Raw genomic sequence first — 60,948 nt, 5'->3', positions numbered from 1 at the left:
TAAGCATGGTAGTTCTCACTTTCTCTAAATTCCATTTTCATTAAAACTTGTCAGAATGTAATTTTATAGCAGAAAATGAACATGTGTAAGAGGAAAGAAAAGTTACTACCTTCATTACCTGGAGTATTATTTGAATTTCTTTTGTGAAAGATAATTTTTTTCTTTAAATTGCCTTGATAACATGATACAGTATTTTTCAGTGAGATTCACTTATAACCTGTTATCATTTATTAACCTCCACTAGCGATACAAAAATGTGACCCAAGGAAGTAAGTCATTTGGGAGCTATAGTTTGTTTTTTAAAAGATTTTATTTATTTATTTGTCAGAGAGAGGGAGAGAGAGCGAGCACAAGCAGGCAGAGTGGCAGCAGAGGCAGAGGGAGAAGCAGGCTCCCTGCTGATCAAAGAGCCTGATGTGGGACTCGATCCCAGGATGCTGGGATCAAGAACTGAGCCAAAGGCAGCAGGTGAAGCAACTGAGCCACCGGCGTCCCTATAGTATGTTTTTATGTATAATCCTTAATGATGTATAAAGTATTTAACATCTTTTCTCCTATTTCATAGAACATCGGTGAGATGAAAGAAGCACCTTAAACAAAATCATACTTAGTCCAGCTTTCCTTTTTTTTTTTTTCCCTTTCTTCCCCTATACCCTCTCGCCATTTCTGGCTTCTTAACCATGTTCTCCTTCCTCTGTCCTGCATTTCATGTATATGTCATCTGCATTTTTCTGTTTCCGTATATAACATGACCTACTAAGATTAGACAGTCCAGTATTAATATTAACATGCACATTGAACTAAAGTATTTTCCAGTGCTACAATTATGGTTTAAAACGGGTTGAGGGATAATCTGTAGTTACTTGGAAGATTTCTATTTAAATGGTTTGTTTATATGGGCAGTTCTAGCTTTCCATGGTAGTGTGGGACCATAATAATGACTGCAGGTTGAAATTGTGCAAAATAATCCTAATCATTGGAGAAGATGTTCTATGACGTTTAAATTATTTTCTCAATACATTAAAAACATTGTTCGTTGTAAATGAAAAAAGTAGTAAAACTAATTTTAGTAAAAGAAACTGATAATGTGTATTACTTTGGTAAAGAATGTATTAAGAATGGTTTTAATAATACCTTCATGTATGATTGCAAGTGACCATTCTTTTTATACCTTGGCAAATCATCATCATTCTAAGCTTGGATCACCTTCCAGAACTTTGTTGCATTTCCAGTGTCATGAAGTATCCCTGCTTTTTTCTTTTTTAATAGGCTTTATTTTTTAGAGTTGTTTTGGGTTCACAGCAAAATTGAGCAGAAAGTGAATTCCCATATGTCCCTGCCACCACACAAGTTCATCCTCACTCACTATCAACAACTGCATTCCAGAATGGTACATTTGTTACAGTCAGCGAATCTGCACTGACACGTAATAATCACCCAAAGTCTATAGTTTGCATTAGGGTTTGCTATTTGTCTTGTACATTCTGTGGGTTTAACAAATCTATTACAGTATGCAAAATAGTTATACTGCCTAAAAATTATCTATACTCAACCTGTTCAACCCTCCTTCCCAATTCACCCCTCACAAACCCTGGTCTTATTGTTTCCATAGTTTTGCCTTTTCCAGAGTGTTCTGTAGCTGAAATCACAGTTTGTAGCTTTTTCAGATTGACTTCTTTCATTTAGTAATCTGCACTTGAGTTTCCTCTGTCTTTTCATGGCTTGATAGCTCATTTCTTTTAAGTGCTAAATAATATTCCCTTATTTGGAACACCACAGTTTGCTTAACCAACTCACTGTAGAAGGGCATCTTGCTTACTTCGTAGTTTTGTCAGTTATCAATAAAGTTGCCACAAACATCCATGTGCAGATTTTTGTGTGGCTTTAAGTTCTCACCTCCTTTGGGTAAGTACTAAAGAGCGTAATTGCTGGATCATATGGTAAGAGTGGGTTTAGTTTTATAAGAAACTACCAAACTCTCCCAAGGCGTCTTTCCTGTCAGCAGTGAATAAAAGTTCATTTTGTTTCACATCCTTACCAGCATTTGGTGGTGTCAGTGTTTTGAAATTTTGCTATTCTTTATAGGTATGTAATGGTAACTCACTTTTATTTGCATTTCCCTGGTAACACTATGTTGAGCATCTTTTCATGCTTATTTACCATGTGTATATCTTCAATGAGGTGTCTGTTCAGATCCTTGGTCTGTTTTGTAACTGGGTTCATTTTGGATTCTTTGTCTATTTGGGGTATAGTCCTGTATAAGATACGTCTTTGCAAATATTTTCTGTGGCTTGGCTTCTCATTCTTTTGATCTCTGTTCTCTTAACGTGAAACTCTTTGGCAGTCTCACTTCTTCTGGAACATCACTTCTGTCACAGCCATTTTCCTCATTTCTGTCGATAAGCTTGCCAAGTTCTTTCACTGCGTCTCTGGAGCCCCTTGACCTGCAGCTGTCCACTCTTGCCATTTTTGTGTGGTTTGAATTTGGCTCCAGCATGGTCACTTTTCACTTCTTTATTGTACTTTCCTCTTTGTTGATAAGTTCCTTTTTTCAGTGATCCACTTTATAAAAAATTCTGAGTGGGCTTATCACTGAGAAGCAAGTGGGCAAGGCAGCTACACACTGTGCTGCTGCTGAGTGACAGGTGTGTGGTGACCAATCCCTAACAGACTTTCAAAGAGGTGATGTGATTGGTCACTGGTCATGACAGGCATCTATTATTTATACAGTGATTTGTGGACCACGGAGCTAGCAGTAAAGTTAATACTTCACGCAATTCTAGCTTAAGTCCAAACCATTTTGGGGGGAAAATGTGTATGTTCCTTAACAATTGTAACTGAGATCCATGCATGTCAAAGCCCATGAAATGTGAGCCCTGCCTGTATTGTAAACTTTTTCCTCAGTTGTAAATGATGTGAAATTATTCTAAGGGAAAGGGGAAAAATAGGATGCTTGAAAGTAAATGCCCTTCACCCCCCTCTTTTTCCTTTTTTTTTTTTTAAAGCAGAATATGGCAAAATTGAGAGACTTGGTGAGTCTGGGGAGGGGAGAGTGTAGATTACATGGCAGGCTGAGGTAGCTTCTCATCTGATGGAAGCCATGCTGCGAAGAACAATAAAGCTTAGAGGTAGCTCGTATCACCTAGAGTTTGGTTTGCGGCCTTCGTTGTATCCAGTCAGCAATGGCAGGAATGGCTTGAACTTTCTTCCGTAATGTTACCAACCTGGGATGGATGTCCAGCAAGTCAGGTTTAAAGACCAAAAGTGTGGTACTGCAAATTTCCCAGTAGAAATCTGCCCAAGTTACCTAGTTGAAAGGAAACAAAAATTACCATTTGAACATAAAAGTCTAGCATAATTTTAAAATCAAGGATACTTGCTTTTTAATTCAAAATTACCCATTAATACGAAAGTGGAATGCATATATGATAGAAAATTACAGATCACACCATGCTCCCAACACCTGGAGGTTGCTATATTAACACCTATGTATAATGGTATTGTGTTTATGTCTGTGCGAGTGTGTGTGCGCGCGTGTGCGCGCACGCTAAAATGAGATCTTACATACTCATGTAACTTGACTCAATCTCTGCCTCTCCATGACAATACATTGTTATCTAATACCTAGCCAATACTTTTTCATCTGTTCCAAAAATGTCTTTTAGAGAACAAAGCAGAATCTATTCCAGAACATGCATTTTGTCTGGTTACACCCTTTAACTCCCTTTTACTAAAGACCTCACACTAGTCCTGAAGAACGCCCTGTCTTCAGGATTTTTGTATTTCATATTATTTACCTTGTTCCTTTCTTTTGCAGAGTATAAAGGGATAGAGTGCAAGTTATCCCTGGAGAGTTGATAGTTGTAAGTTAAATATTCTTGACTAACACATTATATTGCATCACCTCGGAAGACATGGGGTCTGAGCATTCGTGGATCCCCAGTGTGATGACAGCCTGGTCCTACCCTTGTACGCTTTTCTTTGTACACTTGTTTTCTTCCTTTGTGACTAGAAACTAATCTGGCTGACATTACTTTGACTCCAGATTATGAATACCCATCAAAGTGTGGAGTTTAAATGTGGGCTATCTGTAATTTTATTTTTGTATGGAACTTAATAATGCTAATTGCTAGTGATTTATGAACCTGCCAACTAAACACCTGTCAACCAGAATTTATGGGTTCGAGGATTCAGAGTACAGTCAGCACAAACTTATGGTGTACCTGCAGTGTGCAATATGCAGGTCTATGAGCTGGGCTGGACTGGAGAGCAAGATGGGACACGGGCCCTTTGCTGGGTGCACCTTTGTTTTAGAAGCAGGAGACAAACATTTGTAAACTGGTAGGGATGATGAAGAAAAAGTGAAGTGATCGGAAGGACTCAGGTGGTCATAGAGGGAAGACCTCTAACATGTGACATTTAAACCAAGGCTTAAATGAGAACAGGATCCAGACAGGCAGTGGTCTGCAGATGAAGCCGCCTAGGCAGAGGGAACATTGAGTAAAAAGGCGCTTTAGTGGGAGCAAGATGTGTGTCGGAGGAACAAACAAAACACCAGTGTGTGTGAAACACTGAGGAAGGGAGAGAGTGCTAAGAGATGGGGTCAGGAGGTAGTTTACAAAAGAATCTTTATGGAAAACAAGGGGGAAATTTTTAAGTCCTTAGAAATTGTCCACTCAATAGGGAAGGGAGAGGAACCTTTTAGGAAAGTCTATTTTGGGGAATCAATGGGAGGAAATGAAGAGGCATGTGATTAGATTGAAAGTTGAGAATAGAGATGTGATAGGTAAGCATCTGTGTCACCCAGAAGGACTCAACAGACCATGAAGAGAATAAGTCACAAGAGTGCTGCCCAAAGCAGTCTGTGTCTTGTCTCCCAAGAATGCAGGTCCTTGAAGGCACAGACGCCAACCTACCACAGCATCTGAGTCATGTTCAGATGTGAGTATTTGTCAGGACTCCATAGGTGGAAGTGTGCTCCTCTCTCTCAGCACCAAGGCTGTAATAGCTGGTTGTCTTGTTTTTGTTTTGTGTGTGTGTGTGTGTGTGTGATATTAACAATTATTAATCAATACCTCAGTCTGTTCCAACCATCAGGGGTTGGAAAATGGTGATAGTTGATTTAAATGTCCCCTTTTTACTTACTAACTGGAATACTTATATGAAGAGGAACTTTGCCCTTCAGTTTGTATCTTGAGATACAATGGGCATAAATCAGAAAGGCAAGATAAATTCTTCATTCCAACCTCGCAACTTTCTAAAAAACAGTTTTCAGAGTAATAAGTTGCTCCATGTCATCTTCCAAAAGTAAGCAATGAAGTTCTGTTTCGTTTGGGGTTTTGCATGTAAGTGTTTGTGTTTGGTTGTGGTGATAGGAGGGGACACCATCAACTCATGGATTCATTCATTTTGATTTGTTTTGATCCACTGCTGTTAGTATTCTTTTTTTTTTTTTAAAGATTTTATTTATTTATCAGAGAGAGAGCGAGTGAGAGCGAGCACAGGCAGAGTGGAAGGCAGAGTCAGAGGGAGAAGCAGGCTCCCTGCGGAGCAAGGAGCCCGATGTGGGACTCAATCCCAGGACGCTGGGATCATGACCTGAGCCGAAGGCAGCTGCTTAACCAACTGAGCCACCCAGGCGTCCCTGCTGTTAGTATTCTTAGTGAAACTTGAATTGTCCCATATTAAACCAGTGGAAGCCTCTTCAAGTTGACTTTTGAGTCCCCAGTTCAGTTGTCTTTGATAATTTATTTGCTTTGATATAAGGTACTTCCAGCTCATCTCCTAGATTTCCTGTCCCAAATTGAGAACAAGACATTTCTCCAAGAAGCCCCAGTTCCTTTTAATAGTTAGAGGCCAGATTTTGAGTCCTAGGGGTGCCCAGGACAACAGGGTTGGTCATTGTTTCAAGAAAAAGAAATACAAGTTGCTTTTTTCTTTATCTTAAGATACAGTCAGTACATCATGACCTTAATTATATATATATATATAGAGAGAGAGAGAGTTCATGTTCAGGAATAGGATGTTTACTTAACCTCACTGACCTTACATCTATATTCTTTCTCTCATTCTGAAGATCCTACTTCTCAGTGACATCTACATATTTTCTTACTGATTTACCCTATTATACCAATATCAGAAATACTAATAAAGCAATATGACTGTACCTAGTACCACCAAGAATAGAATTCCCAGAATACCCTGTTTATTCCACTTTGCTTTATTGCACGTTGCTGATGCTGCATCTTTTACAAATGCTTGTGGCACCCTGTGTTAAGCAAATCAGTCGGCTCTATTTTTCCAACTGCATTTGCTCACTTTGTGTCTCTGTGTCACATTTTTGCAATTCTTGGAATATTTCAAACTTTCATTATGGTAATCTGTAATCAGTGATTACAACTCTGAAAGCTCAGATGATGATAACATTTTTTAGCAATAAAGTATTTTTATATTAAGATATGTAATTTTTTTACACATAATGCCATTGCACACTTAACAGATCACAGTATCATGTAAACATAACTTTTATATATACTGAGAAAAAAATCCATTTCATGTGTGGTCTGAAACAGAACCCATAATCTCTCTCCGATGTATGCCTCTACTAAAAATGGTATAAGTTTTTCTATTTTTTTGGTTCTGAGAGAATATAATATGTATAGTGAAATTACTGTGTTTTAAGATGATTTTCTTGAAACGGTTCCCCTCACTAATTGAGTAATAGGTACTTCTCTACACACTTCGTGCATCAATTTTAACATAGGTTCATTTGCTTCACTTTGCAGTGTTAGCTTTTCAAATACTTCTGTTGTTGCTTTTATGTAATTATATAAACTATTTTAGTTCATAGTTCCAAAATTAAGTCCACCAAAACAGGTTTATTCAAAGAGGTTTAGGTTTTATCCCTGCTATCTAATCCTTCCTTATGGGTAACTTTTTTTTCCTCCATGAGTCTTTGTAAGTTTTTGGTTATATGTATGTGTATGTGTCTATACTTGTATTTTTTTAAGACTGTAAAACATACTCACAGAGTTACCAACAAGCCACTCCTTTTCCCCTAAGTATGCATCCAAATCTTGCAGCAGATGAGGTCCATCATATGTAAGTAGCTCATTAAACATCTGATTCTAGGAGAGGAAGAAGAAAGATCACTTTAAGGATACTAGGGAAAAAAAATAACACGATGATTTGAAAAGGAAGTAGAGGGAGGCCTGGGTGGCTCAGTTGGCTAAGCGTCTGCCTTCTGTTCAGGTCATGATTTCAAGGTCCTGGGATTGAGCCCCATATCCGGTTCCCTGCTAAACCAGGAGCCTGCCTCTCCCTGTACCTGCTGCTGTCCCTACTTGTGCTCTCTCTCTGTCTGACAAATAAATAAATGAAATTAAAAAAAAATAGAATTCTCACTAAAAAAAAAAGAACGAAAAGGCAGTAGATTTTTCCATCTTTATTCTCCTACATGAATTCAGAAAGAAAGAGAAGTAGCTATGTGTTCTTGGCTGTTGGTTGTTTTTTTTCCCCAAATGTATGTTATTATGGAGAATGAGGTCTGATCCTTTATACTTAGTCACCTGTGTGTTGCTCATGAATTAAAAAATACTTTTGTGGGGCGCCTGGGTGGCTCAGTGGATTAAGCCGCTGCCTTCGGCTCAGGTCATGATCTCAGGGTCCTGGGATCGGGTCCTGCATCGGGCTCTCTGCTCAGCAGGGAGCTTGCTTCCCTCTCTCTCTCTCTCTGGCTGCCTCTCTGTCTACTTGTGATTTCTCTCTGTCAAATAAATAAATCTTTAAAAAAAAAATTATCAGGTTTGTGTTTTTTTTTTAAAAAAAAAAATACTTTTGTGACCACTGCTTACAGTTTCTTTGTATATAATGGCCAAATATTTCACCCACAAAGTGTTTTCATGATTTCTATCTTAATGTTTATTAAGAAAAAATGATTCCATTATGTTTTTACACTTCCAAAATTATCCTCACTCTCTTTGAATTGAAATAATATAACTGAGGGTAAAGAAATTAATTTTACTTTGTAAGGGTAGGCTCCTTCAGTTTGGCGGTCTTTTACCGCACCACCGCACGTAACAGAAATCCTCTCTGTAATGACTCCTTGTGCTCTCCGGCTTTATGGATCTTTTCTTGTTGGCTTGACATTGTGCCTTAATATGAGGTTTGTCTGCCTTGAGTATCATCTACAAAAACCATCAACTAGGTGCCCTCTTTTGATATATTATATAAGGTAACATAAACCAAATATCCTTAGAAGGGAAAAATTAATAGATATATCCATTTTTAAAAATTGTGTTTTTCCTCAAATCTCTGGAAGACAATTTATTCATGACCTCTTTCTTTGTAAGAACTGTCATTTATATATGAAAATTCTGGCTGGTGTGTGTCTTGGATATGAAATGTAAGCCAAACTCAAAAATATCGTAAAATATGTGAATACATATTATTTATTAATAATGAGAAATGACCTATAATAAAATCCAGCCTTTATTAAGGCAAGTCGGGTAGTGGGTAGTTGCCTCACCAATATGCTGATTTACTTTCTGTTATTACTATATCCTAGCTAGGTAATAGAGATTACTGCCACATAATGCCTGGTTTATAGAACAGAGTTTACCAAAAAAATCATTACATGTTTACATACATTTGCCTGGTTTTACACACTGAGACTTGGGAAGCTTGTTATTATTTTGATTTATATTCTTTCCACTGTTCTATACAACCTACATTCATAAGGTTCTTTTTCTATGTTTAATATGTTCATAGTTTAAAACAAAACAGTGTGAGTTCTTATACGTCATTTGGGAGCAAAGAGGCAGTGGGCCCGGATCCATGTGGTACTTCCCACAGCCCAGCTCAGCTCGGCCTCAGGTGGGAAGGTGAAGGCCAGTTTGGCTCTCCTAGACAAGCTAGAAATGGAATGGAGTTGAATGCACAGGATGTAGCTGCTAGACAGATTCCCAAAACATTTGTGTGCTCACTTGTATATTTTATTACTTCTTCTAATGTGCATTTCCACCACCTAAGGTACACGTACACAGATGCTTGTGCATACCCAATGCCAAATAAAAATCTTTTCTCTGTATTGACTTCTGTAGCCCAGGTTCTCTATATGTTTGATGAATCATCCCAATGATTCATCTCATCTAATGATATATGAATTACTAACCAATGTAATTATTAGTATTTATGTAATTATTAGTATTAAAGAGTACTCACCAAAATAACATAAAGAAGATGAAATTTGATTATACATCCTTTTTTCCAGATATGTACTTTTAAAACCTGCATTTCTTGATAAATCTTAGCTAGCCACTCTTACACTCGGTAGACTCAGAAATTTCCTTCCTCTTCCTCCGGAGAGCTGTAAGTCAGGAGGTTTTTCAACCTGAGAAGTCATTGCTACAGTATCCTACCAAATGACTTTCAGAGAAATTATGTTTCTCCAAAGCACCATTTTAAAATTCATACTACCAAAATCGTTTAGTATTGAAAATGTGTCACTGGTGTTTCTTTGGTCCTGCTTATCCATCATCCTCCCTGCCCCAGTCTTTAGATGGGGAAACTGAAACAGAGAGGTTGAATAACCAGAGAAACGCTAGTGGTAAATTCAAGGATTATCAGGGTGACCCGTGTCCACAAACATATTTTGCCTTCTTTTTTTTGCCTCTAAATTAATTTTAATTTTTTTAAATTGGAAATGGAATTTCTAGCAACCGATACTGAAAAATTTATAATTATGTGTATTTGATAGATTTTTAGGGCACGTATAGTAAGAGGAGTATGTTCACCATCCATCTTCACTGTTACCAATATCCTGCTTTTAAAAATTTGATCTGACCACAAGGTGGCAGCAACGCGACCCACTACAGGGAGGCTGGGTGAAGAAAGGTACTAAAACCATGGAGGTTTTTCTGTTGTATACTAGTCAGGTCCTCCTTATTAATCAGATAGTATATAGCCAACTGCACTATTTCTGCAACGTGTTCTCCCTTCATATGATTTTTTTATAAGCTTGGATTGTGTCCTGTGTCGTTTTTTTGGTTGTTGTTGTTTTTGTTTTTTCCGAGATGGGCATGTAAAAGCAGTGTTACTCTAATACAAAAGTAGAGTGTTACTGGTATCATAAGCATTCAAAGAGTATTTTCCTCTGGGAGGTAGCCTCTATTATAGGAGGCTTACCCACAGAAGGGTACAAAATAGCAAAACGCAATCCCATAAGTTGATAGACTGCCAATCGGTGGCATTTAGCATGCCATTTAGCATGTAAAACAAAAAGCTTTAGATCCGTTTTTCTAAATTGGACATTATGTCTCTACTTGTTTCTGCATTTATAAGGATGTGTAAAATAAATGCCATGTCTGACAAAAGGAAAAACAATGAGCAGTGAACTATATAATCACTATTAATTATATATATGAATAGTTATTAACATATTGGACAATATAATTATAGTATCTAATATTTGTTGAACACTTTCAACCTAGTCATAGGTACTCGTGCTAACATTTAATCCTCCCAACATACTTCAAAGTAGATTCTATGGTATCTCTACTTTACAGTCAAAGGATCTGAACTATTGATGGGTAGTTATGTGACAACTAGTAAGAAGGGAATCAGAATTCAAGCTTGGCAGTGTGACTCCAGAGCCCGAATATATTGCCATATCAAAGCTGAGCTTTTATCTTAGACTTCGCTCTGGTTAGTCATATATTTGTGTGTGTGTGTGTGTGTGTGTGTGTGTGTGTGTGTGTGTGACACACCTTACATTCAGTAAATGTGAATACTTTTCTGTTCCAAGTATCTCTATTAAAATCAGAGGTTCCTAATTAAATGACTAGTATTTAGCATAAATATATTTTAGCAAATTGATAAGACTGCCATTCATTCTGTGCTGTAACTTTCGGCTGTTGGCCTTAAGCTACACCACATACATATGTATTCACCAGCTGTTGGCACTGTGGCCTTACAACCAGTGGTTGAGAGCATGGAGACTGAGTCAGAGTGGCTCAGATCCAGATTCCTTGTGCACCACTTCCTAGCTAAATAACCTTCGACAGGTTTCTTCTACTACATGAACCTCAATTTCCTTATCTGGGAAAAGGAAGGTAATAGTTTCTCCCTAAGGCATGCTCTGGTTATTAGTCACTAATTTAAAAGGAAGTATGCAGAGGTGATGAGGCCATGGGTCTGGGCAACTTCATAACCACTCTGAGTCTCAGTTTCTTCATCTGCAAAGTAAGCATGATGATAGAAAGCGCGTATCTAGTGAAGGGATTGGGAGGACTGGCTGAGGCCACGGGTGTAAAGGGGCCAGAGCAGCATCTGTAGGTGCTGTTGGAGAAATCAGCTCTTGCTGCCTGTCGTTCAACAAGTATGTAGTGTCTGCGGTGTGAAAGGCACAGGGGTGGGTGTGGGGACATGAGTGAGCAGTACAGACATAATTACTACACTCACGACACGTTCTCCTGGAGAAGTAAATGGATTTTAAAATACAGATCGTGATGCATGCCCCCAGGACACCACTAGGGGGTGGTAATGGAGCATAACCTACAAGGTCTATTTAGAATTCTGGATAAAGATGATGGATTTGGCACACATGTGTGATTTGTTCATCCCCAAACCACAGTAAATACATATTTTTGAAAAGACAGAACCCACAAAGAGGTGGAAAACAGGAGAGGAGACAAGAGAAAACAAAATTCAAAGTTATAAAGCAAATGGATGACTGGTATCTGCAAAGGGAAAGCTGAAAACCAACACGGTCTACCCCATAAAACCCTCAAATGTTTCAGGAAAAGGCAGGATGTATCGAATTGGGAGTAAGGAGGTAAGGGAGAGGATAACGTGAGGACTGGCGGAAGGCTGCGGAAGAGGTCGTTTTAGCATAAGAGTTCTCTCTTCGTTTTTCACTGCTTGACACATGCCTCTTCCCCATCTGTAGCAGGAGGCTGGAGAGGGGAAATTGGTGGTCTGTGTGTTGGGAGCTGATATTCATAATGTTTTCAAAATAGGGGATGAAATGAATATATGCATACTGAGCACTAAGTTCTGAGACTTGTAGCTCTCTCTTTGCTGATCGTTTCCCAGAACACTGGCAGACACATCGTTCTTTCCAGGCAAAAGGCTGGAAGTCTTCTCTAGATACTCTTTCTAGTAAAGATAGTGATATGGGAAAACACTCCACAAATGGCGTAGCACTGCTCAAAATCAACATACCCTGTCCATCTGCTGAGAGCTTTGGGCAAGCTTCTTATTTTTCCTATTCTTTTTTTTTTTTTTAAAGATTTTATTCATTTATTTGACAGAGAGAAATCACAAGTAGATGGAGAGGCAGGCAGGCAGAGAGAGAGAGAGGGAAGCAGGCTCCCCGCTGAGCAGAGAGCCCGATGCGGGACTCGATCCCAGGACCCCGAGACCATGACCCGAGCCGAAGGCAGCGGCTTAACCCACTGAGCCACCCAGGCGCCCCAATTTTCCTATTCTTTATCATGGATTCTAAAGGATCGTTTTACTGCTGGAGAAAGACGGAGACCAAACCAAAGAGGAAAACTATGAGAGGCACCTGGGTGGCTCAGTCATTGGTCAGCCGCCTTCAACTCAGGTTGTGATCCCAGGCTCCTGGGATCAAGCTCTGCATCAGGCTTCCTGCTGGGCGGCAGGCTGGCTTCTCCCTCTCCCACTCCCCCTGCTTGTGTTCCCTCTCTAACTATGTCCTTCTCTGTCAAATAAATAAAAAAAAATCTTCTTAAAGAAAAATATGGAAATAAAGACTACAGGATGACAACGGTGCACCAGGTTTTTAGGGTGACCAAACCAGACTGAAGCAGTGTACACTCAAGACAGAGCCATCAGTGCTGTCCGTCCTCATTACCCCTCTTGTCATCGAGCCTTCCTTTTAACTGTGCGACTCCTGGAGGACAAAGAAGTAAGCAAGGACAGAGGATGGCATCTAGGAAATGGGACCCCAACTCAAGAGAAGGACATCCCTGGGATGGCAGTGAAGGCAAGTCCAGTGGGGACAGATGCGTAGAAAACCCAGACAGCTCTGCAAAAAAGAGGAGATCTTGGCCAGATCTCTCCAAGAAAACAGTGGATGTAATGGGTAATCTGATACCATTGACCTTGTGGAAAGCTGTATTGGCCGTCTGTCTACTGGATGGTGTGGGAGGGTTCAGCAATAAACGTAAAAACAAGCAAATGAAGGAAAGGCCATTACTAATTTTGAGGAGATAGAGTGAGCAAGGAAATGAAATCAAAGTATACTACCACTGACAGTTCTGTATGATATTTGCCTAGCATACTAAGCTAACATTATATCGATTTGGCCAAAACTTTTTCATATCATTATATTAAGAGTTTGGGAGAAGGGGAGCAGAGACAATGACTATATAAGAGAAAGATTCTTATTACTATAATAATAAGTCCAGAGAAACTAAAATTAGTGGATCAAAGAAAACCAGCTTTACATGTCCTAAAGAAATAGTTTAAAGTGTTAATAAAAAAGTATTAAAAAGTGTCTGAGGAGGGGTTAATGTGAAGAAGTAGAGCAGGGAATCACCTTATTTTTTTCTAAATCTTTAAATATAATTGGATATTTTAAAACTATAGGTATGTCTAACTTTGGTAAAAAGAAACCTTTTCTGTAAAAGATTTTTTTTTTAATTGGAGAGAGCAAGCAAACACGAACGGGAGGAGGGACAGAGAAGGAGGGAGAAGCAGACTCCCCAGTGAACAGGGAGCCCAACACAGAGCTGGGTCCCTGGGCTGAAGGCCGATGCTCAACTGACTGAGCCACCCAGACGCCCGATAAAAAGAAACTTTAAAGCACCCCACAAGCAGATATGATTAATAGTAGTAATAACAAACTGATTACATTACTTTGATATCTTGTTTTTTCTCTGCCCAAGGAAAACGTGACATGAAATCGTCCAATGTGTCCACAATTGCATCAACTTGACATTGTTCCAATTCAGTTTTTCCAGCCAGATCTATAAAATAGAGACCATTTTATGCCCATACACTGAATTTAATTTACTATATTAAAATGTTTACTTCTTAAAAGACAATATATTCTTACGGTTCAAAAATTCAGAAGAATATAAAACTGTATCCAGTGAAGACCAACTTCCATCCCTGCCCAACCAGTCTCATTGGGCTCCTTAATCTACCTACCATGTTGGTAACCACTCTATTAGAGTTTTTTCGTAGTCTTCCATTATTTCTTTATGAAAATAAAGCTATATTTCCCATTCCATATACGCATCCCCCATATATCCTACAGATCTTTCCCTACAAGTTTGTTAAGGGCATCTCTGCTCTTTTTTCAGCTACATGGGACGCCTGTAAGAAGAAGCGCCACAATCCATTTAGCTAGCCTCAGGTGATTAGGTTTGTTTCTTTCGTATCTTTTGTTTCATTCTTTATACTATATTGTTCAATAATAAAGTTATTTAATAAATAGTGAATATGAGTTATGTATTCTTCTCAGTTATCAAAACTCTTCAACACAATAAACATATTACCTGTGTTTTTGGCCAAGTATCGTGCTATGGCTAGACTCTGGTGAAGGTTAAATCCGTCGACTTCCAAAATGGGGATTTTACCAAATGGAAGAGCTTAAAATAAAATAAGCAAAAAATCAACTTCCATAACACTATTTCCCATTTTTACTGATAATTATGGAAATAAAGCATGATTTTAAAGTTATGGTATTCCTGAATATTTGTTCTAAAAGGGACAATAGACACCCTCTACTGGAATCTTTAGAGGTCTTTTAGAAGAAGGGTTGTTAGAAGACCTTGTACAGAGTTCATCTAAAAGGGTTTGTTAATGATACTGCATATTGTACTGCATATTGTATTACCTCATAGACTTACATATACTCACTACTTACCTTTTAAATAAAGCCTTTTTTAAAGCTTCATTAATTTTTGTGGTCTCAATCAACTATAACATTGATTGTTCTTTAAAACCATAGGCCAGGGTGCCTGAGTGGCTCAGTGGGCTAAACGTCTGCCTTCAGCTCAGGTCATGATCCAGGGGTCCTCGGATTGAGCCCTGCTCAACAGGGAGCCTGCTTCTCCCTCACTCTCTGCTCCTCCCCCCTACTTGTGCACGCTCTCTCTCTCTCTCCCTCTCAAATAAATAAATAATCTTAATAATAAAAAAACTTAAAAATAAATTAAAAATTAAAAAAGAAATAAAATAAATAAATTTTTTAAAGATAAAGAAATGGACACAATAGCCAACTATGGAAAGAACCTAGATGTTCATCAACAGATGAATGGATAAAGAAGATGTGGTGTAAATATACAATAGAATACTATGCAGCCATCAAAACATGAAACCTTGCCATTTGCAATGACATGGATGAAACTAGAGGATATTATGCTGAGAGAAATAAGTCAATCAGAAAAAGACAATTATCATATGATCTCCTTGATATGAGGAATTTGAGAGACAGGGCAGGGGGTCATGGGGGGTAGGGAAGGAAAAAAATGAAACAAGATGGTATTGGGAGGGAGACAAACCATAAGAGACAATCTCACAAAACAAACTGAGGGTTGCTGGGGGCTTGGGGGGAGTAGGGAGGGGGTGGTTAGTTTATGGACATTGGGAGCGTATGTGCTATGATGAATGCTGTGAATTATATAAGACTGATGACTCACAGACCCGTACCCTGGGGCAAATAATACATTATATGTCAATTTTTTAAAAAATGAGAAAATGGAGAGTTTGATTTATATATTGAGCTACGGTAAGGAATTTAGCCAAATTATTTTGATGAGGGACCATGTGAAGTATATAGTAAGACAGCAAGCAATTTGTACAATACAGGGCAGCCTCGCTGCAGATGTAATAATATTTTGTCTATAGACCCTACTTTGTTTTCTTATCTAAACTTACCACATTTTTGTGAGGGTAATATATGTTTTTATAGAAAAATTCTAACTTGAAGATAAATAAAAATAATTCTACCACATAATTACAACCATGTGAATATTTTAATTGATTTCTCATATATATTTAAAAACAGCATCCTGAAGTATTTGTAAACCATTTTTTTAATCTGATAACATCTTTTTGAAATCTTTCCAAATCAGTGAAACATTACCTTTTTAATGACTACATTATATTTTGTTATGTCTATTGATCACAATTTTCCAACCAGTGCTTTACTTTGGGAAATATAATTATTTGGGGAAGAGAGAAAAGAACAAAGTGCCACTACACAGTCCCATTACTCTAGAGCAACTACCAGAATCAACCTCCAAGTGTCTTTCGTATGTACGTTAACTAAGTACAAGATGAACTACACTTCACATCAGGAATAAAACCATCTCTGAGTATTTACCTAATCAGCATGCCGAGTACTAGTCTACATTGCAGTGAGCAAACAGAACTCCAAAGACAGCTGACACAAATTGTGATGCCTCATGATTAGAAATTAACATTTAACATTTTGAGGGAGGCCTCCTTTGTGCTAGGCAGTGTACTAAATATTTAAAGTACCCATTAGGTTTTCTAGTACTTACAACAACTCTATGATGTAGGCATCAACCCTTATCTTATTTTACAAACGAGAAAGTGAGGTGAAGAGAGGTTACGTAACTAGTCCAGGTCACATCCCTGGTAGAGGTAAGACTCAGACTGAGTTCAGTTGGAAATTTTGCTCAGCTGTTTTGATAGATCTAAGAGCCATGTTTTAAGAATACATTAAAAATCAGAGCAGGGTGCCTGGGTGGCTCAGTAGGTTAAGCCTCTGCCTTCGGCTCAGGTCATGATCTCAGGGTCCTGGGATCAAGTCCTGAATCAGGCTCTCTGCTCGGCAGGAAGCCTGCTTCCTCCTCACTCACTCTCTCTCTCTCTCTCTTTCTCTCTGCCTACCTCTCTGCCTACTTGTGATCTCTCTCTCTGTCAAATGAATAAATAAAATCTTAAAAAATAAAAAATAGAACAAACCCAGAGGATAGTATCCAAGTTAGAGAAGGGTCTGAAAACCACATTTTATAAGCATCGGCTGAAGAATTTAGCATTCTTTCCTGGGGAGGGCAAAACATACAAAGACAAAACAAATGTAATACCCATCTTCAAATATGGTACAGCTGTCAAATGGATGAAAAATTTGACTTATTCTGACTATCTCTAAAGTGCAGAACAACAACTAAAAGATACTTTAAAGGGGGCAGATATTAACTCAAGATGAAGAATAATTTTTTAATGTTGGAACCATTAACGACAAGAATATGTTTTCCTGTGAGATGGTAAGCTTTCAGCTACTGGCAGCATTTGAAACCAAGCTTGGGATAATTGCCAACAGCTGGAATACTGGGCATCTATCAAGAAGAAATTGAAGAAAACAAATGCCAATCCTTCATTTTGTTCCAGAAAACGTAACTTTAGGGTTGTTGGAGATGTAACCTCTGTCAAACAGCTTTAAGGAATTTAGTGAGGCCGAATGTAAGGCTGTGCGATGCAACTGCCAAAATAACCACGGTGACCTTGGTGAAAGGGCTTTGGATGGTATCTGGACCAGTGCTAGGAGTGGTATTCCCACCATGCCCTGCGTTGTTCCCAGGCCTGGAACATTGCGATTCCCCTGACACCACACATTACATGGCAGACATAAGTGGAACAGGAGCTTGTCCTTCTTGGGTGATGAGGAAATCCAAACCAAGGGATATAAATGGATCACTTGAGGAAGAGAAGAGAGTCGTCCCTTGGACCTACCTTGCAGATCAGATATAGTCCATGAGAAACAGTATCTAAATCAAGAAGTAGAGCTAGGACTGGGAAGTTTGGGTTGATAATCACAACGATCATCAGAGAAACAAGCAGATAGCCAGAGGGATGAATGCATGAGTTAATAGGGACTCAGTTCTGTATTTAGCCCATGACCTTTATCTTCCCACAGGGTATTATCATTGAACTGTCTACACAGCAGTGGCTTTTTCTCTATGTCTTAAAGATACTAAATTGCTTCAAAGCATTGGATGGAAAGAAGGAATAATCTGTTTCCTATGGATTAAAGTGATATGTCCAAGACTAGTATATGAAAGTCACTGAAGAGATAAATTTCAATTTTATGTAAGGAAAAGTCTTTTGAAAGTTTTCTTCCTTTCTTCCCAGAATTTTGCTGAGACATTGGACATCCTAAGCTTACTGAGTCTCAATTTTTCTAATCCCTTTTCTCTTATTTTTTATTTCTTTTTCTTATTGTACTTTGTGGAGGAGAGCCTTATTTTTTATCATTTTTTAATTTCATTTGTTTTGTCTGTATCAAATTGTTAATTTTCAAAACCTTTTTTTCTCTAAACATTCTTTTTTTACAGCATACTAGTTCAGAATGTATAGAATTTTTCTCTCTGCGGGTCTTATATTTTTGAAGTTTTTTTCCTCCTACATCACCCTGTTGCCCTCAGATGAGTTTTTTTTCTCCCTCTGCTTCTTTGTTTATGTCTGTTTCACATTAGAGGCCTTCTCATAAATATCTATTAATTTTTGGTTTACCCTTCCTGTTTTAAATAAGCAAAAGGAATAGAGGCTAATTAGAATCTCAGTGTCCTGGGCCATGTCATAGAGACTCCCTCCCGGTTAGTGTCTGTTAGACATTCCTCTGGGACTGATCAGCTTCCCCTGAGAGAACCCTTCTGCGCAGGGGATACTTGTCTGGTTGTAGCATTCTGATTGTGGAGCAGAGGATAAGGGCTCTGGGTCTCACGCTTTAGTTTGTAGCCTTCCACTGAGTCCCACCTACAGTACCGTGTGCTCAGAAATGCCTGCTGTCCTACAGTCCTCTGGTCCATCCTTTGTTGAGAGTAATCTCCGTACTTCTCCCAGGGCAGTCATGCTGCTGCTTCACATGGTAACAGCCCTCTGTGGGTTTGGCTTTTAGAGTTCAATGTCACTACCAATTCCTGAGCCTTGGTCGGTACTCCCTGGAGTGACTCAGCTTGACTTCTACTCTACCAAGCTTATATTTGGGCATCATTGGCCTACTTCGTCACCTTACCATTCTTGGACCTGTTTTCCAGCTTTGAGAATTTGGGGCTTATTCAAGCTTGAGGTCTTTGTCCTTGTAGAGCTTTGCCATTTTTTTTTTTTTTAGAAGAAGTACTTTAATGTTATTTGAAAAGAGAAAAAAATGTTAATACCTATGCACATTCCACCAGGTTTGACCTGGAAGAACTTTTTTAAAAAAGATTTTATTTATTTATTTGAGAGAGAGAGACAGAGAGAGAAAGCATGTGCATGCTCAAGCAGGGGGAGGGGCAGAGGGAGAGGGAGAAGCAGGCTCCCTGCTCAGCAGGGAGCCTGACAAGGGGATGAGAGGCTCAATCCCAGAACCCTGGGATCATGACCTGAGCCACAGGCAGATACTTAACAGACTGAGCCACCCAGGTCCCCCAACCTAGAAGAATTTTTAATAGAAATATCCAATGATACTCTAGGTTATCATAGAGGGGAAGTCATGGAGGGTTTCAAATACCAGAGAGCACTCCTAAATCAGATAAGAGATGAGGCCAGCTAAAATTTGTAATAAACTGTTTTTAACATTTATTTTTTCCTTTTTTCTCAAAGCAATAAAGTCAGCACTTCCTGGCTTCCCTTGCAGTAGTGTGTGAAGACATTCTTACCAAGGGACTAGAAGTAGAAGTGAGGTATAAAACTCTCTGGTCATGCGGTTGCAAGAAAGAGATGTGCCTCTTTCCCTCTCACACTTCCTGTGAGCTGGAATGTGGAAGGAGACGGGACCATCTTACACTATGTAAATAAGAACCAACTCGGGTGGGGGGGAGGTCGGATCAACAGAAAAGAAGGAATCTAATCTTTGACAACCCCGTGGAGCAGAACTTCCACATTGGCTTGCGATTATATGCAAAAGAAATAAATTTCTATCCTCTTTAGTTCATTTTTGTGTTGGGTGTCTGGTTTTGGTTTTTGTTTCATTTTGTTTTTAATTTAAATTCTAGTTAGTTGACCTACAGTTCAGTATTGGTTCAGGAGTAGCGTTCAATGGTTCATCATTTACATACAGCACCCAGTGCTCATCATCACAAGCGCCTCCTTAATCCCTCATTACCCATCTAGCCCATCCCCCACCCACGTCCCTCCATCAACCCTCAAATCTTCTCTGTCATTAAGAGGCTCTCGCGGTTTGTTTCCCTCTCTTTCTTTCCTTTTTATCCCCTCCCAAATGTCCATTTTGTTTCTTAAATTCCACTTACATTGGGTGACTGTTATCTCTCTCTCTATATATTTATCTTCTAACCATTGTGAACTTTAAGATCTAAGAATCTATGAAAATACAGTAATTCCATTTTCAATAACATAATGAAAAGTCAAGATAGAATAGGGTATGAGGCACTCCAAGAATTTATATCTGAAAACGAGAAGGTGGAATTTGTTATATGTACCATCTTTGCAGCTTGTTATCCATCTTAATTAATGGATAAAATTAAATTTGACCTACTTTATACAGACAGGATTTAAAATCCTATGTACAAATTCTGATAGCAGGGTTTGGAAAGTTTGGATATTAAAGAGAAAGTTTCATGAGAACAGGAAATAAGATATTCTAGCCCACCAGGGAAGAGTTTTCTAATAAGCAAAAGAGTGGATTTTTAAGGAACTCATTCTTCTAAAAGGCATGTGGCCATATGTATTGTTAATATGCCACTTATCATGGTGTTATTGGCATTATCTAGTATAAATAACGTGGGTAACTGTATGAAATTGACCTGTATTTGAAAAATATTTCTACCTTGCTAGGACTGTAAGCCTGGAAAAATTACACAAATTCTGTGTGCTATAGTTAATCCAACTATAAAATAGATACAATAATATATTCATGAAGCCATATTGGAGAAATTAAACGAAACCCACCAGGGGTTCAAAGGTCTTCAAAGACTCAAGTTGTTTTCTTCAGCTTTATCTTATGCAAATCTATAATAATCCCAATACAAATATATGACTTTTAGACAAATAATTAATATTTAGTTAGTATTTCTAGGCAGAGATGATGGACAAAGAATTAGCTCATCTATCCTTTCTTCATTCTAAAAAAGATAAAAAACTAACACCTGGAGGATGACTTACAACTTACTGAGAGCCACACACTTTTTAACATAATATTTCTGATCCTTCCCCTCTGTCCTGAGTGCTAACTAGCATATTTTCATTGGATCAAACATCCCAGTTTTGTTCACATATTTACCCTTCTTTTGAACAGTCATATCCTTTATGAAAAGTGATTCCAAACCCAACTTCTGAGGTAGACTAGATGGTTCAAAGTTCTTCCTATTTGCTTGGTCAGTGACTGGTTCAGAAATGGACATGTGACCCAGTCTGAGTCAGTCAAACATGACAAGTTTGCCAATGTCTTCTGGGAGTTTGTTTGTTTGTTTGTTTGTTTCATTCTTCTGGGAACACTTAAGGAAACAGTGCTCTTTCTCTCTTTCTCACATACCTCTTGATGTTACTGTTCAAGGCTGTTGGGCAGAAATTGCTGCAAACTTATTGCTACTAGTCTCATGATGCTGCCAACACAAAGAGGAGGAAAACATGAATAAAGTCATCTCTTGAAATCTGTTCTATTTCTGGATTTTCGGTTAAGTGATACAATTTTCTTGTTATTTAAGCCACTTTGAGTTTGGTTTTCTGTTAGAACAGCATATCTGATCCTTGTTAGAACAGCATATCTGATCCCTTGTCAGAAGGCTGGAGATATCTGTAATAAGCCCATCCGTTTGAATTGTCAAGAATACTCACTTCAGGGCACCTGGGTGGCTCAGTGGGTTAAAGCCTCTGCCTTCGGCTCAGGTCATGATCCCAGGGTCCTGGGATCGAGGCCCATATTGGGCTCTCTGCTCAAGGGGGAGCCTGCTTCCCTTCCTCTCTCTATGCCTGCCTCTCTGCCTACTTGTGATCTCTGTCAAATAAATAAATAAATAAAAACTAAAAAAGATGTTTAAAAAAAAAAGAATACTCACTTCAGTATTCTCTCTTTCAGCTCTTATGACAAAACTTATTGTTTATCTCTCTCTATTTCTTCTGTGAGGTTTGTGTTTTCACCTTGAACAGGAAAATTTGGGGCACATAGCATTTATTTAACTTTTCTGAACTGCTGCTTCTCAATGTAAAGCAACATGAGATTTAAAACCTCTATTTTTTTCATTTCCCTGAGGAAAAACAGAAAGTTTTGGAAACATATTTTCCCTACATTTTCATAAACTGTTACTTGTGACACTTACTTGATTTGACTTCCGGCCAATCAGCTTGTTCTATTCTGTGGTCTTCATATTTTATGTCCAAATAAGCAAATATGTAACGGATAATTTCCGCTCTCCCTCTCATATTAAAATAAATGAGTTTGTAGTTTGGCATGGTGTGATTCTGGAAAAGGAAAAATTGGAAGATTATTTTAACAGACCTCTAGAGATGTTTCATCAACATTTTCCTTTGGGGACTTTTTCAAAACTTCATGGCATATTTTTTTTCTTTTAAGATTTTGTTTATTTGACAGAAAGAGTAAGAGCACAAGCAGGGGGAGCGGCAGGCAGAGGGAGAACCAGGCTCCCAGGGAGCCTGATGAGGAGCTCAATCCCAGGACCCTGGCATCATGACCTGAGCCAAAGGCAGACACTTAACTGACTGAAACACTCAAGTGCCCCATTCATGCCGTCTTTTGAGGTAACTGGAAATATTAGAGAATATTTCAAGACCTGAATCCTAATAACATATGGGGAAAACTTGACAGAAATAAGATCACGACTCTCTCTTTAAGAACTAGCTGAATGGGGTACCTGGGTGGCTCAATCTGTGTCTGTCTTTGGCTCAGGTCTTGATCTTGGAGTCCTGGGTCAAGTCCTACATCAGGCTCCCTGTTCAATGGGGAGTCTGCTTCTCCCTCTGCCTCTGCGCCTTCCCTCCATAGGTCCTGCTCTTTCTCTCTCTCAAATAAATTAATAAAATATTTAAAAAAAAAAAAAGAACTATCTGGAACATTCCAGTGAAATAACCATACTCAAATTTTACTTATGAAAGAATTCATAGTGGGCGGTTATCTATACACCAACCGTCAGAGGATAAGCGTCCAAAACTTTCATTTTAAGCTGTTTTTGTCCTGCCTTTGCTCACTTGTAATTTGGCATTTGGCTTATTGTTGCTTTGGTGACACAGCTGAGTTTGTGAGGACAGCTGGATGAAGATTTCAAGAACAGGGTATGTGCAAGGGGGATGTGAGCCAGCTTTGCCAACCCGAGCTGGCTGTCGCCTCTCTTCTCTCATCCTTGGCATTTCCCTCTGGGAATCAAAGACTCCAGTAACATTGCTCTTACTCTCTCTCTCTGCCTCCATGCTGCTGGGTTCTATCAGGTTGCTAGCACCATACAAACATAGCCCATCTGGGTGACCTTTGCTGGGAGGGGCAATGGTGAGCCTATGTCTCTATTTCTTCTGTAGGGGAGCAAGGAAGACAGAAAGCAACTTCGCTTAAATTTCAAAGAGTTTGCTAATAGTGGTTACATTGGGCAGCTATAGGTCGTTATAATCTTTTGAATTTTCTGTGATTTGTTTCATCTCATGTTCCTAGTTTATAAACACTTAAAGATTTCAAGCAATAGTAGTAACATGTATTGTAATTTTATAATGATCCGGCAACTGAGAAAGAAACATTTTCATTTGAAATTGAGCTCTTCCACTTAGTCGCTATGTATCTTTGGGCTAATGAACAAAATCTCTCTGAATTTCAAAGTCCACTTCTTGTAAATAGAGATACTAATATGGATTTGGAGACTTAATGAGGTAATACACGTAAAGCATTTCACACAATGCAAAGCACTTAATAATTATTAGCTATCGGTAATAATAACTTTGGATTCATTCTATGGCCAAGAATAAACACTGTGAATACAATACACCACAAATAAAAATAATTGTAGTAATTACATGAATAGAAGTCATATGACATTATTTTTTTTTTAAGATTTTATTTATTTATTTGACAGAGAGAGATCACAAGTAGGCAGAGAGGCAGGCAGAGAGAGAGAGAGAAGCAGGCTCCCTGCTGAGCAGAGAGCCTGATGCGGGACTCGATACCAGGACCCTGAGATCATGACCTGAGCTGAAGGCAAGGGCTTAACCCACTGAGCCACCCAGGTGTCCCTATGGCATTATTTTTAAGTGGTAAGTATAAATAGTTCATTCTCTGCTAAGGAAGTCTTTCAAAGATATGAAATGAGTATTAGAAAGAAAAGTTGAGCTAAAATTTCAAAATTCTATCTGAAAGCACATCACAGGGATGCCTGGGTGGCTCAGTCAGTTAAACTTCTGCCTTCAGCTCAGGTCATGATCCCAGGGTCGTGGGATCGAGCTCCACATCAGGCTCCCTGCTCAGCAGGGAGTCTGCTTCTCTTCCTACCCCCTGGCTTGAGCACTCTCACTTTCTCTCTCACATAAATAAATAAAATCTTTTTATTTATTTATTTATTTTTATTTGACAGACAAAGATCACAAGTAGGCAGAGAGGCAGGCAGAGAGAGAAAGAGGAGGAAGCAGGCTTCCGGCTAAGCAGAGAGCCGGTTGCGGAACTGGATCCCAGGACCCTGGGATCATGACCTGAGCCAAAGGCAGAGGCTTTAACCCACTGAGCCACCGAGGTGCCCCTTATTAAATAAAATCTTAAAGAAATACACTTGAAAGCACATCACATAAGAAGTCAAACACAAACCATAAAAACCTAGATTGCCAAGTTTGCACATTCACGGTGTTCATCTACGGTAGGATAACTGCAAAGATCTGTCTTGTTGCCTCTCTAGACCCTCAAGATCCAAGAAATGATGATGGTGATTGCAGAGGAATACCCTTCTCTGGGCCTTGGTTTTCCCTGTCTAGGTGTTGTGGGTAGAGGTACTGCCCCTTGCTAGAAACAGAGTCACTCTGAATTTCCCATGCCCCGTCCCACTCCTTTTAGCCACTCTGTCTGCACCCAAGTGACCCGTGCCACCTGCCACCCACATCACTATGTGAGGGAGTGCTCTCTGTAGAGGGAAGAATTCACGGGAGTGAGCTAACAAAAATTCCAAGATTTACAGCCCCAACTCTTTGGGGGAGAAATATGCACAGAAGGAGTTCACATTTGAGGTTATGAGCAAATAAAGCTTAGAAATAGTGGGAAAAATAGGAGCGTACAAAAATAGCCAATAAAAAATGTAAAGCAGTAAGCTCCTTCTGAAAGAAAAAAAAGGAAAACTTATGTAATCAAATAAAGGGAACATTCTTATCTTGGAAATAAAGAGCATAGTGGTTACAATTCCATGATCAACCTGTTATAAATCTCAAAAGAATGAAAAAAGGCCTTCACAGTGGAAAAAGTATCATTCTTGGTTGCAGTTTTTATTTTTATTTTTTTTAAGATTTTATTTATTTACTTGACAGAGATCACAAGTAGGCAGAGAGGCAGACAGAGAGAGAGGAGGAAGCAGGCTCCCTGGGATCATGATCTGAGCCAAAAGCAGAGGCTTAACCCACTGAGCCACCCAGGCGTTCCTGCAGTTTTTATTTGAAGAATATTTTACACAACTTTTCATTTTTTTTTAAGATTTTACTAATTTATTTGTTGGGGGGAAGAACATAAGCAGGGGGAGTAGGAGTGGGAGAAGCAGGCTCCCCAGATGCCAGGCTCAATCCCAGGACTCTGGGATCACGACCTGAGCCGAAGGCAGACAGACACTCAACGACTGAACCACCCTGGCACCCTACAAAGCCTTTCTTTACTGATTTTTGCAGTCTTGGGTCAATTTTTCCTCAGCAACAAAGAAATGATATGTATTTTCCTTACAAACATTATATGAATGTATAAATTTATTTATCTCCATTATGATCAATATTAAAAATTAAACATAACTTTTTCTCCTTTGGTCAAATGCCATGTGAATATGTCTGCCTCCTAATTCTGCATGAAAACATAGGGACTGTTTGTTGTTGTTCATTTGCAAAACATGCTATTTTATATTGTGTTTCACTCAAGTAAAGAAGACATTTAAAAATCCTTAGTGTAAGTTGGCAGCTATCTATAGTTCTCTGCAAATATATCTTTAAATCTAAGATTTGGCACAGGTCTGTGACCATCTGATGAATGCTTATCTTTCCTTCCAGAACATCCTTTCAACAGTCATAACTCATTAATGAAGCTGTGCTTGCACAACACATTCCTGTAGTTATTTGCATAATTATATTTTCTACTGAGCTCAAGTCTGGTTTCTTGATTTATATAGCTACAAACTTTTTTTTTAGATTATTTATTTATTTGACACAGAGGAAGAGGTCACAAGTAGGCAGAAAGATGGGCAGAGAGAGGGGGGAAGCAGGCTCCCCGCCAGGCAGAGAGCCTGATTCAGGGCTCGATCCCAGGACCCTGAGATCATGATCCAAGCTGAAGGCAGAGGCCCAACCCACTAAGCCACCCAGGTGCCCCTGAACTTTTCGTTTTAGGGGTGTTTTTGTTTCTTTGTTTTTTAGGGTAAATTTGCACATTTTTATAACATGAAAAATTAGTAAATGTAAATGCAATTGGAAGCAGTTATGGATTCTTCAAATCCTTCTTACATTTTATAAACCCTTTGCATAAAAACTAGCAGAAGAGGGGCGCCTGGGTGGCTCAGTCAGTTAAGCATCTGCCTTCAGCTCAGGTCATGATCTCAGGGTCCTAGGATCAAGCTCTACATCAGGCTCCCTGCTCAGTGGGAAGTCTGCTTCTCTCCCTGCTTGGGCTCTCTCACTAGCACTCTCTCCCACAAATAAATAAACACAAATCTTAAAATAAAAAACTAGCAGAAGATACTCCACGTAAATGTTTGTATGGTGAAAATTGGTAAGGAAATTTACAATGTCAGCTAATGATCACCGAAGAGGACAGTGTCTAAAAACACTTTCCCTCTTACTGCATTCAGCAGTATATTTCTGTTACAGTAATTTCACTTTGTTAAAGCCTTTTTTTCTGTGAGGATGATGGGTTAAAAGGATGAAGGGAAGACATATCCTGCTCCCACCGAGAGAGGCCGTGAGGAACAGGCTCAAGGGCAGAGCAGGTCGATGGCAAAGGGAAGGTGTGATTTTGGTGTCACTTGTGCCACTATCTGAATGGCCTTGGGCAAGTCACCTGTCCCTAGCTTTAGTTTCCTCAACTATAAAGTGGTAAAACAGGACCCTGAATTCTGAAAAGGCAGTGGTATCCATGAGGGTAGCTCCTTCAGAAAAAAGGAGAATAAAATCCCCTCACAAGTGGGAGACTGTGTAGAGATGCACTGCTTGAATCTAGGGCCTGCCCCCTTTTATATACAACCTTTAAAAGGTCAAATTATAAACCTCTAGTAAAACTGATAAAGAAAATGTGCAAAAAGTCACAAAAATTAAATATTATACACAAAAGAAGTCATAACAACAGATGAAATGGATCATTCAAAATCATAAGCTAACTGGCAAATAACTTTATGTCCCTGAATCAGAACACTTAAAATGAAAAAATTTTGAGAAATATGTAAACGAACACAGTCAAATTAAAAACAAAACAAAAAACCTGAAGGCCTGCATTTAACACTAACCAGCAAAGAAACTGAATTGGTAGGTAGTTACATTCATGAAAGACACCAGCCCCCCCCCCAAAAAATAGCCTCTACAAAAAAAAAAACCTAGAGCAAACATCACACATCATGGGGAGCCAATAGAAGTATTTTGTTTAACGTCAGGAATAAGAGAACCCCAGTATTAGCCTTACTGTTCAACACAGTCCTGGGTGGCCCAGCTAACTCAGTTAAGACAACAATAAACAACATGTGTAAGAAATGAAATGGAAGCTGCCCTTATTCGTAATCAAAGTTTGTGTCTGTATTTAAAATTGTTTGTATTTGTATTTAAAATTCAAGACAGTATGTGGCTAAACCTGAGCCTAAACTTCAAATGGAAATGCTAGGGACCAAAATAGCCAAGGCAAATTAAGAGAAGAGGAAGAGAGGACTTGACCTGCCAGACGGCAAGACTTCTATTAAAAACCCTGTGATGAGGGTGATGGGATCTTCGTCCAGGACCAGACATCTAGAGGTGTGTAGATGAACCACAGGAGACAGAACCACAGATATACCACAGACATGCCATTTCGGTGGGGATCTAACAGGACCAGACTGAGGCAAAGAAGAAAACTATACAGAACTAGATCCCAGCTTCCCTTAATACATAGAACTAACACCGGGCTGCACGACAGACCGGGGAGTATGCTTTGCCTGGCCGAGATAAATTCCAGTGTCATTCTGTCACTGTGAAATTCATTTCTGAGCCCTTCCGCTGTCACTCTGTGCTAAGAATCCCATGTAGGGAATGCTGCAAAATGTTTCCTGAAATGATATAGGACAAGAAGTAAAAAGGTAAGCTGATTGTGGTTAATGCTTTCCTTTACAACTAAAACTAACCACTGGCTTCTTTCCACTCTGAAGAAAGTCATTTAAAGTTCCCGGTTCAAGGGGCCTGGGTGGCTTAGTCAGTCAAGCGAATGCCTTTGGCTCGGATTTTGGTCTCGGAGTCCTGGGTTAGAGCCCCACATTGGGCTCCCTGCTCAACAGGGGAGTCTGCTTCTCCCTCTCCCTCTGCCCCTCCTTCTGCTCTTACCCTTTCTCTTTCCCTCAAATAAAATAAAATAAAATAAAAATCTTTAAAATAAAGTTCCTGATTCATCAGATAAATTAAAAACCCACTTAGAATTGTGTTTGAAAATAAGATACAGTTTCTCAAGGAAGATATGAATGATGACTCATAAAACCCCTGCATAGACATTTTCACCTGTGAACTCAGACAGATGGAGCCACTAAAGCCAAAAAGATTTAGTTTTTAATAGTTAATATTTAATGTTAGTTAAACAGCCAGTTAAATAATTAAATTACTTCACTATTAATAAATTAATAAATAATTAAATTGTTTAATTGAGTATTAATATTTACATGGAAAGTAATAGTGGTTTTTTGGAAAATTCTATCTTGGGGAGCTCCTTTCTTTCTCCTGGTTTGTGGTTCTTTTTCCTTAATGTAACACTGGCACATTTCAACTGATTAACAACCACAAAACACAGGAACATTCAATCCCAGAGGCAATTTGAATACAGTCATTGATAAAATGCAAGCTATTAATAAAACCATTTCATTTTAACTGAGCTGATGTTCTAATCTGTATGTTGCTGCAGGCACACAGTAAAACAGTATCAAAAAAGGCTAATATCTGTGCCAGAAAAGAGATAAGCATCCAAAATCAGCTGTGGCAAAGAAGGCCAATATTCACTTACTATGGTACATACCTTCAAGAGTTCAGCAAGCAACCGAAAAAAGGAATTGAATTTTGGGGGTAGTTTTGATGGATAGAAAAACTTACAAATAAGGAATTAAGTATTAACCGTTTAACAAGTCACTTCAAAACCTAAATACTGGGCGGCTCAGTGGGTTATGCCTCTGCCTTTGGCTCAGGTCATGATCTTAGGGTCCTGAGATGGAGTCCCGCATCGGGCACTCTGCTCAGCAGGGAGCCTGCTTCCCCCTCTCTCTCTGCCTGCCTCTCTGCCTACTTGTAATCTCTGTCTGTCAAATAAATAAATAAAAATTTTTAAAAAAACTAAATACTACTTATCTTTATTTTACTTATCAAAGTGTTGATCTGTATGAGCTCTTACTCTTAAATAAAAGGAACATCAAACATATTCAAGAATTCCAGATACGGTTTTATATATGCCTAGTAGTAATCCAATAACCTACGAGTCTGAAGTATAAAAACAAAGATTATTTGTGAATTTGCTAACAGTTCTTTGCTAGATCTCAACCTGACCCATATTTAAACCCATACAAAAGGTACTGGCATAGAGTGCCATGTCTGTGAGCCCATCATATGGACTGTAGTGTTTTGAAATACAAAAAGTGGATTTAGAGAGCAATCACATGAGCTACTGTTGTCTACATAAGAACTTCTTGCACATTATGATGTTAAACAACAGCTCTGCATTTCCCACTAACAGTTGGTGGTAAAGAATGTTGATTTCCCTCCTTCACAGGGTCCCTGAGTCTGTCTAGTTTGATTCTGGAAAAGTTGCCAGGTTGGAGTTAAATTGTAGGACAATAAAGAAATATAAGCATTTTTGTTAACTGAGTAAAATATTGATTTCAGTCAAATCCTGAATGTGTGATTTTGCATTGGCAAGCCAGGATTTTTCTTTTCTCACCAAAGACCAACTAAATATCATTTTAAATGGTTGTCTCATATTAAAGCCAAAGCAAGAGGGATAAATGAAATATCCTTTGGGAGCTGAGAGCTCCAATTCCTAGCCTGGGGTAAATGCCTTAAATTACCTATAAAACCAAATGATGACAGAATGCCATTCTTGGCAAAACATGGATACTTCAACAAAATGAGCCTTAAAGTGATAGAAAATATTATAAAGAAAATACCTAGGAAGGGGGCGCCTTGATGGCTCAGTGGGTTAAGCCTCTGCCTTCGGCTCAGGTCGTGATCTCAGGGTCCTGGGATCGAGTCCCGCGTCGGGCTCTCTGCTCAGCAGGGAGCCTGCTTCCCTCTCTCTCTCTCTGCCTGCCTCTCTGCCTACTTGTGATCTCTCTCTGTCAAATAAATAAATAAAATATTAAAAAAAAAAAAAAAGAAAATACCTAGGAAGGAAGGAAGGAGAGAAGGAGGGGAGAGAAAGAGAGAGAGAGGAAGGTAGGAAAGAAAAAAGGAAGAGAGGAAGGGAGGGAGGGAGAAAAGGGAAGAAAGAAAAAGAGAAGAACTTCCCTACTGCTTCACACATTGAAAACATTAGTGGAGAAAATTCCGAGAAAGAATTTTTCCTCCAGTACTGACTGCCTTTTTAATGTTAATGTCTACTTAAAGAGTCTTTTAAAATCTCTTTAAATCCTTCAAAATCTCCAGTACCTATATTTCTCTTAGAAACTAGTGCTTGAGGGGCGCCTGGGTGGCTCAGTGGGTTAAAGCCGCTGCCTTCGGCTCAGGTCATAATCTCAGGGTCCTGGGATCGAGTCCCGCATCGGGCTCTCTGCTCAGCGGGGATCCTGCTTCCTCCTCTCTCTCTGCCTGCCTCTCTGCCTGCTTGTGATCTCTGTCTGTCAAACAATTAAATAAAATATAAAAGAAAGAAAGAAAGAAAGAAAGAAAGAAAGAAAGAAAGAAAGAAAGAAAGAAAGAAAGAAACTAGTGTTTGATTTTGGGGCACCTGGGTGGCTCAGTCAATTAATCGTCCAACTCTTGGTTTCAGCTCAGGTCATGATCTCAGGGTTGTGAGACTGAGCCCTATACTGGGCCCAGCAGGGAGCCTGCTTAAGATTCTCTGTCTCCCTCTCCCTCTGCCCCTCCACCTACCCTCAAAAAAGAAAAACAAAACAAAAACAAAAAACAAAAAGAAGAAAGAAAGAAGAAACTACTGTTTGACCTGACCTCTAACAGAGAGGCTCTGAATGAGAGCGGAATGAATAACACGGTGAAAAGAGGTATCAGTTGCTCAGTCAGAATATCACAGTAATAAAAATAAACACTGAGATGAAGAAAGAACACGATCTCATTTCCTATCTTTGTAGAGTTCAATCTTACCACTTACTTGGGCTCTGTCTCCGTGGAGTCTCTCGTATCTTCTATGCTCTCATCAGAGATGGCATCTTGGGTTTATATGATGAGTAAGGGACAGTCACAAGCCAATGAGAGACGAAACGACTTACTTCCACCTAAGTCTCTTCCTTCATTTCTTAGATGAACTATGCCTGCCAAACAGTCTAATCCTGTGAAGAATTCTGGTTCTTCTTGGCATTTTATAGGATCTCTGTGTGTAAATAACCTAACAGATTTGCATTCAGTTGGTAAAATCAAAGTTCCGGGGGCTGATGTGTGCCTATTGCCACAAGCTCACCATCTGTGTTTAAAGCCTTACACCATAGGCTCCCGGAGAATGAGAGAAAGTGAACACAAGTAAGCCTTCTTTTCAGATCTGTACATGGCTGGCTTCCTCAATTCATTATGTCTCCTTGGAGAACGCTTGGCTGACCACATCCTCACCGGCCCCCTCCTCCAACAGTCCCATCCTTCACCTGTGGGGTGTTTCTTCATTTACTGTGTCTGACAACATAGTGTATTTTCTCGGTTGGTTTTCACTCTCCTCCAGCAGAATGTGAGCTCCAAAAGAGCAGGCGTTTCGTGGTTGAGTTTACTGCGGTACCCTCATTATGGAAAGGAATGCCAGGCACATCATAGGCACTAATGTATCTTTGCTGAATGAATGATCCCAATTTTTATTTCCCCACCAATCACATTTTTACAAGGACTTCTAAAGTTCTTATTGCTGCGAGTATATTTCATTTACATTCCTTTTCTTGGAAGAGCCATATGGTTTAAAGCAAACCTGGAGAGCAAGATTCTAATACACCTTGTTGATCATCCTTATACAGATTAGTAACAAATGCCTGATTGTTTTAGAATTTTTTTTCCCACTCCAGCTAATTCCAGCTACAATTTTGGGACAGCTCAGTGAAAAGACCCAGCGAAATACCTACCTGTGCGTTATTGGACCTACAGATTGTCCATGAAACATTTTGATGACAGCCTGGCTTTTAGCTTCCGGACAATCACACTCACAGGCAGTAACAGCAACCTATCAACAGGTAATAGTTCCTGTCTGAAATGCTTTAAACTAGGAAAAATGTGTTTACATCCGTTAATTGTAAGCATAAGAAATGAAAAAGTATATGAATATCAATCTGTGAAAAGTTTACAGTACATTATTCACCCAAAAAAATTTATGTAAGTCAAAATTAAGTGCACATGAAACAGTTCTACAAAATTAGCTTATTGTGTTTGTTCTCTTTCACTGAGTTTTAACTTACACTTTAAAAAATCTTTTTCTCCTCCCCTCAATCACTTTTAACCCCTATTTTATAGATGAAGAAACAGACATAGGGAAATTAGATAAATTGTCTAGGAATTTGGGACAGAACAACCAAGGATCAACACGTGTGCCTTCTGAGGACACATTTAATATTCTCTCCCTATATTAAGTATGCTTCAGTTAAAAAAAACATCAAATGTGCAAGAAATAGCACTTTCCTCATTTTCTGTAACAATGCTCTGCTTTACAACCCATTTTTCTTGGTTGGAGGAAGACAAAGCAAGCAGTTATCAATTAGGGGAGGGGTGGCCCTTTGGTTCTCCGTCATCGATCAACACCAGCTGTCCTACGCCTGGCCCACTGGCCCTGTGTGCACAGCTCTCTGCTGCGTCTGTGGTACCCTCATCCTGCCACTCTCTTCCCCAAATATGGCAGTTTTGTCACTTACAACGCTGTCTAAAGTTCTGACTGCACAGCACCCAAAACTGTCATTTCTTCCAAGTGGAATCTCACTGGCGACACAGTATGGTCCCAGGCCTCTGCTCTCAGGAACCACACATTCCCCCCTCCTCTTGCTTCTCCCTCCCCTGGCTCAGGGGGGGATGCTTTAAATTCTCCCAGTCTATCACCAGCTGTGAGACTTTGGGCAGGTTACTACCTTCTCTGTGCCTCAGTTCTTCCACCTTTAGGTGGGAATTTATTCTACAATAAATATTTAGTGAGTACCTAATATTTGCCAGGTACTATTTTGGATAATAGAGGTAAAGCAGTAGACAAAAACAGAAAAAAAAAAAAATCCTTGCCCTCATGGAACATTCTTTTCTCTTTTTTTTTCTTGAGATTTTATTTATGTATTAGACGAGAGAGCGAGAGAGAGCACAGGTGGGGAGGAAAGGGAGAAGCAGGGACTTCACCCTGGTCCAATCCCTGGATCTGGAGACCTTGACTCTAGCCACTGAGCCACCCAGGCGTCCCCCTCCCGGAGCATTCTTAACAATATTAGTAACCACAACCTTATAAGGTTTTGAGAGCATTAAATGAGTGCATACAGGTGTGCTTAAAAAGACTTGTGCATCACCTCCATGCTGACGAGGCGGATGAGTGTTAGTGAAGGTTTATTAATGCTGTTAGCCGTTGGTCTGTAGGGAGGGTGGTTTCTTTTCCCCAGTGTCTGCCGAAGAGTCCTTGTGCTGTCCCTGGTTAGGCGTTGGAACTAAAAGCCAGAAAAAGAAGCAGTTGCTAAACAACTTTTACTTTTTACCCTGCTTCATCCTCTCCGGAGGGAATGAGAGGAGTCAGCAATCTGCGAGAATGTGGGGAAGGTAAAGGGGGAAAAGCAGGGTGAATAACCCCTCAAGGGTTTTCTCGAGTCTCTCCTGATTAGTGCTTTTTTCTGCAGGCTCGTGTCCTTCGCATACTCCCCCACACACCAGACTGGGCTGCATGAGAAAGAACTAAGAATAAAAGTGACAGTCTGTATGATAATGTCCCCACAAGCATTTGAAGCACTATGAGAACTTAATTGAATATACCTTCCTTTTTCTCCGGCAGCTTTGGAACTGGAACACTCTTAGCCCCCTGGTAATTAATTAGTGAGTTCTTAACTGCCGTTCAACATACAACATTGACTCAGAGTCCCAATTTGTTCTTGTTTTTCTTATTTTCCAACCAATGTAGTTAGTTGGTTATCTATGGTCCTGAGTGTAGACTTCCAGCCTAGACTGACTGCTTGCCTGAAATTGGTATCTCAACACTACCGCTTTGAGCTCTGGAACTTTCGGCAGACCAACACCCTCCGCGGGCATCGGTTTCCCCATCTGTGAAATGGTTATGATAAAAATCATTCTGAATTCTCAGAGTTGAAAGGAATAAACAAGTTAATGTATTTAAATCATTTAGTACATTGCTTGACATGTAGTCACTACTTGGTAAGTATCAGTAGTTATTAGGTATTTCTTTAAGGATGGAAAAATGGGGCACCTGGGTGGCTCAGTTGGTTAAGTGTCTGCCTTTAGCTCTTGTCATGATCTCAGGATCCTGGGTCCGAACCCCATGTCAAGTTCCCTGCTCAGTGAGGCGTCTGTTCCTCACTCTCCCTCTGTGTGCTCTGTTTCAAATAAATAAATAAAATCTTAAATTAAAAATAAAAAAGGAAAAATAAATACAATACGTTAAAAATAGCCCTCAGGGATGCCTGGTTGGTTCAGTCGTTAAGCCGCTGCCTTTGGCTTAGGTCATGATCCCTGAGTCCTGGGATGGAGTCCCACATGCTCAGCAGGGAGCCTGCTTCTCCCTCTGCCTGCTCTGCCCACCGCTCCTCCTGCTTGTGCTCCTTCTCTTTCTCTCTCTCTCTAACAAATAAATAAAGTAAAATCTTTAAAAAAAAAAAAAAAAAGAAAAAAGAATAGCCCACATATCGGTTCCTCTTTTTTTTTTTTTTTTTATTTTGGTAAAGGGGAAGTGTTCAAATACGCCCATTTTTACTTTTCCAGCTGTTCTGTTGATGAGAAAGAAGGAAGTCTCCAGGAGAAGCCCACAGAACTTCCTTTACTGAGCTTCCTGATTTCCTTTTCACAGTTATTTGAGAAAGTTATTTGAGAAACTAAAAACATCAGAAATGAAGCATTTAAATCTGGGATGGAGCAGTCAGGAAGCACAGAATGTTTCTCTTTTTGCTTACAACCTGTTTGGGTCATCGAAATGTGCTTGCAAATCTTTACTGTCTATGATTCCCAGATTTCAATAGGGATAGCACTATTCTTTTTTTTTTTTTTTAATATTTTATTTATTTATTTGACAGAGAGAGAGATCACAAGCAGGCAGAGAGGCAGGCAGAGAGAAGGAAGCAGGCTCCCCACTGAGCAGAGATCCTGATGGATGCGGGGGAGGGGGGGGGGCTTGGTCCCAGGAGCTGAGATCATGACCTGAGCCAAAGGCAGAGGCCCTATCCCACTGAGCCACCCAGGCACCCTGGGGTAGCACTATTCTTAACTGACTTTTCAGATACTGTGAAGAATCATACAATAATTATCTCCAAGATAGTCAGTAAATATTTTTCTGCCTTACCTTCACCCTGAAAGAGGATTCCCAGAGGTAAGTAAATAATAATAATTGTATAAATAGCTAATTTTTTTTAACTGCTTCCTGTGAGCCAGGCATTAAGCAAAGAGCTTGGCATGTATTATCTCATTTAATGCCCCTAAAATGACATCATAAATGATGTGCATATCCTTGAACTGCCTAGGGCATGTCATGAAAGCATTTCTAGATGCAAAATTCCTCGAATATTTTAATTTTATTCATGAGTTTCCATGTTTATTTCTGTCGAGTGGGGGAAATAAGCATTACAATAGAGTAAACTGACTTGCATTTTAAAAGACTTTTCCAGAACTGGGGCGCTTGTGTGGTTCAGTGGGTTAAAGCCTCTGCCTTCAGCTCAAGTCATGAACCCAAGGTCCTGGGATAGAGCCCCCCCTCCCCACGTTGGGCTCTCTGCTCAGTGGGAGCCTGCTTCCCTTCCTCTCTCTGCCTATTTGTGATCTCTGTCAAATAAATAAATAAAGTCTTAAAAAAAAAATAAAAGACTTTCAGAATCAATTACTGCCCCCTCTGTATCATTACAATGCACACTGTAGGAGAAAGGCATGCCTTATACCCTCCTTTGCCTTTACCCTGTCCTGTTACCCAAAAGCATCTCGTCTCCTCTCAAAACCCCAATTCTTAGAAAATAAAAGAGTTGACCTATTGACCTCTGAAATCTCTTTCCACTCTATTATTCAATGACATAATTTCCCCCTGAACACTTTTCTTACATGAAAACTAAGACCAAAGGGACACAGAGTTGCTGGACTGAAAGTTACAAGGGTACAAACTATCTTTGTCCCCATATCCGGCAACAAAGAAAAGATACTCAGATCAGGGGAAGGTGACCCTCTCTGATAATCCCAGGTCACAGAATGGATTCACTCTTTATAGGTACTAAAGTAGTGCAGACGAAAGTATAACTTAGAGATAATTTTTTGGTAAGATTAAATCATTTTCCTTAGAATTTGTCAAGAAGCAGGCAACTAAAAAGTATTTATTAAAATAATTTGTATATTTAGATTTTTTACATATTTTAAAGATTATTAAACTAAAGAGGTATGTTTTCCTCGTGAAATCTAGAGGAAAAAAAAAGGAGATTTCGTGGGGTTTTTTTTAGTTTTCCTTTAAATTCCAGTTAACAGGGGCACCTGGTTGGCTCAGTGGGTTAAAGCCTCTGCCTTCAGCTCAGGTCATGATCCCAGGGTCCTGGGATCAAGCCCCACATTGGGCTCTCTGCTAGGCAGGGAGCCTGCTTCCCTTCCTCTCTCTCTGCCTCTCTCTCTGCCTACTTGTGATCTCTCTCTCTCTCTCTGTCAAATAAATAAATAAAAAGTAAAAATAAATAAATAAATAAATAAATAAATTCCAGTTAACATCCAGGTAATATCAGTTTCAGGTGTGCAGTACAGTGATTCAACACTTCCGTACATTGCCTAGTGCTCATCACAGCAAGTACACTCCTAATTAAAGATTTTGGAGAATAAGAACATGTCAGAAAATTTCCAAGACTCTGTAGGAAATTAATAGTAGCAAACTCTGAGACCTGCACCTACCATGTACCTGGTCCTCACTCAGTGTTTTAATTTGCCAAGGTTTCAAATTAAGCAGAAGATCCAATATTTGAGCCAGCTAGTGTACCTTCAGACTCTTTGCTATTAATCACTACATTAGATTATCTCATAAATATGCATTTATATACATATATTTCTCAGTCTGTCAGGCTTCTATCATTTGCTGACACCATTTTTGAGGATTATTCTACTTCCTTTAACCATGATCCTACATATCAAGTAAATTTCTGATCTAAATTCTTTCTCCTAGGCAGGTTTTTCACCCTTTCATTCTAGAAATCGATTTTGCATGCCTTCATATCAAACATGGAAGATTTTTGGCAGAATGCTTTCAGACTGACCTGTTATGCAGAGAGGAAATTGCTTAGAACAAAGGAAATCAAGAAATCTTGGTTCTGCTAATACAACTAACATTCTGCTGTCCTGTGTCTATAAGGGAAACAGAGTTCTGATGGAAGGAAAATTCTAAGCAATGACTACAGGAATTAGACAAAGCTTCAATCCTTAGGGCACAGACTTATACAAGATTTTTTTTTCCATTTTATTTTTATTTTATTTTATTTTATTTTATTTTATTTCTTTTCAGTGTTCCAGAATCCATTGTTTATGCACCACACCCAGTGCTCCATGCAATACGTGCCCTCCTTAATACCCACCACCAGGCCCATCCAACCCCCAACCCTCCTCCTCTCCAAAACCCTCAGTTAAAAACAGTTTTTATAAGCAAAGGAGAAGCAGTTTTCATCAATAACAACATTAACCAAAAGGTCCAGAAAACAATAAACAAAGTTATGCTAAAACATATTTTTCTGGCTCCCCAAGATACAATTTTTCTATATTAGAACCTTGATTCTTCATGAGCCCAAGCGATATGGGGAGAAAATATCAGCTGTTTCCAAAATGCTGGGACCCGATCCATGGAGGCTGGGGATGGTATGTTTTCTGGAACTGTGGACCTTTGGATGAGGTCGCCTTTTCAATAGCTCATGGGAAGCTATGGGCCTCAATTAGGAATAAACGTTAAGCTAGGAATTTCCCCTCAGGCTGGGGTAAGGATCCAGAATTACCAGTATCAGTCTGGGGTTTGGAGGAACTTCTATAGATAGTTAACTTGTCATCTGTGGATGCCAACTGAAAGATGTATAAACGTGATTCTGGAAGGAATTTCTTCCTCACTACTAAATCAGTCCCTGTGGCTTATGCAACAAATGTCAAATACAATAGTGGTTGATCACAGCATCTTTGTATGTGCTGGCTAGGGTGTTTTGACCATTTGACTATTCCCTTCCTTCCTCAAATCCTTTTGATTTCCTCTCAAAGTGCTATGTTCTTTCAAAGAGAGCAACCTGCCTCAATCAAATACTTTTGTTAAATCAAGAAGTGAAAAATATACACATATAGGAGTAATTAGCATGACATTATCTCTCAATTTACCCCCATGCAACCAACATGGAATGAACATTGGTCCCAGCACTGTAAGATGTTTCCTACAGAGATTTGTTCTTATGATGTGTGCTTTTTGGTGTCTAGTAAAAATACTTGAAAAGAAAAGACCAAGTAAGATATTTTTCAGGTTTATACCACGAAGGCAAAAGATGCTTCGATAGACAGGCACAAGTATTCCCTTTTCCATGCAGATCTATCCCTTTATTGATTACGCTTTTTGTTAAAATGATCCAGCTCTCCACAATTTGATCCAACACCTGAAAGAAGATTTGCTTATGTTTGGCAAATGTATTTCTTTGGCAAATGCATATTCTAATAAATTTATATTTTGGTTTTTTAGTGATTCATGAAATATTGAATAACCTAATTAAATTTCTAGAATAAGCCAGACTAAGGAGCAGATCTTAGCTTAACAGAGACTTACTTATTGCAGACATTTTGTTAGCCCTGATTTGGAAAGACAGGCTTTCTTTCCTGCAAATAAATAGAAATTCATATGAAATTGTATGTTATATTGACTTAAACTTCAAGTTGAAATGCTACTATATTTTTGTAAATGTTGAAAATCAAATCTTGGGGGGCACCTGGGTGGCTCAGTCAGTTACACATTCACCTTCATCTCAGGGTCCTGGGATCCAGCCCCACGTTGGGCTCTCTGCTCAGCATGAGTCTGCGTCTCCCTCTCTTTGCCCTCCCCGTTTCCATGCTCTCTCTCTTTCTCTCTTGAATAATTACATAAGATCTTTTAAAAAATCAGATCTTTACCCTTTATCTTATTTCTTTGGATGTAGTGGTAGTCCTGTATCAACTGTAAATTTCTACTTGTTTCCCTTTTTAAGACAGCTGAGGAGAGATGAGTTTGCTCTGGACCACAGCAAAGCCTCTTCAGCTACACAGCCCAAGAAAAATGCTGTTCTGATGCATGTTAACCACCCACATTAAGTTGCTGTTCATGGCTCATTTTTTCAGTTTTAGCAAATGTAAAGTATTACATTCTTTTCAGAAAAAATCAAAGGCATCTTTTATCAAAGTCAAAGACATCTTCTAACCTCCTTTGAATTTCCAAAAGTGAAGTTTGGACTTGAGCTGGTTGAGTGTTTAGTTTTAGTTCTCCTTCTTTGGAGCCTGTTTATTAAACAAATTCAAAGAGTAAGGATAGCAAAATTCCTGAAAAAAAAAAAATGTGCTTAAAAAAAAAAAAGAAGTGTTCAATCTTCTTCCTGCATTATCTTCAGAGTCAGATGATGGAAGCGCTCAAATTAAGTGAATGGACTGATCTCCAGAAAATGAAAAGTTGCAATTCTTATACATCCTTTACCTGAAGTTTTAAAAAATTGCTTTCTCTTTTTTATTACTCATACCTAGTTTTAAATCCTATTGTTTAAATTTCCCAACTTGTTTCCAAAGCAGCTGGTTAAGCGTGACATGTTAACAACACATGTTAATATGCCAAGAAGGGACAGGAAAAGTACTACAAGTTTTAGTCAGCAAGGACAAAGAGAAGGGAGAAGTAAAGAGTTTAGGACACATTTCAAAAACCATTTTGGCAGAGAGAGGCAAATGGAAGAGTTGATCAAACCCATAGAATCAAAGTTATGACCCAAGTTCCTCTAATGGTGGGAGAAGGACATACACTAAAGAGAGACCATCTCAATAACCCTGAGAAATCCAGGAGACCAGGGCTCCAAGACCCATAAAAGTTGACTTGAGATTCAGGACTGAAAACAAGGGGATTATCTAAAAGTCAGTAACGAAAGCATTAGACCTCTGGTGATCCTACCTCTTGTCAACCCCCAGCCCTTAGTCTTATTTATTTTTTAAAGATTTTGTTTATTTGAGAGATGGAGTACGCACAACCAGGAGAAGCAGCAGGCAGAAGGAGAAGCAGGCTCCCCACTGAGCAATGAGCCCAATGTGGGACTCAGACCCAAGACCCTGGGATCATGGCCTGAGCTGAAGGCAAACACTTTAACTGAGTGAGCCACCCAGACATTCCTAACCCCTCAGTCTTAAAAAGAATAGGAGTGGGGAGAATCTTAAGGAAACAGAGACCGTGTAGGATATGGGATATAAAATGGAGTATTTTATTTATTGACTAATTTTTTTACAGATGTGTAGTTTTGGAAAATAATTTCCATAAAAATTTAAGTAAAGTAAGAAAATTGCATTCAGTTCAAATATTTGGTATGTTTATTTCATGATAATGATAGTTGTGGAGCTGTTTAACGCACATAGCACGTCAGTAAGGCAGGTATAATTAGACCTACTGTGCTTGTGAGAAAATTACGGTTAACAGTGATTAAGTTTTTCTGAGGCCACATAGCTATTAGGTTGGAGCACTAGTGCTCAAACTCAGTTCTGTTGATTACAAGCTTATACTTTTACAACTATACCTAAAGTCTTCACAGAATTTTGGTTTATAACCCTTTGGTACAGAGGGACTATTCTTCAGGATAAGGAAAGAAGTGTCATGGAACATTCCCTACAAGATTAGAACCTCTCTAATTACTTCATTGTTAAAGTGATCAACTTGAAATCCAAAGGTCAGTATCAGATATTATTTTTTTCCTAAAGCTGCAAATATGCAAAATTAAATTTAGAAATACACATTAAACTGAACAATGTGAGTCAATCTTACCAAGTGCTTCTTATCTTTTTTTCCATTAGTCATTTCCTCTGAGACTGCCTCTGTGCGTAATGTGTCCGGGACTCACTGTCCTGTGATGAAAGTTGAGGCTAATAGCTGGGGCCAAAGTACTTATGATTTCTAGCCAAATATTTATATATTAGCTTAATATATATATTTTAAATTTTTACCAACTTTATGTTCTTTGCTAGGTGGTCCAAATAGCCATTTACATGTCTGCATATCAATTTGAGATTCCTGTTTTCTCTATATGAAGAGGTGGGCAGAGCCATCATTCAGGAGAGTCAAGCTGAGGTGTGGGGTGGTGAACTGGGTAGGAAGGGTAGGACATGGATTTGTGGAACTATCTGGAAGGAAAGCTCTTACAGTTTGTCTTTTGTCTACCTGCCACACACAGCAATTTTTAGCCGGTTAAATAAGATGAAAAGTATAGCAAGAATAACAGTAAAGAGGGGAAAAAAATCTTCACCTCAAAATGCTTTGTGACGATAATTTGCAAATAGAAGAGGGACAGCGCCTCTCTGTGTAACTCAGGTGATGTTAAGGAGAGAGCTGTGGTCCCTGAATATGTTTTAGCCTTGACACCCTGTTTGCGCCCAGCAACTGGGAAGCTGGTCTTCCACCCCCTGCCAGGAAGACGCTCAGAATAAGAAACCTGGGCTGAACACCCGAGGTCACTCTTTATTTGAAATTGCTAAAAAATCCTATTAGTTATGCTGCACATTTCTTCCTTCCATTCATTTCATATCTGCTAAACAGATTCCTGATGAAGTGTGTTAGGTACTAAGGTTCACAATATATGTAAGATGCTGAAAAGTCAACCTTTTAGTGAGGTCCCCCATGAAACCCAGAAAGCATGGTATAAGGAATTGCCTGATAACTGTTCTCTTTTCAGTTTTTTCTGCTTTATCTTTCTTTTCCTATCTCATTTTCTCCTTCCTGTAGAGATATTTTTTTAACATTTCACAGTAAAAACGCACTTTTTACTACCAAAGAGAAATTCATCATGTTGGTGGTGTTAAATGTGTTGCTTTCCTGGTAAATTTATTCTACTATGTCACTGTGCAAAATTTGTGATTATATGCTGCAGATGAAGTGATGAATTTAGCTATGCCATGTATGTAATGATAATGTTCAGGCAAAAGCAAGAGAACAAGGGTGTCTGGGTGGCTCAGTAGGTTGAGCGTCTGCCTTTGGCTCAGGTCATGTTCCTAGGGTCCTGGGATCGAGCCCTGCATTGGGCTCCCTGCTCAGCGGCGACCCTGCTTCTCCTGCTCCCTCTACTATTTTTCCTGCTTGTGCTCTCTGGCTCTCTCTCTGTCAAATCAATCAATCTAAAAACAAAACAAACAAACAAACAAAAAAAACAAACAAACAGAGAGAAAAAAGAGAACAAAGAGCTTTCTTCAATTTTTTTTTGCTGTTTTTTCTTTTTTTTACCCATAGTAGATATTTTGAACATAGATCTTGGAACAATCTTTGTTTTGTTTTGTTTATGATAAATTCCTGCAAGGAGAATTGCTGAGTAATTAGTTATGTACTTTTTCAATGCTAAAACCCATTGCCAAACTGAATTCAGAAAGTTCGTACAAATTTATTCTTTAGCTAATATGAGTTAATGTTATTATTTTATTCTTTTCCAATCTCATGGGTAAAAAATACATCACAGTCAGGGTGCCTAGGGTTCCTCAGTGGGTTAAAGCCTCTGCCTTTGGCTCAGGTCATGGTCCCAGGGTCCTGGGATCGAACCCCACATCGGGCTCTCAAGAGCCTGCTTCCTTCTCTCTCTGCCTGCCTCTCTGCCTCTTGTGATCTCTGTTTAAAAAAAAAAAAAGTCACAGTGCTTTAAATTAGCATGTTTTTGAATATAAGGTAAGCATCCTATGTTTCTTTGCCATTCATATTTATTCTTTGTAAATTATCTGCTTTTTTTCCTATAGGGTTTCTCATCTTCTTGTTGATTTTCCAGGTTCTCTTTTTATGTGTTATGTGCTATAGACATGTGTTATAGACATATTTTTTCCCATACTTATTGTGGATTCACAGTAGACATGGTGTTCTTTTCTACCATTTGACTTCGGTCTTGACCATGTGATTTCCTGTGTCCAAAGTGTAATACTAAGTTGAGATGAAGGAAGGATTCTCCCTATTTGTTTTTGTTTTCTTCTTTTTTAGATTAGATTAGATTAATTTAGATTAGATTAAAGATTTTATTTATTTATTTGACACACAGAGAGAGCAGAAGCAGGGGAGCAGCAGGCAGAGGGAGAGGGAGAGCCCGATGCGGTCTCTGTCCCAGGACCCGGAGATCCTGACCTGAGCCGAAGGCAGAAGCTTAACCAACTGAGCCCCGCAGACACTAACTCCCTATTTCTTTGTGGGATGTATCATGGCTCCGATGCCCAGAACACTGAAATATACACCGTATCATTGGCTATACTCAGGATTTTTCAGCCACAGGAGCATCAGGACCAGCACTCTTGTCTAGGGCAGGTTGTATTCACATTCTCCCGCTGCTTAACCACAGCAGTGAGAATGAGGAGATGCTCGCTCAAGTTGCCATGGGCCACAGGCAGCAGCACAAGGAAGCTAGGTCAGCAGAACGGGAGGAGACTTGTTCTTACACACCACTGAGACACACTTGGGGGAGGTCTACAAAAAACTACAGATTTGGAGAGCGGAAGGCTGATCACAGGCAGATTAGGCCTTGAGCCTGTTAAATTTGAGCAACTACTGTTAACATGATCTCATTTGTACCTTCATGCTGGGAGGAACAAGGATATGTGTGTATGTGTTGTATAGAGGGATGGGATTATTCTTTAATTCAAGAAATATTTTTTGAGTGTGCTCTCTATGTATAGCACTATTCCAGAATTCAGTGGTGTAAGGGTGAACATGACTGACAAGATCCTTTCCCTCAAGAGTTACAAAGCTGAGTTTCTGGGAAGCAGCAATGACTTGGAATGTCATTTTCTTGATGCTCTTGAGCTCTGTAGCTGTTACAATTCATGTCATCTAAGGACTTTCAGGCTCTGTGAATCAGCCCCCAAATTAGATTCAGAATCAACTCTACAGCCCAATCAGTGAGATTATAATGCCTGCCCCTGCTAAACTCAAGGCACGAAGCATTCCTCTAAACCTAAGAAATCATAAATTATTAGCTTTATTAATAATAGTTGGAGACCAGTGGTCATCTTTAAATGAAAGATACAGTTTTCCAACTTGGTTAGAGAAATGGAGACTGAATTCTTGGCAACAAACTATTGGTGTTCTCTCTTTTTCAGTTACTTAAGATGTTCTTTTAAAAAACAGAACCACCATGATAACAGATTCAAAAATTACTTCCTAAAGTGGAATACTGATCATTCATGTGTATTAATTTCATAACTGTGTTTGAATTTTCACATGACTTCACCTGGGATGAAAATATAATCCAAGCTAACTTGTTGCCAAGTAGGGTTATTTTCTAGTGCTCCCAAGCAGAGAATTGAAACACTGAAAGAACAAAGCGTGCATTAGAACCAACTGAACTCATAGGATGAGTTCAAATTCACATTCTTTTAAGGAACTAGGAAGTCACCAGAAGTTTCTTCCAAAAGACATTTTTAGGAAATCAATGTTTTAAAAAACCAAACCTGTGTATATTCTAAAACTACACATCTGTTGGGATGAAGAAAATGTCTGGAAATGGTGAGGACGGCTGCACAACCAAGCTAATGTACTTACACCACTGAGCTGGGAACTTAAAAATGACTAAAATGGAGGGCGCCTGGGTGGCTCAATTAGGTGTCCTTCAGCTTGTGTCAGGACATAAACCCTGAATTCTGGGATCGAGCCCTGCGATGGGATCTCTGCTCAGAGGGGAGTCTGCTTCTGCTTTTCCCAGTGACCCTCCCTCCTACTCTTGCCCTTCCTCTCTCTCTCTCTCTCAAATGAATTTTTTAAAAAACTTCAAAAAAATGGTTAAAATTGTGTATTTTAAGTTACATATATTTTAGCACAATAAAAAATATTGTTTTTAAGATTTCTTTTAGAGAGAGAGAGAATATGCTTGCATGTGAGTTGGGGTAGGGGCAGGGGGAAAAAGAAAGGGTCCTCCAGCAGACACCCCCCACCCCCAGCCTGGAGCCCAAGGAGGGGCTGGATCCGAGGATCTTGAGCTCACGACCTGGGCCAAAATCAAGAACCAGCCACTTAACCTACTGAGCCGTCCAGGTGCCCCTAAAAAATATTTTTTAAAAAACAGTTTGGCCTGAATAAAACCAAACTTGAAAATATTTTTCAGATTGAGCTTGAACTTTGATTATATGTTATTTGGTTTAAAGCCTTGAGTGACTACCATACCAGTGGTTCTTAAGTTCCTGCCAAAATCTTTCTGGGTGTATTTGGCTTGGTTTTGAAGGATAACATTTATATTGGATACACAAAATATAGCTCATGTCCTTACTGATTCATTTAAACAAACAAACAGACAGACAAACACGCTGTCCAAATTGAGCTCAGTTTTGAATCAGAAGTCATATCCCTAGCTCCAAGAACATGCCTATTGCTTTTCTACCATATGTGTTCAATACTTGTATTTCTGTTTGCCAAACAGTCAGTCATTCCTCCAGAGATATTGTGTGACTGCTTTTAATTGAAATATGTTGGACTGTTTTATCTGATGTCCAAATCTTGCAAAACACATTTCTATGGAAAAGTGGTTAATGGTTCAATGTCTGTCTTCAGGCCAAGGTATGTACGTAGCTTAAAGAATGTTCAATCTGGGTCTATTGGGATCAATTCTCCATACAAAATTGATGGTCCTATGACCTGGGAGATTATTGTCAGATATCTTAAGTAGGATCCTTAAGCCAAATAACTGTGTGATTTTTTTTTTTTTTTTTTTTTTTGGCTGTGTGTTTTTAATGTAAAACTGACCCAGGTTTATGTTTGTCATAGACTCAGGACATTGTTTTCCAAGATCTTTTCATGATAGAGAAGCTATTCCGCAGTAAGTCTGGGTATACATTACTAAGAGTTTTGGGTGATTTTGTTTTTATTTGCACACTTTTCTGTTATAAACAATTCATTGTAATTTCAGTTTATTGTACGTATTTTTTATTAACTTAAATATGTGTTTAATTCTGATCACTTATAAAGTGACTCCTAGCATACTAAGTTCAAAGGGCTTGGGACACCTGGGTGGTTTAGACGGTTAAGTGCAAAGGGCTTGTTGCAAAATTAGTGTGTCAATTCTTGGTCAGTGATGCTTATCTTAAGAGTTTTTGGTTTTCTTTTTTTTTTTCTTTTTTTTTTCTTTTTTTTTTTTAAAGATTTTATTTATTTATTTGACAGAGGGAGATCACAAGTAGGCAGAGAGACAGGCAGAGAGAGAGGAGGAAGCAGGCTCCCTGCTGAGCAGAGAGCCCGACATGGGACTCGATCCCAGGACCCTGAGATCATGACCTGAGCCGAAGGCAGCGGCTTAACCCACTGAGCCACCCAGGCGCCCCGTTTTTGGTTTTCTTTTTAAAAAAATCTCATAACCGGGTGCCTGGGTGGCTCAGTGGGTTAAGCTGCTGCCTTTGGCTCAGGTCATGATCGCAGGGTCCTGGGATGGAGCATCGGACTCTCTGCTCAGCAGGGAGCCTTCTTCCCCTTCTCTCTCTGCCTGCCTCTCTGCCTATTTGTGATCTCTCTCTCTGTAAAATAAATAAATAAAATCTTTAAAAAAAAAATCTCATAATCTTCTCCAGTGTAGCTTATGACACGTAGATAATTAGTGGCACACTCTGCAGAATGCCAGCGTTGATGATGATGTTATTCCTTCCATCAGTTATCAAATTAATTAGACAGATTAATTCTTCAGAATAGTTTAAGTCTTTCAAACATCATGTTTGGTTTTTTTGTTTTGAAATACAGAGAACACAGTTACGATCTGATTAAGTCACTGTTTTATATTTCCTCTTAATAATACTCATAGTTTACATAACTCACTGACATCAGGCATTTTATAAGCACATCATATAAATTGACTTATTTAATCGTAACATCATTATGGGAGTATTATTATTATCCCTATTCGATAAGTAAGGAAAATGAGACTCAGAACTTGCCCATATTCACACAGCTAAGAAGTGAAAGAGTTGGGATTTGAACCCAGGCAACCTGTCTTTAAAAGAGGGGGTCTTGGGGCACCTGGGTGGCTCAGTCCCGCGTTGGGCTCTCTGCTCGGTGGGGAGCCTGCTTCCCTCTCTCTCTCTCTCTCTCTGCCTGCCTCTCTGCCTACTTGTGATCTCTGTCAAATAAATAAATAAAATTAAAAAAAAAAGAGGGGGTCTTTATCTCTAAACTATAATACAGGCATATCCTGAGAGATTTCCTCTCTTGGCTTTGCACAGTGCTTTTGCACCCTATCCTCATATAAGACTTTCAACTGTTTTTGTTTTGTTTTGCTTTTGGTCTTTGTGATATGTATTTTAGCTAGCAAAAAGTATATGCCAGAGGGCAGAAGAATGTTTCTGATTCTGTTGCTTTGCTCCAAGTAACTGGGTCTTGGTCTCCTTGTCAGTTGTGACTAACAGTCAATAGGATGGCTAAAGTCACTTTGTAATATGGAAGCCAGTGTTTGCAGAAAAACAACAGAACAAAAGATGTGACAAGTATATTTTTAAAGTATTATTCCCTATGGAACTGCTATGCTTCCATGTAAAGGTAAACTACGTGAGCACTATAATAAAGAAAGAATAGAAAAACTATCCAGCATCATTCATAACCTGTGTATGGTGAAATAGCAAGGCTGAAAATAGAGGTCTCCCTCTTTGACTCCCCATTTAGTGTTCTGCCACCCTGCCCCCAAGAATTCATAATCTAGGGACACCTGGGTGTGTGTAAGAGTAAGAGCCTGGTATGTCATACTGAAGAATTAAAACTGTAGACCAACTTTTTGGGATGACATTTGGGATTTTACACAAGGAAGTGTTGTGATTAGATTTGCATTCTAGAAAGAGTGCTGTGGTAGAAAGAGTGCTGTGGCAGGAGAATGTATAGAGTCAGGAGTGGGGGGCTGTGAAGACCACCAGCAGGGTGCAAAGGGACCAGAGGACACATGCAATGGAGAGAAGAGAGCAAACTCCAGAGACAGTAATGAAACTGTGATATGATGAAAACACATGCTATGCTTGTCTGTTGCATGCCAGCACGTCAAAAATGGGGGATGAGGGACACCTGGGTGGCTCAGTTGGTTGAGCAGCTGCCTTCGGCTCAGGTCATGATCCCAGCGTCCTGGGATCGAGTCCCACATTGGGCTCCTTGCTCTGCAGGGAGCCTGCTTCTCCCTCTGACTCTTCCTTCCACTCTGTCTGCCTGTGCTCGCTCTCACTCACTCTCTCTCTCTGACAAATAAATAAATAAAATCTTAAAAAAAAAAAATGGGGGATGAGGAGCATCCTAGGACGTTGCCCTTGAGGTGGTCAGCAGACATCTAAGTGCAAACATCCTGCTGATAATACGGTTCTGTGCCCTAGTGCTCAGGAAAACAGTCGAGAGAGAGAGAGAAATGATGATAGTCACTCACCCATTTATTAAACATTTAGTGAGTCTTTACAAAGTGCAAGGAATGGAGATAGGCTCTGGAATTCAGAGGTGAATCAAATCAGAGCCCATTCTTGTCTCCCATGTGTGCAAAGTTTAAAGAGGAGGCAAGTAACACATGAAGAGTTAAAGGAAGGAAAGAAACACAGGTTCTACTACGAAGTTGTAGGCAAGCAGTTGTCTTGGGGGAAAGGAGGATTTAATTTTAGGCGTTGCTCTGAAGTTATATTCTTAGCATCCTTGAAAAAATAATTTGCATTAATGGTAAAGTGCTAACTTGCTCAGGACTTTCCTTGACATTTGATCCTAATGAATAACATACTCATTGGGCAGTTTAGCTAAACCCCATTGTCTCAGGAATAGTAATAGCAGGTAGCATTTATTGACAATCTTCTTCAGACAATCTTCATAATATTTCAAGTGTACTTTCTCATTTAATCCTCTTAATGACCCTAGGAAGTTGGTATTATTATTATAGTCTCCATTTTACGGATGAGAATCAAAGCACAGAAAGAATAAGTAACTTACCCAACATCACCAATTAGAAAATGGCTCATCTAGAATTCAAGTGTGCAGATTACTACAGATACTACGTCTCCTAATAGGAAAAGTAAGATGAAAATGCTTTTCCATCACCGGTGTATATTAATGTTGACTTCTCTTATTTTCCTTTTTTTCAAATATTCCTATGGGTTTTTTTTTTTTTTCAGAAGATCATTTTTGTTTTGGCTGAATAAGCACCCCAGAACTCTTCCTTTTACACATATGAACTGCCAGAATTTAGCTAGGTTTTATTCTCCACAGGTATATACACAGACCTTAAAGGATCTGTTTAACAAGAAAGACCCTTGACAAAGACATTTAATTTTTTGTAAAGAACTGATTAGTAAAATATATCTATTGAATAATTATTTTGGCTAAGAGAAATACTTGTATGGAGAAAGCTACAAATCATTAATGAAAAAAAATCATTGTTTGTCAGGCACTGTGCTAGACTCTAGAGATAGAAATATAAATAAGGTACGGTTTCTGCCCACATGTTAGAAGAAAATAAGCATTAAAACATTTGATTCTGGTTCACTATAAAGAAAACCCACCCATATTTAGAGGGCATAATGCTTAATGGGTAAAATTAAGAGAAAAATCATAGACTTGCATTACTGTACTTAATTAAGATATAGTACTCAGTTTGGTTTCCAAAGTAAGGGCCATTATTAGATTCTTGGAAGCTTCCTTTTGCTTTTACCATTAATTTCCTGGGTAGTCCAGAAAGTTTTACATTCTAACTTTTGTCTTTCATAGAACAAACACTTAACCTTTATGCCTTGAATCTACATGTTTGGGTGTATTTAATTGATTGAGAATCATTGACGTGTGTGTGTCTGTGCGCACGCAGGAAAGTAGAAAAGAAAATCCTTTTGATTTCCTTGGTTGTGTATGCTTTTGCTCATTTTTAGGCTTCCAACATACTTAATGACTAAAAGAATGTGACCACCCCACCTTGTGACCCCTTTGAACAGGCTTACTCAGGGCAAGCCCTCTTTCACTGGTTCCTTTATCTTTTATCTTTAAAAAAAAAATCAATTCTGGAGGCATTTCCTTTTAGCATCTTTCTTTTCTCTTATGGCTCCAACTCTCTTCTGTCAGTTATAGCTTTAGTTCCAGAGAAAAGGGATCCTTAGCAACACACTCAGTCTCTGAACACTGTGACCGTAAAAGTGACACAACCTACATCTCTCGCTGGCTGGTCTGGCGGAAAGCATCATGTGCCGGATGGCCTAACGCTGAGGTGTTGCCCCGTAGTTATTTACCTCATTGCAGTGCTATAAGGACAAACGTGGAAAACTTGTCGTCATTTCTACTTGAATATCCTCAAAAGAAAGGAATAGGAATAGGAAATGTTGCCAGTGAATATGAAATATACAGAAATGAACAAAAATTTACTACATTTTGGGGCGCCTGGGTGGCTCAGTGGGTTAAAGCCTTTGCCTTCGGCTCAGGTCATGATCCCGGGATCCTGGGATCGAGTCCCGCATCGGGCTCTCTGCACGGCAGGGAGCCTGCTTCCCTTCCTTTCTCTCTGTCTGCCTCTCTGCCTACTTGTGATCTCTGTCTGTCAAATAAATAAATAAAATCTTTAAAAAAAAATTTACTACATTTTCTGCTTTTGTTCTCTTAGTCTGCACCCCAGAACGCTGGCTACAGCAATGGTAACGAGAAGGTGCGATTAATATTCAGTTCATCAGGATGATCTCTTTGAAGAGTTGATGAACTGTTTTTGGCCATGATTGTGAGGCGTAGTAAATTTATTTTTATATAAATTATGTGGGATCATGATTTTAAAAGCACAGTTAAGGAAGCCACCTCTCTGGCATACAATAAGAGAGGCTAAAGGCAACTTAACTGCCAGTTGGACTTTTCAGGTTTGATAGAAATTGTCATCAAGCTCTATCTGGGGACATAGAAAGATGAAGCCCTCCTGAACACTGAGATCATTAGAAACCAGCCTTTCTGTCTCCAGTCTTGCTCCTGCAGATTCATCCTGGATTTTACAATTAGATTAATTTTTCTAAATAGCAGTATAATCTTGTTACTCTTTGGCTCAAAAACTTCAGTAGCTCTTTATTGTCTACAAAAAGGCAGTTGACTACAGCATTGGTTTCCAAGGCTTTTTTTTTTTTTTTTTTTAACAACCAGCTATGCCTAAACAGTTAAAAAAAATTAAGTATGCAAATATGTATTTCCTCCATATGAATTATACAAGTGTATTACTATAATTATCAAATATTTTAAAATATAATTATATCTCAGCATGGAGTTTATTGCTAATTATCATGGTTTAAATTCATGTCTCAAAGGGCCTTCTTGATTGACTAATTTTATTAGACTACCTCCTCATCTTGTATCCAATTAGATTATCATTTACTTTTTACCTCCAAACATAGTTGCCAAGGAAGGGCAAGAGAAAATTCCTTTTTGTCTGCCCATGCTTGCATTTTAATATTTTCTACTTACTCTTCCTTTGCTAGGATCCTTTGATGGATTTTCCATTTATGACTTTTGAACATATATAATCCATCAGTTCACATAAGCAGTCAAATAATGTACACATAAACCATCAAACAATATACAGTACGTAGATAGAGACTTTAAGATCTGGTCCCTGATAAGATATCCAATCTCAGCTTTTGTTTCTGGAAATACCGTAGTCTAACATTCAGAGAAATCCTTCCTCATAGGATGATACTCAGCAAAATATTTTTCAAAAAGGATTGCTGATTAATGTTGGTGGAGGAATTAAGAAATCTTCAGAGACCACAAACAATAAGAAGGCCTTGGGTTTTAATGGACCACCCAAAAGCTGGGGGTGGGGGGGCTGATTAGGGCAGATGTGTAGACCCAGGATCTGGGCTGTAAAGTCTGGGCACTTAATGAACAATATCCTTATTAAGTGAAATAGAAAAAAATTAACCACCTCACATAGAGAGATACATGCTACATTCTGAGAAGATTGGGGAAAAAAAAGGAAAGAAAAAAAACTCTAATAATTCTTTTTTTTTTTTTTAATATTTTATTTATTGACAGAGAGAGAGAGATCACAAGTAGGCAGAGAGGCAAGCAGAGAGAGAGGAGGAAGCAGGCTCTCCGCTGAGAAGAGAGCCCGATGCGGGGCTCGATCCCAGGACCCTGAGATCATGACCTGAGCCGAAGGCAGAGGCTTAACCCACTGAGCCACCCAGGCGCCCCTCTAATAATTCTTAATCTCAAGTCTGTATTCACACTAACTTTGTAACCTACCCCCCAAAAAACAGATGAAAAAATCACTTTAAAGCAATTCCAGGGTCTGATTAATTAAAATCAGTTGTCAAAGAAATCTCATAGATAAAGTTCCAAGGAAAATCAGCTAACAATAAAAAATTAGTAAATATGCTTGGAAAAAGATATTGTGAGAGTCAACAGAAATCAAACTACTGTATTCATATTTTAGGAATGGCAGTTATTGGGGCACCTGGATGGCTCAGTGGGCTAAGCCTCTGCCTTTGGCTGAGGTCATGATCTCAGGGTTCTGGAATCGAGCCCCACATTGGGCTCTCTGCTCAGCGGGGAGCCTGCTTCCCCTTCTTGATCGCTCATCGATCCATTGATCGCTCTCTGTCAAATAAATGAATAAAATCTAAAAAAAAAAAAAAGAAGAAGAAGAATGGCAGTTATTAGAATTGCTGACAAAGGAGAATTTGAAATATGTATGTTTGAAGATATAAAATAATTCATTGAAAGTATGATGAAAGAACAAATGACTATCAAAGTTGAATAAGCAAATGTGTAAAAAAATACCAAGATGAATTTCAAAAAATGAAAAATATAATATTGACATTAGAAACTCAATACAGGGGTGCCTGGGTGGCTCAGTGGGTTAAAGCCTCTGCCTTCAGCTCAGGTCATGATCCCAGGGTCCTGGGAACCAGCCCCACATTGGGCTCCCTGCTCAGCAGGGAGCCTGCTTCCTCCTCTCTCTCTGCCTGCCTCTCTGCCTACTTGTGATCTCTGTCTGTCAAATAAATAAATAAATAAATAAATAAATATCTTTTAAAAATAAAAAAAATAAGTTTAAAAAAAAAGGAACAATACATTGGCTCCATAGCAGACTGGATGGAAATGGCTGAAAAGATAATTAGTAAATTAATAGATAGAAACACTAAAGAAATCACAAAAATGTAAACTTGAGAGGAGAACATGGGACTCTTGATCTCAGGGTTGTAAGCTGAAACCCCCTGTTGGATGTAGAGATTACTTAAAATATTCTAAAAAATGTAAACCAGAGACAAAAGGTTATAAAAGAAAAAGATTAGGAACACAGAAGATAGAAGGAGAAATCTCTATACACCTTTAATGAAAGTTCCACATAGAGAAAATACAGAGAATGGGGAGGGAATTGACGGAGAGATTGGCTGAAAATTGTTCAGAAATGATACAAAATATTAATCCTCAGGATTCAGAAGACTAACGAGTCTGGTGACAAATATATAAAAAGAAATACACTCTTTCATCACACTGTAGTGAAATTTCAAAATACCACAAGCAAGATCTTCAATAGTAGCTAGATCAGCTTAAAATACAGATCAGCTGAGTATTCGGCTTCAGTAATGGAAGCCAGATGGCAATGGAATTATATTTAGTTCTTGTCAACCAAGTTAGTCCTCTGGCTATATTCAGCATTTGGAAATGCAGGGGAGTGTTTTCATTGCCATAATGACTGAAGGGCGACTGCCAAGTTACTTAACTTCTCTGCCTCAGTTTTCTAATTATTACAGCAAGTGTAATGTTTATCTCATAAGATAGCTGTGAAGATTACATGAGTTACATGCAAAGAAACCGTTCATGAACAATGCTTGGCACATAGTAAGTACAATGTAAATGTATCTATTATAGCACCTTGGAGCTAATGTCCTATGATGCAAAGGAGTTAAGACAATGAAGAATTGTTGGACCCAAATTTCTGAGAAAGTCCCCATTGAAAAACACTGAAAATCTACCCTGCTTTTTACACTATTCCCACTATTTTCATCTCACCTATCCTCACACCCTATTCTCTGGTTCCTCTCTGAATTCACTCTTTCATCTAACAAATAGTTACCGAAAGAAATAGTAGGTGCCAGAAACTATATTGTCTTATGGTTATATCATTGCAAATTCCCCAGGCATAGATGGCAGAGACTATCCTGTCCCTGGCAAGGTCATTTCCTCTTCCAGCTCATACAGGGAGATTACTTCTCTCAGCCTTGCTTGCAATTGCTTTTGGGGTACACAACTGTATTCTGATTGCTGGAAGAGCAGACCTCTTCCAGGCCTAGGCACAAAACATGCTGGGCCATCCTTTTCTCCCTTACTGTCCTTGCCTATGAGTCTGCTAGACATGGACTGTCCAAGGGTGGGTTCCAAGGAGATCAGGAGCTCTGAATCAGCACATTTAAAGCACCTAGTCAGACTTTATAAAACATTATTGTGTTGAGCTATTGAAATTTTTGTCTTGACCAATATAGGGTGATTCTTTCTTTTTTAACATTATAAACCTACAATAGAGCACAGTGCCTGGTATGGAGTAGATTTGTACAAATAATTATTAAGGCAAGGAAGGGAGAGAGGGAGGAAATAATCTCCAAATGAACTTAACCATTCTTTATCTGAAGTGATTATTTTAACACATCTACAGTTCCTTAATCTTAATAATCATGCCCCACCCCCATTTCTGTTTTGTTTTGTTTTATTCCATAAAGAAGACTTCTTTCTCTCCCTCATATTTATTTCCTTTTACTTACTTTCCTTCTGTAAAGAAATACAAGACCACTTTAGTGATAATGTCAGCCTTTTAGTTACTGTTTATAGTGGACCAAAGTATGAGCATCTCTATTTCAAAGGCAAATTCAAATTCAAAATGTTCCTCATTTTTTTTTTTTCCAGAAAGGAACACTGTCTAAGCATTTCATCAGTGAAGTTAGTGTGGAAGTTACATGGGAGGTTAGGACAGGGACTTCGGATGAGGCAGGAAAACTGAGATTAGTCCTGGACAGCCTGCACTTGACCTAAGCCCACTAGACGAATAAGGAGGGAGACAAGAGGCGCTGCCTTTCTTGCTCGGCCCTCCTCCGTCTCTTGCCATAGACTGCATTAGAGCAGTACTGGGAAGTTAGCTATCAAGGATCAGGGTTAAGAGTCTCGGGGCAGCTGTGTTCTGGAGGGTGATGGGGATGAACTGCTCCTGGGTGGAAAAACCAAACTGAAGACTTGACTCTGTTTTAAGGATAAATGGTGCCTGTTTAAGGGCTTTTCTTCTTTTATTTCTCTTTCTCCTGTTCCTCCTTCTCCTCCTCTTTTTCCTTTGTCATCATCGTCTTTGTACAGTTACGGCCCTGTTCTTATGAATATAATTAAAAAACAGTATTTTACCTAAGCTACTGCCATATTGGAGGAATGAGAAATAAGTTTTTGTAACAACCAGTTATAAATATTCTCTGTGAATAATTGAATAAAACAGCTGTTTTTTTTTAAAAAAAAAAAAAAAGAGTCTTGGAGCAGCTCAGTCGGTTAGGCATCTTACTCTTGATTTCCAGTTGGGTGGTGATTTCAGGGTTGTGGGATGCAGCCCGATGTGCTCAATGGGAAGTCTTCTTGAGACGCCCCCAACTCTCTCTCTTTCAAATAAATAAATAAAGCTAAAGAAAGAAAGAAAGAAAGAAAAGAAAGAAAGAGGGAGGAATCTGGGCCAGTAGAAGGATAGGAGCAGGGATGTAGGGGGAGGAATAAGACAGATTTCAGGATCTGCAGCTGGAAGGAGAAAGTCTCCATCCTCAGCACTGTGGGGCAAGTGTTCCTGTGTAAGCACTATTTGTAAATTAAACTTAAGTGCTTTGTGGACTGCCACCCGTGTCTTAATGTTAATACACATGATCCAATGTCCTTCATTTAATTTTACGATTAAAATTATTCTGAAGGAAAGGGAGAATAAACCAAACACTTCAGTTTGTATGAAATCTGCCTACATTTGGAAAGCACATATGTGTTGGTTTCATTTACTATGATTTTCCTAATATTTCTCCAATATTTCTTCAGAAATAAGCACTGTTGTAAGCATACTGGTGTATCCAAGGAGATCGTTAGAAACCTAGTTTCAAACATATGGCAAAACAAATACATAAAATTATTTGGAAATAAATTTTTTAATCACAAACATTCTACCGCAAAATCACACAAAAGGCTCAAGACACAAAAGAGAATCACACAAAAAAGACTTACAGCTCTCTGGTGGGGCTTTGATTTAAGACAAGAAAATGCTGGTAATCATTTTTCTCCAACGTGTTTTATTTATAACCTCTACTCTTTTCTATAAAGGAAAACATCTTTACAAGACTATAGCTTTAACTGAAGAAATACCTCTTTTTATAAATCCTGCCATTCAAACCTATTTATATTCTGATTTTTGAGAGTGCTCTCAGGGTCAGAATAATCTTTATCATTTCCTTTGGAACTCCTGACAAAACTTTCTAATGCACAAATCCTTAAGCATTTCATTGAATTATGTTTTCATAAATTACATGTTGTCTTTTTTTCTGGAAGGAAAAGTTCAGATCAAGTTTATAAGGAGGTCTTGCCTCATGACCGCAATTTAGGACATGTAGAGATGGTTTCCTTGTAATTCTCCCAAGAACCCCAGTTTTAGAATTCTGACCATAGATGACATGTTTCAAGATATACCATTGGGAATGTGGCTTCCTTGAAGCAAGACAATATAAGAAGGTGGGAAGGAGCTGCACTAGAACAATGACTTTTGATCTCTAACACATGTGACCATAGGAGTTAGTTTTGAAACTAAGTGAGGAGAGTCTATGCACGTTAAACACTAGCTGTATTCAGAATAAATAAAATGTCTTGTAAATACGCATATCAATAATTTTCAGATTTATGCAGATGCTCTTAAATGTAGTGGAATGTCAAAGAGTTGCTAAACTCACAGTGACTCTTCCACTCTCTGTTCCCCATCAGTTACTTTCAAGTGCAATGTGCATTAGGCCCATTACCAAAACATGACCAGAGGAGCTGGTCTGACTGAGAGCAGAGATATCCTGGGATGTCCAGAAATTTCTGTTCTAATTGAAGCCAATAGTCTCCACTAGAGGATCCCCATTTATCAGTGAGAGCTGTCATCTTTTTCTTTTATAGACCAACATATCTTGATAATAGCTATAAACGGGTTTTTCAGTCAAGTTACAAATTGTTGGTTTTGTTAACTGGAGCCTCAGACACCCACGGATAATCTTCTTCCCTAATGGTAATTATCTATATGACTCGGTATCTGACTAGCCTTGCTTCAATCTCAGTCATAGGCAGGATCAACCTGTTGGGATATCCAAGTGATCTGTACTAATACCCTTGTTGCTATTTGTTTGAACTGTATTTGAAGACCATTGAAATTCCTGGATACACCCTTTCCTGCAAGACTAAGTCTGTGTTGTCAGCCACTGTCATTGGGATGGGCTTTCTTGGGCCTGTTCTGTTCTGGTGGATGGGTTTATTGACATCCCTGGAACAACTGTCCCAGGCGGTCAATTGCTATACAATGTTATAAAAGTTCAAGAATGGACACCAGATAGAAATGTTCTCTAAAGAACAATACAGTTTTTCCTGTAGGAAAAGAATGCCCCTTTCTTTCTGAAGAGCTCCCAGTTGTTTTTGTTTTATTTCCCCTCGACTTTAATTGAATTAAATAGTCATCTTGAATATGTTGAGCTATGATAAATTCTTTTTCAGATCACTGATGAACCAAATTGTTTTAATTTCCAACTATCTCTATCAGTAGTCTACAAACTAGGACACACAAAGACTTTTCATGAGGGATGTCAACGTGGAAAGTTTTAAAGGAATCAATTTCCTTAATCTGAATTTTCATAGCATTTTTCCTTAAAACTGATCTGCCTCAAGAAGTCATGCCAATTTTCTTCTCTCTCCTTCCCTTTCACTGTATAAAACTGAGGTGAACAGTCCAGCCATCCAGATTTTACTATGTGCATTGTGCCAGAGTGTGAAAATCTCTGAGAGTGACACATATAGGAAAAACTCAAAATATTTGCTGTCAATGAAACCTCATTTAAGCAAGGCATCATAAATTCACAGCAGAACTTCCTTTCTTTCCCTTGTCTTATACACACTTCTCTGCATGGTGCTAGAAATGGAGCACTTTGGTCCATGTTGGAATGTTCTTAATTTAGATATATTGTAGAGTAGTTAGAGCAAGAGTGACGACTATTTTAGTTTAATAGGGATTTCTTTTCTCTCCCCTAATTACAGGCAACAAAAATACTTTACATCCAAGGAAGAGCACAATGAAAGCAAAGCAGAGAGCATCAGTAACGCATGCTGAAGGTGACAGCACCTTATTTCATCCAGTCAGAAAAATTCAGTTGTTGCTGGTTTTTGTTTTTGTTCTTTAACTCTTCTCCAGTGATCTTATACTTCATCCTCTCTCCACCATTAACTTCTAGGATCCTGGAATACACCTTGCCATTTCCAAGAACTGTGATGACTCCATAATCTCCCATCCCAACAGGAGTCCACACACCAAAAATATAACCACATACTCTGCTTTCCCCCTTATCAGAATCACTAACTGTCATGCTTAGGTAGAAAGCTAGTTCCTTTCCACTTGGACATAGATCCATCCTAACTCTCCCTACTCAAGAACTGAGCACAATTCCACCCCTTCCTATGTCTTTAAATTTTTACTCTCTACCAAATATCTCCTTCCAGTATCCACACATGCTATTATTTTTCCTATCTTAAAATACCCTATTGGTATACCTGGTAACTTGGTTAAGTATCCAACTCTTGATCTCAACTCAGATCTTGATCTCAAGGTTGTGAGTTTAAGCCCAGTATGGAGACTACTTTAAATAAATAAGAAATAAAATACCCTCTTTTAACCACACTTACTCTGAATACTACCATTCTTTTTTTCCTCTCATTTCTAAAGAAACTTCTCAAAATAAGTGCCTATATCTGCTTTCTCTGATTCCTTGTCCCCCATTCTCTTCCTAATCCATTCATTGCTACAAAATTGGGCTTTAATCTATCATTATTCCAAAAGTTTTCTCTAAGATTCATTAATGACTTTCACAGTTACCAAATCCAATGATCAGTTCTGATTCATCTTACTTGATCTATCAGTAGGATTTAATATAACTGATTAATCTTTACTCCTTGATGTAAATTTTTATGTAAAATTCTTGGTGTTTCTCCTACCTCAAGGTCTCTCTTTCTTCCTCTTTATCCAACCTCAAAATGTTGGCCTACCACATGCTTCAGTCCTTGATCCTCTACCATTCTCAACATTCATTCTCCTTGTGATCTCATTCCACCCCTTACACAACATTGTCCATATTGACTCTTAAATATGTATTTCCATCACAGCCCATTGTCCTGAACTTTAGGCTTATCTATAGATTTTATGTTCCATATATAAATATATATATATGTATATGCACACACTCTTGTATATATAAAAACATAATTTTTATATATAAACATATATATATTTCATATATATATTATTTTTTTTTACATCAAAACCCCTGAGTTATCCTTTACTCCTTTCTTTCTCTCATGTTGCACATCTAGAGCATCTAGAAATCTTTAGTTTTTGACTCATCTTCAAAGAAATCCATAACTAGACCACTTTTCACTAGCCTATTCTAAGACACCACCATTTCTTTTTTTTTTTTTTTTTAAGATTTATTTATTTATTTGACAGACAGAAATCACAAGCAGGCAGAGAGAGAAGAGGAAGCAGGCTCCCTGCTGAGCAGAGAGCCCGATGTGGGACTCGATCCCAGGACCCTGAGATCATGACCTGAGCCGAAGGCAGCGGCTTAACCCACTGAGCCACCCAGGCGCCCCGACACCACCATTTCTTACTTGAATTATCGAATAGCCTCCTTAGAGATTTCCTTACTTCTACCCTACTTATGGTCTATTCTCAACAAAACAACCCAGAATGACTCTAAAAATGTATTTCAGATCATCGTATTCCTCAGCTTAAAACCATCTAGTGCCTCTCTCCTTTATACTCAAGAGTTAAAACCAAAGTCTTTACAGTGGCTGCCAGGTCCCCTCAGAAGAGGGTACCTCTCTGAAGGGCAATGAATTCCTCTTCTACT

General features: G+C 38.9%; 1 protein-coding gene across 3 annotated transcripts; it reads right to left on the bottom strand.

The window, feature by feature from the left end:
- Positions 1 to 617: 617 nt before the first annotated feature.
- HPGDS (hematopoietic prostaglandin D synthase) lies at positions 618 to 31,698 on the bottom strand. Of its 3 annotated transcripts, none has more exons than XM_082728092.1 (6): positions 31,636 to 31,698; positions 22,260 to 22,401; positions 14,529 to 14,621; positions 13,885 to 13,994; positions 7,029 to 7,127; positions 618 to 3,307 (listed from the first exon to the last, which is right to left on the bottom strand). In XM_082728092.1, exons 2-6 carry the CDS (start codon positions 22,390 to 22,392, stop codon positions 3,143 to 3,145), a joined length of 600 nt encoding a protein of 199 aa, XP_082584218.1. In that variant the 5' UTR covers positions 22,393 to 22,401; positions 31,636 to 31,698; the 3' UTR covers positions 618 to 3,142. The 3 variants fall into 3 exon arrangements, with proteins under 3 accessions (XP_082584218.1, XP_082584217.1, XP_082584219.1); XM_082728091.1 differs by having other exon boundaries at positions 31,643 to 31,678; XM_082728093.1 differs by lacking the exon at positions 14,529 to 14,621 and having other exon boundaries at positions 31,643 to 31,678.
- Positions 31,699 to 60,948: the final 29,250 nt, after the last annotated feature.

Source organism: Mustela nivalis (genome assembly GCF_964662115.1).
Source record: "Mustela nivalis genome assembly, chromosome: 4".
NCBI lineage: Eukaryota > Metazoa > Chordata > Mammalia > Carnivora > Mustelidae > Mustela > Mustela nivalis.
This window is presented reverse-complemented; position numbering and strand designations above follow the sequence as displayed.

What these genes read in the sequence shown, in the direction of transcription:
- HPGDS (XM_082728092.1), bottom strand. Translation starts at nt 22,392, where the DNA reads ATGCCAAACTACAAACTCATTTATTTTAATATGAGAGGGAGAGCGGAA. An exon ending in TTGGCCGGAAGTCAAATCAA is followed by an intron (nt 14,622 to 22,259) that starts GTAAGTGTCACA and finishes TTTTATTTTAAG; the next exon opens with CTCTTCCATTTGGTAAAATC. An exon ending in AGTGGCTTGTTGGTAACTCT is followed by an intron (nt 3,308 to 7,028) that starts GTGAGTATGTTT and finishes CCTTTCAACTAG; the next exon opens with GTAACTTGGGCAGATTTCTA.